This window comes from Lagopus leucura, unplaced genomic scaffold, assembly GCF_019238085.1.
Source record: "Lagopus leucura isolate 7727_CA_CO unplaced genomic scaffold, USGS_WTPT01 Super-Scaffold_100004, whole genome shotgun sequence".
NCBI lineage: Eukaryota > Metazoa > Chordata > Aves > Galliformes > Phasianidae > Lagopus > Lagopus leucura.
The window spans coordinates 63,144,248-63,214,395 of NW_024962264.1; the positions used below are offsets into that span (position 1 = coordinate 63,144,248).

Below are 70,148 nucleotides of genomic sequence, written 5' to 3' on the forward strand. Positions count from 1 at the left end.
ACACATTCAAACAGTTGGCTCAGCAAGGTCAGTTTCTCAGCTCCATTGATTTCTGTGTGAGATGCTGGCTCTTCACTGTTTTTGTCAGGATGGATGTGTATTGGAATAAGATGGAGAGAAGGAATCTGGAATTTGCCCTGAAGAGGTCATAGAATCATAGAATCATTGGAGTTGGAAGGGACCCTTACATGTCACCTAGTCCAACTCCACTGCAATGAACAGGGACACCTACAGCTTGACCGTGTTGCTCAGAGCCCTATCCATTTCCCAGTGTGCCAGAACGAGCATTTTGAGCAAAAAGTCCTGCATTCTGCAGCCCTTCAACACAACCCCTGCCCATCAGTCTCTGGGAGTCTCAGTCTTTGAAACCTATTGATTCCTCTCTGCAATTCACTCCCTGCTCCTGCTGCAATTGATCCACTTCTCTAATCCAAGAGGATTTCTTGTGCTGCTTCCCTGGTTCTCTTTGTGATGGAGTGATCAGCTCTAATAAGAAAGCTGAAAGTGGCCTATTGATCCCTGTGCAGAGCTGTGAAGATGGAGGTGTAAATGGAAGGCAGTGGAGTGACACCCATTTGTTTCAGATGAATATTCATTTATGGGGTCTTTGTGAAGCTACCTCTGGAATGGCAACTTCTATTTGCAATGTACTGCAGCAGTAAGCAGTGGCAGCAAAATACAGCTTAGAGGCATATGTTAATCACATGCCATCTCATGTGCAGAGCACAGTGTAGAGAGGAGGAATGGCACTCAGGTCTTCCTCATGGCCACGTGCCTCATTCCCACTGCAATCCACAAGAATGACACAACCATCCCCTATGAGAAACATGGCCTTATTACTTTCCATGTACGACAGCCATGATGACACATATCTTGGGTCTATTTATCACTATTATCCAGATGATGGTTGCTTTTCTTGGTGCTGACCCTGTCCTATGGCTCTCACAGTGGGAATGAATCAAACTGAGAGCATGTAGTTCTACAGCCAACATGGAAACCTAACTCTGCCACTTGCTGCAGATGGTATGGATATGTAATCTTGTAACTTGCTTTGAGCGTCCCAAGGGAAGAGAGGAAGAAGTAATCATTTTGACTTTTTTTTTCTTTTAATTGCAAGAATTCCAAATGTAATCCCTTTTAGCCTTTTCATTAACATTCTCTGGATTCCACAGCTATAAAACACAGTAAAAAGTAACTGCAAGACGCAGTCTGAATTAATTGCTTTGTTGGTTGCCAGGAGTATAAAAGCTCCCATAAATTATATTCCTTACAAAGCTGGGAAACCAAATATTACTGTGAGCAAAGCAAGTAATTAACTGCACAAGTTTCATACCTGGACAGGCGTGAAGCTGCTTTTCTCCCTGCCATCCACACAATTCAGCTGAAAATCACATGGCAGCTGTGCAAAGCACTTTTCAGCTGGTGAGAGCTCTTGTTTAGGCATGGCAAGACTTCTCCAAGCTGGTAAGATCCTGAACCACATCTTAATATAGAAGGGACACGAGACCCTCACCTACAGGTTTTCTGGCATGGAGACAAGCTCCTTCTTAGTTCAGTCACACAACAGTCAAGGAGCAATTACTTACAGAAAAAAAAAATCCCTTTTCAAAGGTGTATCTTAGGCAGAGGTATCTGATTGTGGTGCAGAGCTGGTCAAGAACCACAACTGCACTTCTGCTCTGTGTTGTGGGGCTGCACAACAAAAAAGGGGGCAAAAAGCTTGGCTCCCTGTATAAACCCAGATACTTGGCTGTCCAAACTTTTGGCTTGTCTGGGTCACACGGGCTGCGTACAGAACATGTAATATTGTGAATGTATAGAAGTAACAGAACTCCTTTTTTTTTGTTGTTTTGTTTTATTAAAACATAAAGAAAAGGCAAAAAAAAAAAAAAAGAAAACAACTAAAAAACTACTAGCAGGTTGGATGCATGGCTCAGAAGGTGGTTGGGCTGATTCTAATTGCAAAGCAATTGAAATTTTGTGCCTACTTCTCACATATGGATCTGTCTTTCGAGTGAGTCAAGCATCTTGTACAATAAAGAATAGACAGTTCTCTGCAGCTGGCCTTGTCCTCATAGATCTCTAGCAAGGACACCAGGGACATTTAGCTCCACATAACACCACAGCATTTCAGCAAGTGGATTGAAAATGAGTAGACGAAGATTAAAACAGCCTTTAGCTGTATATCTCCTAGCAGGCATATACACACATCATGATTTCTAACTGAAAGATGGGAGGTTAAGTCTGGACATAAGGAAAAAATATATATATGTCAAGGGTAGTGAAGCACTGGTGCAGGCTGCCCAGAGAGGTGGTGGATACCCCACCATCCCCATAAACATTCGAGGTCAGGCTGGATGGAGCATTAAGCACCTGATCGAGCTGTAGGTGTCCCTGTTCATTGCAGAGGAGCCGGATTGGATGACCTCTAAATGTCTCCTTCCAATGTAAATAACTCCATGATGCTATGATCATCAGTCCTGCTGCTGCTATTTCAGGAAGCTTTGATCAGACAGCAAGGAACGACACTCACAGAGATGAACATACACGTACACACCCATGTACCTGCATATATATATATATATATCTGTAAATAGAAGATGAATATGCCAACATTCCCAATTGCAGTATTTACTTTCACATACATGCTGGTATTTTCTAACTCTTTTCCCTGCAGTCTTGATGTTAACATTCTCAGTCTGTATAGAAACAACAAGGTGTCCCCACCAGCATCCTCCTTTGGTCTCTAATATCTGTCAGTACCTAACGCCAAAAGCACAGTTCTTTCCCAGAGTGTCTCAGATAGGATTTATGGTAGAAGATGAGAGCAGTGCTCAGAGGAATGAGTTACAGATCCCAAGCAGACAAAGCGACTCCAGACTCCGCCTTGCATAATTGTCACTCGGAGGACCTTGGGCACCAGAACGAGGTTAATAACACTTCGTACTTATGTTGAGCCACTCCAAGCATTGAAATGTCAGGGCTTTGAGCAATGGCTTTGTCAGTGCCAGCTAAATAAACAGCATGTGATAAAGCACCAGCTGCTGCAGGCTTTGCTGTTGCCCAGCCTCCAGAATGCTCACGAGGCACCTCTGCCTTGTTCTAGTAGTGGCCCTCACTGATAAACTCTTTAAAAGCCTTAATTTTAAAGAAAATATGGGACTAATTGCATTTTCATTCAGAAGTAGTACATTTTTCTCATTCAAAGTTTCTCACGCATCACTTCACTAATGCTACTAAGCACAGCCTGTGAGCTGTGCCAGGCTGTCAGGTAGAGTACCACTAATGTGCAATCAGATGGCTCCTACTGCTCCACAAACAACAGCCACAGATAACACAAACAGCACAATGAGATCTAACATCTTTTTTGTTTTATTCTTTTGAACAGATGTCACCTCTGTTAAATTGTTAAATCCACAGCTAGCCCTGCTGTCCTGGATTCCAAGCAGACAAGATCTCAGCTGGAGACCTCAGATTGGAGACCCAGATATAAGTTCCATTGTTTGGGAAAAAACTGCTGATCAAAACAATGTTTTGGAAAGGAGCTTATTTGTTTACAAAAATCTCCATAGAAACTACAGCAGAGATTTTTCTACCAGATGTGATGCTTCATTGTTAATTAGTTCATTCATTTGAACAACAGCTTTGCTATCACAAGATCTGGGCAGCTGAATTTGAAGTACTAGCTCCAGGCTGCCCAACACGCTCAGTGTTTGGAACAGAAAATCTCCAAGAGCATTGTGTAAAAGCAGCAGATGTTAATCTCCGTCTACCACTTTAGAAACAGAGGCATAGAGACCAAAGTGGTCTCTCCAAAAGCATGCTACTACGCAGCACTGAGATCCCAGCACTCACATTCAGGTCCTTGCTGATTATACCAGTATGGAATGATAGAACAGCTGAGGTTGGAGGGGGCCTTACAGATCACTGAGCTCCAATCCCCTGCTGTAGGCTGGTTGCCATCCACCAAATCAGGCTGCCCAGGGCCCCATCTAACCTGGCCTCGAGCATCTCCAGGGATGGATTATAGCCCGCAACAAACTAAATCCCTTCTTTACTGCAAGACTCAATAAAGAATATAATTGATTCATGTTATGAATTATATTCAATGATATGTTGCCTCGAGGCTCTGGGGCCATGCAATAAGCAGCAATAAGTATACGAGCAGCAGATGATGCTGTGATCGGGAAAACAGAGAACAGACCTCGCACCTCTATCTCCTTAAATTTGCTCAAAGCACTTAGAAGCCAGGCTGAGCATCTATTTTTAGACCAACATCTATCTCTTCCAACCCAAACATAATTCTCTCTTATAATACTGATGATGCTTTCAAAGGGAATGACAGATCACGGCACAGTAATTGTAAAAGAAACGATCAGCTGTTGGGCACCAGCTCCTCAGTGCAAGCCAGGGCAACACTTATCACTCGCTTCCCAAATATAGCCTTGCTGGATGTGCTAATGAAAAAAAAAGAAAAAAAGCAGTCATTTGTTGGCTTAGATGTCAAGGAAAGACAAGTGGTGGAACTTTCCACGTGATGGAACTTGCATAACTAAATTCCCCAGTAACATCTTCTCTTTCCTAGGTCTACCCATCTATGCTATTTTTCTCTTAATGGCATCTGTTCATTTAAACTGGGGACAAAGCCCTGACCAGAAATTCATGATAAACATTTGGATTCCCTCACTGCTTTTGTCCAGCTGACATCCTCCCACACCCCAGGATGCACAGCCCAGTCACAATTTAATATAAATGGTTTAGTTCCTGAAGACACGGTAGTTTTCTGGTAGTTTTGTTTGCTTCTAGCTATATGTGGTAGGATAACAGGGGAGCAGCTTGGATAACACCTATAAAAGGAAGGGAGTTGATTGACTTTGAAAAGCATAACATTTTCTTGAGTTGGGAGAAAGGAATGTAGGCTCTTGATTTTGGAAAAACAAAAACGTACAGCAACTCAGAAAAACTGTTTCTTTGGGGAACAAGTTAAATGGAAAATAAAATTGCTTTCTGTTGTCTAAGACAGCAAAACAAAGGAATAAGAAAAAAGCAAAGCTGGCTTAAGGATGCAATACTGCTCAGCAAGCTTAACACATAGATTGAAGTAAAACTTAAGAATCATAGAATGTCCTGAATTGTAAGGTAGCCATAAGGATAGAGTCCAGTTGCTAACCTCAAATTGTCGTTAAGTAGCTCCACTCCATCCTACCAGATTTCCTCTGCAAGTAGCTGTAGCCTACCCTGACTTTGTGTAGGAGCACTAGTTGGGACACATTTGGGACTAAGGCAATACAGGAGCAGTAGAAGAGTCTGAAGATCTTTCTCCCTGTTAAACTGTCACAGCTGCTTCTAGGACTCAGAGACCTGACCTCCAGCTCCAGCAGTGCTCTGCAGGTAGCACCAGCACCAGGTACTCAGCCTTGCTCTCCTCTCTTGCACACGAAGAGCCAGGAGGGGCTCCATGGAGATTGATAAAATTACACAGCCCTAGCAGGATTTCTCCATTGTGAAACTCTCCCAGCAGACAGAAAAACTGGGGTCATACAGAACGATATTCCAAGCCCACAAATGGCTAGAGAGGAATTCTATGAGCAAGACATCACCAGCAAAACCTGTCAGTCAGCACTGGAGAATAAATAACTGATGTAAGTGGCAGTACATTTTGCTGGAATTTGCATAACCAGAAGTAGGATGAAATTTGCAAGGAACTTCCTTCCCCTTCACTCCTGTGCAGTATTTCATTTGTCTGCACTAGGCACACTGGAAAAGAAAATAGATGCTGTGACTGAGCCATTTGTCAAGTCCAAATCACACAGATCACTTGAAAGCATGTTAAGATCACTTGTGTGTCATGATCTAGCAACTTCGGACAAGGCTAAGAGTCTAAGAGAGCATGCTGAAGCTAACTGCTTTGTACATCTGATTTCTAATGGAAAAAAGAACAGAATTCATTTTCTTTTTCTGCTTTTATACTTTTACTGGTTCAGGTAATAAATCCTTCATCCAGTCTAAGGAAAAATAGACGTTTCATTCCTTGCTTAGTTTTCTTCTGTGCCATTTAAGGTTGTTTGTTAGTTACTTTGGCAATGGTGGTTTATGTTTGTTTGTTCACAATGGGAAGCAAAAAAATGAGTTACCTCTGCTTTGGAGGTAAGAAATGAAGCGTCAGAAACAAAGTTGATCAGTACATTTGATTCAACCCTAATCAGCTCTAAAATAAAATACCTACCTCATCATGGATATTGTGTCAGAAAGAGGCTGTCTGGAACAAGAACGGTCACCCTCTGTTCCTATAGTACCTTGCAATTGTTAGTATAAGGAAAAACAAGTGAGCACAGGGGCACCAGGCAGTATCCTATTTCCCTATTATCTGCTTGCAGAGAGAGGCTAATTCACATCAGGTGGAATAAGTAATAAACCAGAAAGCTCGATGCATATCTCAGAATAAGCCTATGCTGACCTTATCCCACTAAAACACGTGTACATTACATACAGCAGCTTGCATCTCTGTACTGTACATTGACTTTTTATGAGGACCGTTCAATATTAGAGGAATGACTTAAAAAGAAGGATGCTTTGAAATAGGGAAGATGACATTTAAGCAGCACTCTTCAACTAGGAATTATAAAATAGATTAAAAAAATAATTGTGTGAATGTTAAGTTGGAGGTATATGTTTCATCCACAGAGAACATTAAGCCAACCCCTCCAACCTGTTTAAAATGCTGAGGTCAAAGGAGCAAAGTGTCAGCCACAGCTTTTGACAAACAATATCTTCCAGCCTGGAGAACAATAAAGTATTACCTTGATACTGAGCTTTGGTAATTCATTCAAAAACTGCACACTCATCCTCTTCAGTGTGCTGGTGTTTATAGCCATCTCCATTCAAGTGGTGGTTGTCACAAACAGCCATCTTCTACATATCAACAACCAGTAAATGGAAGAGCTGGGCAGATTTCACAACAGTGGTCATAAATTACAGTAGAAGCATATGGTGTGCTATCATTCAACATCTAATTGAAGTGCAGTTTCCACTACTTAATATCAATATACAACCAACCACACAGGGTATGATTCTTGATAACATCATAACAGATCAAATGAAAACCGTATCTGGTATGCTGGCTGAGGAACTAGTATGCATCCACCTCAATCAGACAAGGGAATGTGGAATATGCAACACCACTATATTCAAGTAACAGTTGAAACAAGTTGAAAGGCTCTCCTCCCTTTTCTTAAGGAAATACTGGATCAGAGACATTCTGTATATGCAGTTGGAATAAAGCCAGAGGGAGACTCTGGATTGTTTTACGCTGAAGAAATAAAGGAAGGTAAGGAAGATTCCAGTACTCTCTTCAGTAACACCATCCATAGAGCACGAGAGCTGAACTTATAACATCAACTCCATCTTCCAATCCTCTCTAAAGAACTCAATTATGTTAATCAGTGGTACCATACTACTTTTGATAGCTGTTGCACTCAAGCTCCAGACAGCACTGTCACTACTTATACAGTCTGTTGGCATGTATCACTTTGCTGCTCTTCATCCTGCCCAATGGGAATCTACCAGAACAGTCACATTAACCACTAGAGATGGACATTTCCATCTTTGCAGTGTGCTGATGCACAACCCTGTCAATTACAGCCAGTATTTCAAAGAACAGCAGCTACATCTTGTGGAAAGATTTAACACTGCAGGTTTATTCCTACATGAAGTTAACAAAGCAAACTCAGCTTTGCATTCATCCAGCCAGGGATTCTACTGAAGCGAGCTAGTTAACCTGTACAGCACAATAACCACCTGCAAAACAGTTTCTTCTAACACCCTTTCCCCTAAACCAAATCTGCCTGGGTCACTTGACCACAGTGATGATCCAACACCAGAAAGGAAAGAGCAGACCTACTCTTGGTGGCTGCATGCTTTATCTTATTTAACTGCAGATGAACATCAACAAACAGCCTCAATATTCAGTAAGAACATCAACAGAAATTTGCTTCCATTATTAAAAACGTTAGCAAGACAGTTCATAAATTCAACCAAGCATCAATTCTCGGTTCTGTTTAAGTCTATTGCAAAGGAATAACACAAAACACAGCCTGGAGTTATCCCTGTTATCTGGCTGAAGCTTTGTTTTCATGGTCAGAGACTTATTTCTTCTCCACTTCTATCTAACACTTCCTAAGTAATATGAAAAGAAGATATAGCAAGGCAGTTTCTGCAGTGGATCAGTATTCAATATTGCTGCTATTGATTTCACACTGACATTCCCAGATTAACATGGAAACCACAGAGAAAACATACTATGAACTTGAAGTGTGTTAATTAACTATAGGCCTGCTCCATTCTATGGGGTACTCCAGCCATAGTGCTTCCAGGACACATACTGATATACTCATCAGTAGGTACCTGGCTGAAGAGTAGATCCCAGATCTCTTTAGTACTGCTGTTCAGTTCTTCCTCCTACCTTGGCAGAGTATCCTTAACATATAATGAAAGGGCTCCAAGTGTATTTAAGAACACACCCAGCAGCAACAACCCTTCTGAGAGAAAAGTGTGCAACCCCTAGTTAAGCAAGTAAGAGAATGACTTCTCAGTAATACTACAACAAAGCTGTAGCCTGTGGTCTGTTAGGTAATAACAGCTTATCTGAAGCGTCTGCTAATGTCCTAATTAAAGCTGACTTCATCATGACCTGTAACCTGCAGCCTACTGCAATTCTACAAGCTGTTCCACGAGGCAAGTATGAGCTCTGGATGGGTGATTAGCAAGTCAATAGCATCAGACTGATGACTTGCCATGATATTTTCCAATAGAGTAGAAAGCAACTCTGTACTGTTATCCAGTTCCTTGGCTGCTTAGCTTTTCTGAAAACAAGCTCACTTCAGCTCACTTATAGGTACAAGTATGTACAAACAGACAAATATAAAACAAAAAAAAAAAAGCAGAAGGTTTAAGTTTTCACAGCACTGAATGAATCATCCCATCCCAAAGTTCAGGTTGTGAGTGCACAAAGTACAAAACAGTTCTATACATTCTGCTCATTATTCACTATCAAGATTAGCCTGGTTTCCTGCAAACATTGAAAAAGTCTGGTGAAGCTTCTCACCAAAAAGCAACGTCTGTTAGAATGAGGGAATTTAAGTCACAACTGACAGAACAGAATTCCTGCATAAACTTTCAGTTCTTTGTAGCATCATGTAGGAAGTCTTAAGGGCGCAGGAGCAGGCAGTCCCCCTGAGCTGCAAAATGAGCCGGCGGGGAAGAAGACCGGCGTGGATGAATAGGGAGCTATTCCTGAGGCTCCGGGAGAAAAAGAGAATCTACCGCCTGTGGAAAGAGGGACAGGCCACTCAAAATGAATACAGGGAAGTTGTTAGGATGTGTAGAGGCGAAATCAGAAAGGCAAAAGCCCAGCTTGAATTTAACCTAGCCGCTGGTGTGAAAAGGAATAAGAAACTCTTTTATAAATACATTAACAGTAAGAGGAGGACAAAGGAGAATATCCACTCTTTGCTGGATGAGGCTGGGAATGTGACCACTGAGGATAAGGAAAAGGCGGAGGTTCTGAATGCCTTCTTTACGTCTGTCTTTAAAAGTCAGACCAGTTATCCTCAGGATACCCCTCTCTCTGACCTGGTAATCTCAGCTGGGGAGCACACTAACCCCCCTGTGATTCTGAAAGAAACAGTCAGAGACCTACTGCTCCAGCTGGACTGTCACAAGTCGATGGGGCCAGATGAGATCCACCCGAGAGTGCTGAGGGAACTGGCGGAGGTGATAGCCGAGCAGCTTTCCATCATCTGTCAGCGCTCCTTGTTGACTGGTGAGGTCCCAGAAGACTGGAGGCTTGCCAACGTGACTCCCATTTATAAGAAAGGTCGCAAGGAGGATCCGGGGAACTACAGGCCTGTCAGCCTGACCTCGGTGCCAGGGAAGGTTATGGAGCAGATCGTCTTGAGGGAGATCATGCGGCATGTGCAGGGTGACCGGGGGATCAGGCCTAGCCAGCATGGGTTCATGAAGGGCAGGTCCTGTTTGACCAACCTGATCTCCTTCTATGATCTAGTGACCCATCTGGTGGATGAAGGAAAGGCTGTTGATGTGGCCTACCTAGACTTCAGCAAAGCCTTTGACACTGTCTCCCACAGCATTCTCCTGCAGAAGCTGGCAGCCAGAGGCTTGGATGGGTACACTCTTGGCTGGGTAAGGAGCTGGCTGGAGGGCCGGGCACAGAGAGTGGTGGTGAATGGAGTCAAATCCAGCTGGCGACCGGTCGTGAGTGGTGTTCCCCAGGGGTCGGTGCTGGGGCCTGTCCTCTTCAATATCTTTATTGATGACCTGGATGAGGGCATCGAGTGCACCCTCAGTAAATTCGCAGATGACACCAAATTAACTGGAAGTGTGGATCTGCCTGGGGGTAGCGAGGCCCTACAGAGGGATCTGGACAGGCTAGAGAGCTGGGCTGGAGCCAATGGGATGAGTTTCAACAATGTCAAATGCCGGGTCCTGCACTTCGGCCACAACAACCCCAGGCAACGCTACAGGCTTGGGGTGGTGTGGCTGGAGGACTGCGTAGAGGAAATGGACCTGGGGGTATTGATTGATGCTCGGCTGAACATGAGCCGACAGTGTGCCCAGGTGGCCAAGAAGGCCAATGGCATCCTGGCTTGCATCAGAAACAGTGTTGCAAGCAGGAGCAGAGAGGTGATTGTTCCCCTATATTCAGCACTAGTGAGGCCGCACCTCGAGTGCTGTGTCCAGTTTTGGGCCCCTCACTGCAAGAAAGATATTGAGGCCCTGGAACGTGTTCAAAGGAGGGCAACAAAGCTGGTGAGGGGTCTGGAACACAGGCCATATGAGGAGAGGCTGAAGGAGCTGGGAATGTTCAGCCTGGAGAAGAGGAGGCTCAGGGGAGACCTTATTGCTCTCTATAACTTCCTGAAGGGAGGTTGTAGTGAGTTGGGGGTCAGCCTCTTCTCTCGTGTCATTAGTGATAGGACCAGGGGGAACGGTTTCAAGCTACGGCAGAGGAGATTCAGGCTGGACATGAGGAAGTATTACTTTTCAGAAAGGGTGGTCAGGCACTGGAATGGACTGCCCAGGGAGGTGGTGGAATCACTGACCCTGGGGGTGTTCAAGGAAAGACTGGATGTTGTGTTGAGGGACATGGTTCAGTAGGAGCTTGGGAATAGGTGAACGGTTGGACTGGGTGATCTTTTAGGTCTTTTCCAAGCTTAGTGATTCTATGATTCTATGATTCTATGATTCTATGATCTGCTAACAGGTCAAGTTCTGTTACAGTCCTGTATCTTTGGGATGTTTTGACTGAAATTAGAACAAAGTGCAAGATACAGACACAGCCTTTGCTGACCTTTATCAGCAGAGCCTGGTCATAATACAGAAATGGTGTGCTCTAACTCAGAGAAGAGACAGGATATGATTAAAAGTTTTTCTTTTGAGTGACAATGTCAAAATGCTACACAAGATATTGATACTGCTACACAAGATATTGATACCAAAAGCAGCAAGTGAACTTGTCAGTAAGTTGACATTTCCTGCAAGAGATAGACAAGAGGAGTGTAAATCAAGCATTTTATTTTTTTCTCCACATTATTAAAATCATGAGTGAACACAGGACAGGAAATCACAGAAACTAGACATATTTACAGAGATAACTGAGCTATCCATTTTTTCCCATCTTCAAAATCAAGTCATCACAGATCTTCGTTAGTTCATCATTTTCTTTTGTCTGTTAAAGACAGAAAAAGAAGAGTTGCAGGTACATGTAAGCTATTTTACAGGCAAGCAGTGATCTTTCCCAACAGAAAGTTCACTTACATGCTAGCAATCAATACAGGCTTAACCTAAAGGAGAGTCTACTTTGTAAAAATTCTCAAGAAGTGAGCTAAATTCCTGTACTGTCTCTGCTTCTAGATTTCCTTAGAATAAGTTGTCTATAAAGATTATAGGTACATGAGATTTTTCAGACATTCCTTTTGTTAGGTATACTGATATTTGAGATGACAGCAACAATTTAGATTTCAATCCTCACAACAAAGACATCTCTGTAGAATGTTCCCATTTATTTATTCCAGCAAATGAAAGCAAAATGCCTTTACAAAGCATTTTAAGACTTCATCTATGCTGTATGAAGACTGCAATCCAATACAAGGATTTAGGGCCAAACAATATTGAAAAGTCCAGACAATACAATATGAGAGAGTTTGTACTAGTACTAATGGCTTATAAATTAAATGCTTACAGATGTGCTAATTAGACAGTTACTCAAGATCATTCACAGCTTCTGCTCTTGGAGACGTCTAAGTTTTAGAACACCATCTCCATCAGTAGTTCAGATAACCTCCTGATGCAGCGACCTAGACTAATCAATTCAGTGACTCATCTACAGGAATAAAAAAAGATCTACAGTTCCAAAAAAAGATCTGTATATATAAGGAGAGTCTTGACATAATTGATTTCTGCCTTAAGCTTCAATGCTTATTTCCCAAAGCCTACCTAGAGAGCAGTCACCAAAACCAGCACACTTAGTGGGACTACTTCTAGTACTGGTACAAGATCTCCTGAGGTAGTCCAAGGCAATAGACTAAAGAGACTCACAGCACTTTGACAAACCTTTTGTTCAAGGCTCCTCTCTAGAGACTGGATTCTCATTTGTTCTTTGCGGAGACTGGCTTGTAGGGCTGCAATTTCTGATTTAGCTTTGTTTCGTACCTGGGCGATTTCCTCATTTGCTCTAGAATTAAAGAAATACAGGTGTTTACATTCCTTTCAGACAGCACAGCAGAACTGTTCATAGAATCTCACTAGTTTATTGTGCTTGAACATTAATAAAAAAATATTTTAAGCCATGATTTGGCATTAATGAGCCACACTTTGCAGCAATTAGCTTTTTGACATAGTACTTACTGATGCAGCTTTTCTTCAGCATGTGCCTTTAGTGCCTGGTATCTCTGCTCCTCTTTCTTAATTCTAGCCAGATACTCTTCAGCACATTTTTTCAAAGCCTCTTCATTCTGACCCAGAAACAAGTTTAGTTAGCTTTTATGTACTAGTAGGTGGAAAAGTCTGCCTCCATTTCACAAATCAGCTATTTAACTATACCAAAATAACAGCATTTGCTCAAAGTACAATTATCAAGTTCCATAAAAGCACAGAAACAAGTGCAAGTCTCCCTACTAATTCCAGCTCTTGAACTTAGCAATTCACCGTCTCCAAGAGATGCTTTAGTTCTGTGATAAGGAAGTGGCTTCCGAATTCCAAATATAGCAATAGAAGGGATGCAAGATAAAGGAAGTGATGCATAGTTTTATGTTGAATAAGCTTATGCATTTCATACAAGGAACCATAGCTTGTGATCCTTGTTGCTCCATTATTCCAGTCCATGGATATGTCTACTAGTTCAGGCTAAACAATCCAGTAAAGTGTATGAGTTTGACTTATAGAAAGCCTTCTGCAGCATCTATTCAATGCTATCGATGGGAAAACAAGCTGCCATTATGCAACAAGTAGTTACACTGGATTTATTCTCCACGATTAACAGAAAAATGATATGCATACAAAAAGAAAAGGCTCATCTTGTTTGAAGAAATTTTGGCATCTAACAGAACGATCATCATCATACTTTAAGCCAGCCACTAAATATAACAGATCATTTTTTAATCTTTAAAGCAGACAACTTGTTTTACTGGTAGCGCCACAGCTATTTAATTAGTGGCTGCAGTAGAAATTAGTAATTTTATTTCCACTTGCAGAAGATCATAAGGCTTATTTATCTTAAAAGAATATCATTTGCTCTACAGCATCTTACTTTGCGATAACCCTCCAGCACTTCTTTCTGTTTTTCAAAACGCTTGAAGAGTTCAGAGAAAGATGTCTCCATAGAGTTCAGATCTGAAATAACTTGCTGCTTTTCTTCTACCATCCTCTGTATTTCTTTCTTCGAAAGCTCCTTCTGTTTCTGAGAATCCTCTAAAGAAAGCAGAGGTAACAGGTTTAAAACAGTTACTAAATTAGTATAAAGCTAGTAGTACGGACATGACCCTCACACCTTCAACTTGTCCTTTTAGGCAAAGAGTTTCATAATGTAACCCCTCAAAAAAAAAAAAAAAAAAAAAAAAAAGTTGTATCCTTGCTTTTAAGAAAGTGATAATACTCTCTTAATTTGCAACTTTACAACACTGAAAGTTGTGATCATAAATTGCTTAACCAAATGGGGATTTTCCTCCAGCACAGTCCAAACCCTGTACATGAGCCCATCATAACAGGAGCCTCAAACCTCATGGTAGCAAAAAATCTAAAAGCATTTGTTTTCATTAAATATGCACAATAGCTGCAAGACCTGGAAAAGACTGAGATAACAAGCCTACTTGATATGGCAAACCCTTCTAAAACATGCTTTTGCTAGCACACCCAAACCATGTATTCTATAGGCTAATATAACCTAATATGCTAGTCACCTCATTAAAAAAAATTATGGACCAGATTTGGATAATTCAGCTTCCAGATAGAACAACGTACCTATACATGTTCCATTTAATATCTTTTTAAACTTTGAAACCACAAACTTGACTGAAGCGAAGGCCAGATCTGTCCAGCAAGAACTCCCACTGACAACCCATCACGTATTTAAGGTCAGATAACGAACCACCAACCAAGCTAAAGACAACTGGATCAGCCAGTTTTAATAAACTAGTAGTTCACAGTTCACTGGAGAGGCAGAAAAGGTCAGATATGCTCATGCCTGACTTGACAACATCAGCATTAGCTACCAAATAATATCAGTATATAGCAATGCCTGGATGATTACAGTTTTATGCATATAAGTACCTTGTTTGAAGCCTTACACTCACCCTGAAAGCACTTGAAAAGTTAATTACATCAGAAGTGAAAGAGCACTAACTTCAGGCTAAGCACAGGCCCCAAAAGGTTTTAAAGTGTAGATATTGAACTTACCCATCATTTGGGTTATTGTACCTTCAAACTCTGCAACTACTTTTCTAAAAAAGAAAGAAAAAGAAAACAGTTAGACCATAAGGTAGAAAAAGCAGCTGGAATGAATAAGCAGGCCAAGTCAAATGCTCACCCCATTTCCTTGTATTCCACATGGAGCTTGTTGTACTTCTTTTTCCATTCAAGAGTCTCCAATTCTTTCTCTTGAACCTTTAAAGTGAAAAGTAATAAACATTTATTTCTTGAACAAGAAGTGATACAAGGGTTGTTACTCAGTAGAGCCTAAAGTATAGCCTAGTTATACCTTTTTCTTTTTGCCTGAAGAAGGCTGCGGGGTGACCTCACTGCAGCCTTTCGATACCTAAAGGGAGCCTACAAACAGGAGGGGTAAAGGGTAGATAACTGCAGGACAAGGGGAAATGGTTTGAAGTTGAGGGAGGGAAGATTTAGGTTGGATGTCGTGGGAAGTTCTTTACAGAGAGTGTGGTGAGGTGCTGGAACAGCTGCCTAGAGAGGCTGTGGATGCCCCGTCCCTGGAGGTTTTCCAGGCCAGATTGGATGGGGCCCTGGGCAGCCTGGTCCAGCATTAAATGGGGAGGTTGGTGGCCCTGCCTGTGGCAAGGGGTTGGAGATTTATCATCCTTGAGGTCCCTTCCAACCCTGGCCATTCTGTGATACCTAAACTTCCCATGTCAAATTCCAAGTTCCAACTAACAGATTCAAAATGAAATGTCTTATTACAAATGTGTCAAATACAGTGATGAAGTACTCAAAAGTAGATATCAAAATTCTTGTTTGCCACTCATTGTTATCAATCTCACAAAAGTCAAGATGAGAGTCAGCTCAGTTTATTTTACTTGGCTACTCTTACTCATGCTACATGAAGGTCACTGTTCCCTGGCAAGTAAGTAATAGCCTGCCTAGTAATATCTTCTCAAGTAACAAATATTCCCTTTTATCTACAAGGCAGATAGAATAAATCACAAACACAGGAAAAAAGCAAATACTGAAATGCAGCGTTGGTCAAAATCAACTTGATGTTTGGAATATATTCAATCCTCCCCTTAACACGTTCTCAAATTTAAGATAATTCAGTTAATCTTAAAAATAACCACACTTATTTCACATCAGATTGAATTAAAGCAGAGCTCACAATTTTGCGCAAACTCCAGCTTTTTATTAATAACTGTGTTGATAGTGTGACATCACTCTTTCAGAAAAGCAGCATTTCCTAAAGTTCAGCCTGAAACTCCCTGGTACACTTTGAGGCCATTCCCTCTGGTACTGTCACCAGCTACATGAGAGAAGAGGTTGATCCCCACCTCACTACAACCTCCCTTCATATAGTTACAGAGAGCAATAAGGTCTCTCCTGAGCCTCCTCTTCTCCACACTAAACAATCCCAGCTCCCTCAGCTGCTCTTTTGTGCTCCAGACCCCTCACAGTTTCATTGCCCATCTCCAGACATGCTCCAGGGCCTCAATGTCTTCCTAGTACTGAGGGTCCCAAAACTGAACACATTACTCAAGGTGTGGCCTCATCAGTGCCAGATAATTCTATCCATTCTGAAGTGCCACAACAGTTGGATTAACAGTCACACCTCTCTTGCTGCAACTAAGTTTACATGCTTAGAATAGTTTTGTGAAGTGAGAGATGAAACTACCAAGTTTAAAATACTACAAGCTTTACTCTCCGTTCTTATCTAAACTCTGTTTTAGATCTGATCCTTATCAGAGCCAGAAATTTACCATTTCATGTACTGGACAACATGCTGGTTAAAGCATCCTCTTAAGTAAGAAACAGAAAGCAATTTAAAGTTACCCACAGAGAAGTTAGGTTTTTGTTAATTTATTTTGCTTTGTTTACTCTAAAGGTAAAATGAAAACTGTAAAGCAGCAAAGGGCCACAGGTCATCATCATTACCATCATTAAGGGTATTTCGTGTTCTTAGTATGACTAGCTGCCACACTAAGTTGGCCAGGAATTCAGAACGCTGTTTTCCTAAGGTAATTTTGAAGTGATAACTAGCTTTAATGAAATTTATGCTTAAGTATTGGTCTTACATTATTCAGCAATTTAAGAGCAGGCTTGGGGGCATCTCACCAATATCCATAAATACGTGAAGGGAGGGCTCAAACAAGACAGAGGCAGGCTCTGGTCAGTGGTGCCCAGTGCCAAGACCAGGGACACTGGACGCAAACCGGAGCACAGGAAGCACCTCCACACATCAGTGAGGAGTTCTGTACCAGGTAAATGGCTGGGCAACCCACTCCAGTGCTGTGAAAAGCTGTGAAGCGTCTCTTTGGAAACCTTCATAAGCCATCTGAATATATTCAAAGGCAACCTGCTCTATATGAGATTCTATTTCAGTAACGAAGTTGGACAACATGGCTTTCAGAGATCCTTGCCAACCCCAGCTATTCTGTGACTTTAAGTTAAAAATCCCACCTATTCCTCCCCTTCACCTTCTACTAATAACAGTGTAGAGTAAGTTAGATGTTTTCACTTATTAGCTGCACATATTGACATGCTTCCCCATTACACAGACAAAACCAACCAATCACCACAACTGAATTACTATTAAAGATTTTTCTTGTTTTACAGAAATAATGGTAAGAAAATAAGCCCCTCCTTCCCACTGGCAAGAATAGATTTCTCCTAGGTAATGTAATAAAAAGTGTTTTGATAACAGAATGATTTGGGACTTAATATCAATTTGATAACGGGTGCTTTTTAATACTGACGAGCCCTAAAGCAGAACAGCATGGAAAATTAAATCTGCCACGTGTCCTTAGATGCTGGCTCTGAGGAGTTCTATACCTATTGCTAAGCATTAGCAAGCTTTTTTGGATGAGATGTTGATGTCAAGTATGATGGATAGAATTGCCAAGTGTAGAAATCTACAAAAGGTAATCTAAACTTTTGTAAACTTTTGGGATTTTTCAGGGCAACACAGGGTCAGGGGTCAGCTTACCTCTTTTTTAACTAGTTCAACCGCTGCATCCATATCTTTTTGGCTGTATTTCAGCACATCTATAATAGCATCCACTGCAGCGTTTGTGGAAGCAGTAAAAGGGAGTGGAGAAACATCACGTGCCAGGGAGTCTGGAATTATGAGACCAGCGTCCTGTAAGGTGACAAAAATTGAGTTCAGTGATTCTAATTTTCATGCAGTCATTAGCTGCTTGTAGATTACTCAATACTAAATCCATACATTTTTATTAAGAATCCTTGTCCCAAAATACTTCTATAAACTTAGTTACCATAGCTTTCCTACCTTGCTGGTATTTTGTAGAACTACATAATAAAGGTGTAATTAAGTGCTATCCACCAGTTCTAACAACCAGAAACAGGACAGACAGCATGCTATTCCCCACCAGTAAACAGCCTTTCAGGATTAGAAACTGCACAGATCACTTCATATAAAGGGGTTTCATTGCTGTAACTTTTACACTGTATGGCATCAAATTTAATCAAAGAAGTGCTTTTCATCTCAGCAGTGCTATTAAAACAGAAGCTTGTCTTATTTTTGTGGCTTCAGCTACATACAAAGGTTTGCTTGATTAAAGCATTCTTAAGAACAGCTCAAATTCTCCTAGACCATGTGCAATACCACCAGCTTCAAACAAACAAACAAAAAATTATACAAGAATATTAAGTACATCAAAAGTTCAACCTTATATAGTGGGTATCCAACCTTTTTTAAGATGACAGTTTAAATAAGCATTAAGTACTCTGCAATCCTTAGAAGTTTTGCATAAGTCTTAACTCCATATTCTGGCTGATCCCTGCCCCAAATTATCAATGTGAAACTTCACATCAACTGCAGACATCCTTACAGAAGTTGTAAATGTTCCTAGAAGATCTAGTCCTTTCGGTTTTTCCTCATTTTGAAGACTTGATGCAGGATTCTCAGTTTCTTCAAGCAGTTTGTTTAAATCAGAAGCAGGGCTAAAAATGAACAAACATACACAACTATATTCAAGCGCTGCCTTTCCTTGCAAAGCGATGCACTACAGGCTAGATTAAATCAATACCTACCCACACTGAAGTGGAGCAGTCATGATATTCGTGTTTGCTTCAGTAGCACCAAAAATTGGTTGCTTTCTGGGACTGTCTCTCAACAGAGGATCAAACTTCAAATACAGTGATTGCTTCCTCAAAGCAGACTCTTTGAACTGAGAAGAAAAGGCATAAAGTGGCAGATTTGCTGCTTTGTAGATAAGCCCCCCGTCCCACCCCCGTCCCACCCTGTCCCACCCTCCCCACACATAAATAGCCCTCCAGAGGGAGGGTGAGTCTATTCCTGTGTGGCCAGAGCATTGTTTGCTGGAGAAAAATACTTAAGCTTGTGGGCACTGAGTTCTTAAGACCTTACATAACATCAAGTGACCTCAGTCCTCTGTTCATAGATAAAACCAAAAGGACAAGCTTATATTAACTATTCAAAATTAACAGAAGATGCGAAAGATAAAGGTGGCACTGTAAGCTGAACAAGCAGTCTCAGGACAAACACAGAAGTAAAAAACACTTTCAGCTCAGTGTATTCAATCTATACTCAAAGCCACACCTACTCTGGCTCAAAGCAGGGGAAAAACCACAGAGCTGAACTGATGGAAATATGACATGCCCAATTTAGAGACAGACTTCTTGAAAATGCCCATAAAACAGAGGAGCTTAAAACTTTTCAAAACAATGCTCTTTCATTCTCTTCTTGTTTTAGCAACCAGCAATGGGAATACCATCCATTTGACCTTCACCACTGTAAGAAAAAAAAAAAAAAAAAGCACCTCTGCAAATAGGAAACACAGCACCTCCCATCCTTAGGCAAAATTACTTATAACCACATTTCCTCACCACCACTCCATGCCTTATAGACACATTCCTGTGAAATAGAACCTGTATTTCTGTGAACAAGTTCAAAGTCAAGCTACTTCATGAGAACATTTAAGGCCTGACAATTTCCTTCTTCCTCAGACAGGGAGGTAAACAAAGCATTTCAATACCATACTTACAGATGAAGTTCCAAATTGCTCCAGATAGTCTATGCCCATCCCGAGAACTGGAAAATAAATTACATGACTGCATCTTCACTGTATTTCACAGAAACATCCACAGACTGAAGCAGATATCTTATGCATACAGTAAATACAACTCCAGACTCACGAGGTGTTTTTATTTTAACAGATGGAAAACTAACTCAAGCTGGAAAATAAAATATTTGACAGTTTTCTAAACTAAATTTATAGCCACTATTAGTCCCCAGATACCTGCAAGGACTTTTGCTGTTCCACAGTTGAAGCCTCGAGCATACGCAGACATTTTACTCTTTTATACAACGCCCCATAAAACAGTAAGACTCTTAATCACATCATTAAAATTAGTAAAAAGGTTAAGCTGGACAATGAAGCTATTTCTCAATGTACTAATCTCACTGAAGTATTAATATAAGTGCCAGACTGTACTTCAGTCATTTGCTCATCCTTCCACACAAAAGTCCTACAAGGAATACTATTTCCAGGTGTTTAACAGCTATATGGTAACCATTCAAGACACACATGTAAATTCAGGAAGACCATTCACATTGCAATGATTAATCAGTACTGCGAGCCCTTTGAATAACCTACACAACTCAGTGACAGGTTGCATAGCTCTAGTGCTCTCAATCTGAAAAGCCCTTAATACCAGAAATACCACAATGTATTTTTAAGGACAGACAGTTGGTTTTTTGTTGTTTTGTTTTTAAGAAAGAAGGCTTTGTCCTTAAAAACAGAGAACTGCCACTGAAGCTCCAGAAGGTCGTTTCGATACCAGACAAAAACTCATTTTTGCTGACAGCTGACCACTACTAGCCATCTGAATTTAGCTTAATCCAGAGAAATTTATGAGTATACTTCAGTTTCCTATCCTGATAGTTGCTGCATTTACTCCTTCCGAAAGAGTAAAATGGAATACAATAAAAGCTAGAATCAATGTCAAAACCAAAAAGAAATACATACACAGAAGTTATCGTGACAATGGCCACTCAGAGCATAGTGATACACTGTAACACATTGCCCAGAAAGGTTTTGGATGCCCCATCCCTGGAGGCATTCGAGGCCAGGCTGGATGTGGCTCTGGGCAGCCTGGTCTGGTGGCTGGGGACCCTGCACATCGCAGGGGGGTTGAAACTGTATGGTCATTATGGTTCGTTTCAACCCAGGCCATTTTATGATTCTACAAATGTTTTCCCAGTTTACACTGGAGGACTGCCCTTACCTTCTGATGATGGTCTGAAGAGCTCTTCAGGTTCAGCGCCAGCTGTCTGCTGGTCTGCTGTTACTTCATTTCTGTGAGAAGTAGGTTTAATTTCTTCTGCAGACATTGACTTTTTTCCAGTGTCAGCAGAAACTAAATTATCTTTAGAGGGGACAATTGTTGGAGACACTTTAGATGGGCTTATTTGTTTCTCCTGGAGAGAAAAGAACAATCCTCTTTACTGTTAAAATAATAATTTAAATGATTTAAATGCAACATGGAAATCACAATAATGATCAGATTGGTTTACCACAAATTATCTCAGCAGCCAGCATAATAAGCCTCAGTAATTCACAGACAGAAAATAAACAGTACCAACACTAAACTACAGGAATCACATTCTAAGAATCCACACCCTTGCATTTGTCCTTGTATGCAACTACTGATGAAAAAAGATACCACATACCAAGGTACCAATTGTCTGTCTTCTGATGTTACCTTCAAAAGAGAAGCCTGCACAGTTTACACTCACTCAAGAACTGCGCAAAACTCATGGAAAAAAAATTGAATAAAACACCAAATATGGGTTTGACAAGGTTAAGTGGCAAAGAACTTTGTTTCACGGACAGCTTGGAGAGAATCTTTTCTATGCCTTACCATGGATAGCTCTTTTGGAAGATCAGCCTGTCCTTGAACTTCTGGCTTGTCTTCTTGCTTTCGTGGCTCATCTTCTACCACATTTTGTTTGTGGATTTCTCTTGAAAGGTGAAGAGAAAAAAAAATTAAAAAATAAAAATCAAAGTCCCAGTCACAGATTGGTTTGAATTTTTACTTATTTTTAAATCAGATGTTGAACAAAATAAGCTTATTTGAGAGTTTCTATTGCCAGGTACAGGAAGCATCCAGAAAGGTAAAGATGAAGTTCTGTCTTGCCTCATGACAACTCAAATGACAGGAAGCTCTCCTTCCATAAGTAGCAGCCTTACATGGGAAGCAGGAAAATCACAGCAGTATCACTTCTTCCTACTCACTTAACATTCTTCTCATTTCCATTTGAGAAGCCTGAAATTTGCTGTTGTTTTTTGTTGTCTTTTTTTTTTTTTTTTGAAGTTAAGCTTTTGTTTAATTAAGAATAGAACTGCAAGCATCCCGCTACTCTTCCCACTAAAATAATGCTATGATTACTGACTTAAGCCACCTAACTTCACTAGAGAGGTCCAATACTTCAGTTACTGATAATAGCATAACCATAACTTTTCACTTGGCAAACAGTAGCTGATCATGGTACACTGGAAGCAAAATGGCTGGAGTGGATGATCTTTTAGGTCTTTTCCAACCTCGGTGATTCTATGATTCTATGACAAGAGCAAACACTTCTGTCAAGTTAGCATCTCTTGTCAGTCCACTTCAGGTAAGCAACTGGTTTATGTAATGCTGCCATTTTAGTAGTTAAGCTTCCTAGGAAAGGCAGTACAACATCTCCCATTCTCAAGTATAAAAACTTGTTTCATCTGCTGCCAAAGTGTAACTTTTGTGACAAGCACTTTTTTGCAAATAGAATTCTGCTGCAAAGAAACAGCATCTCAGAGCTCAGCCAGGACACAAAGCACAGAACAAAACTGCCCGCTTCCTTCACAAGCTGCATGATATGCAATACTGCCTACTGAGTTTTTTGAGGTAACAGTAGTTAACCAACACTACTGTCAGTAGTTAACCACTACTACTTTCATTTTACTCCAGTCCTGGATTATGGATAGAGCCACTTACGGAGAGACCAAGTTGTTTAGTCTTCCCATGTAAGCTTGACTCCCTCACCCCTCCAGATTAAGAATACATTTTGCCGACAGCTAGCCACCTAGAGATGGTTTCTCCAGTAAGGCCTTCCGCTGCAACACACCGTATTAAAGATTACAGTGTGCAATACAAGCCAGCCATCCTTCGAGGGAGGAAGTCAAGCCCAATTGTTGTAAGACAGATACAGTCTATCTTCCTTTGCACAAGGTACCTTTACATTTGGTTACACAGAATTACTTACGAACTTCTTGGTTCTTTTTTCTCAAGACTTTCACAGCTAGTTGGTCTGTTATCCTGCTCCACTGGAAGATGCTCCCTTGTTGGTGATGCACTATCCTGCTCTTCTTGCTGGGGAACTTTCTGAGAGGTGAGCTCAGAACACTTGGGTGAGGTGGAAACTTTAGAACCTCCTCCAAAAGGATTAAAGTTCGGATCATCAAGTTTGTCCCAGTCAAACTTATAGGATGCCCTGGGAACAGGAGCTTCGTCTTCCACATTACTTTTATTTTCCACTTCAGTATTCTCTGTTTTCAGTTTGGTACTAAAAGTTTTTTTGGAAGGTGGTTTAATTCCAAGTCTTTTACCTAGTTTCTTAGGAGGTGGTTTTTTAACACTGGTGTTATCAAAGTCAAATTCCAGTTTTACTGGTCCAGCCTTGGTGACACCAGGCTTTTCTGCAGGTTCCCCTTTGGAAACGGTAGGCTCTTCTAAAGGCTTCAACTCTTCTGTTGAAGCTTTTTCTGGTACTGGAACAGTTTGGGGTTTCGGTTCCCCAGTTTTGGAGGAACAGGTCACATCAGAATTAATCAGATCCAAATTGCCAGACTTACTGATTTGGCTTACTTCTGTGGAAGGGGAATCCTGCAGAGAGCCACTGATAGCATGCTTTGGGAACAGATCAGGTTTATTGGACTTTAACTGAACAGATTTTTTTCCAAAGGAAGTAGTATTATCCTGTTTACTGGGATACTCCGTACTTGTAGTTGTTGAAGGAGAAGCTGTATGATCCAGTGGAAGAGAATTGCTACTTTTCTCAGAAGTTTTCTCAGGGCTGCTAGATACCCTTACAGGAGACTTTTGCAGGTTTCCAGGAGAGTTCTGCAGCTGCACTGAACTCTGAAAGGGATTGATGTCATCTAAGTTATCAAAATCAAGACTGTAGGAACCTCGGCTCTTCACTGGCATCTCATCGTCTGGGTAAGGAGCAGCACTGACTTTCTCTGGCATTTGTTTATTTATCTCCGTATCACTTGCTTCAGCTTCAGCCTTCTGTTGACTTACGCTGCTTTAAAAAAAAAAAAAGTCAAATCACATTATATCATTTTTGTTTTTTGTTTTTTAAGATAGCATTCATATCATATTCAAGCAGCTTTTTTAAGATTTTCTTTTTTAATATAATAAGAGAGCTGACAACAAAAGAATATCCTAACAACAAAAAAATCAGTTATTACATAATAGTCTGAAATCATGAACCAGCACAGACTGAACTACAGGAAGATCAATCCTTGAAGGCATTCAATATTCTTAAGCTATCATTTCTGAACACAGCTATGTTACCTTGTGCCAGTCCTCACAACAACATACAGATATTTCCATTTCACTAAGCAGTGTGAAATATACACTGCTTATGAGTTATTAGCAACAAACAGTTTAAATACCAGCACAACAAGTAGTACATTTTTCAGTAAATTCATCCATGAGTCATGACAGACTCACAAGACTAGGACCAGAATCATGACTCAAATTCTCCCATTCTAGTCATTATTTTGTTTGGTCATTCTAGAAGATGTTTTTCCCCACTTAAAGCATACACCATCATATCAGCCATGTATACACCCAAACAGATTCCAGACTTCAGAACTCTAAACTGCATGCAACAGCAAAAGCTGAAGAGACACATACAAGAGATCACTACAGTAAGGAGAAGAAAAAAGGAAGTGTAAGATTCACCGGCAGATTCAACAGGTTAAAGAACAAGTTTGAGTATTCACTACCACCGGGTATTTTACAAGTTATTGCTGCCCGTGTTATTTCCCCAAACTCAACTTCTGAGGCTATGCCTCAGACCACAGAGAGTTAAGCCATTACTTCCTGAAACAGGATTTCCTCCCATTGTTTTGTCCCTGGACAAAATAGATATTTCTATGTGCCATTCATATATCCTGTAGAGCAAAACATGATTAAGAGCCACTCAGTAAAAACAGTACTTCAATAAACCCGAAAGCAAAAGCAGGAGATAGAATTCACAAACCTCTTCTCACCCGGTTTGAGAGCCTCTTCCCTGCAATAGCTCAGCCCCAGACTTGTTCAACTACTAAAGGCCCCTCCCATTCTCCCTCAGTGCTTAACCTAATAAATGCCAGTCAAGAGCGAGACATCAGCTAAAAGCTTTAATTACTTGGTTAGTTAGAAGTGCCATCCTTCAGCAATGCTAAGTCCTTCAGTTTACTTGTTACAAGCAAATCCATATAGTTTACAAGTAGAAACGATATGCAGTAAATGCAATATCTTGACACACATTTATGCACCTAAAGCCAATTAGATGCCTTTTTAACATGCTTGAGCCATGTGTACTTGATTTTCATTAATTCATTTAAATACTATGTCTGAAACAAACACAATATTACTTAAAAATTATGGTGGCTGGCTTAGAGATACTTTTCTGAACTAGAGTATACACACAAATTAATAGCTGAAGCAAATGTAAACATTTAAGGCACACGTAAGTGCTCCAATATTTTTCTCTTCTTCCTGCCCCAAATGCAAGACACTGGGAAAGAGTACAGGGTAGTTGAAAGAACCGGATATACTTCCTTGGAGACAACAAAACTAAGGTCAAAGCCTTCTTGCCACTGGGCACTACAGATGCCAGATGTTTGCATAAGTTTAAGGAAGGGTGGGGAAAAAAAAAAATCATAAGTAAAACATTCATTGAGGCCCACCTATTTAAACAGCAATCATACTACAGGATCGTTATGCCATTACAGCAATATTTTTGTAACGGAGTAATACTGCAGAACTCGTGCTCTTCTCCAGACAGATTCCAGGAGCTTCCCTGAGATCCAGGCTAATAGATTATCCTTGGGATTGATGTTATATTCACTGTAATATCACATCAATTTTAGCACTTACTGACTCAAGGTGTCAATTCCAGCAAACCATTCAAATGACACTTCTGAGAAGAAAGTCTGAAGAGATAAAATAGTACTTCACATACAAGCCTCAACATCTCATCTCTTGTTTGATTAACTCTAGATTCTGTTAATCCATGAAAACCTCACTGAATGAAGCAGTTCTGTATTCCATGCCTAGCATGGCTCTTTTCTACAAAATTATTTACCCATAACTTAACACACTTCCAGGAAATCAGTTAATAAATCACTTAGAAACACAGTTCAGTATTCAATATCACAACCAAGACAATGCTTTCTTAAAAGTAATTAATTAGCTGTGAAAGAAATTTGCTTATCAAAGTCAGCACTGACTTAGGTTCCTTCATGCAGCTTTCATCTTGTTATACAACCTTAGAATGTAAATACACACGTTTATAATGTGGGAAAATTAACTTGATTATGTCCCACATTGCTAATGCTACAAGCAGTGAATACATTACTTACACAGCGCTGATGGGCACAGAGAGATCATCCTGCAAGGCTTCACTGCAATCATCAAGCGTGAAAGTAGACTCAAGTTTGTCTGTCATAGTGGGACTTAATATTTTTCGAGACTGAGGATCTCTTAGAGGAGTTTGAAAGGTTACCTTTAAGAAAGGGACAAGAGGGCAAGGGAAGGAAAAAGGAAGGACATGAATACCAGAATATTGTCAAGCTCCAAATACCAGTACTGTATATACTGAGTACTGCAGATCATAGAATAATATACTTAAATATAAAAGCAGAATTTTACCTTCATAGCTCTTGCCACACTTTTTGGTGGCAAGTTTTCTTTCTGGGACAGGCGCAGAATAGAAGGTCTCCCTGTAGGTTCCGGTAGTGCAAAGTAAAAGCCACAGTCTTCCGCTGTTAGATCATCACTGACGTTTTCTCCATTTTCTGCATTTAAGATCTGCAGACTCATTCTACAGTATCAGCACACAACATCAGGGCAAGAATGAGAGGGTGTGGTCAGCCAGATGTACTTTCAGATAGCTTTAGTCGGAAGCCTGGCACTGGATGGCAAAAAACAAAAACAAAAAAAAAAAAAAACCCACCACCCACCAAACACAAACAACACCACTTCAAAGCAATCTTAAAAGTATTCAAGATCCTCCCATGAAAAGGTGTATCTCAAGACTCTTCAAGCTCCCAAACACAGCACCTGACCGGCCCCTCCACTTTTGCTAGAGGTCTAGCAAGTTAATTGCTGATATTATGCTCTCTACTTAACATACAACCCTACTAATTAAGTCCATCCTTTAAAGGGAGCTCTATTATTTGCTCATTTCTTCATTCCAAACCCCTTAAAATCAGTAGAGGCAGTCACATCTCATGTAATAGGATGAGATCACATGAATCAGAGAAATGACTGTCATTTCTGCATTGTTGATCAACGAAAAGCAAAACAAATGTGTTTAGTTAGGATGTGTTTAGGATCAGGGTTCCAAATTAAGATTAATTCAGCTTTTTCTTGCACTGTCTGAACATATGCTGCTTTTTTGAAGCACTTGGCACTTAAGAATCCTTTGTTGTACACACATTACTAGTATGCAAACCTGGTGGGGAAAAAATAATAATATAAGTAGGTAATTCTTAAATTCTGCTCTTACATTAGACATGCACAGAAGCTTTACTAGACTGCAAAGTACTATAAAATTAGATAAGTCTAAACACGAAGGACTTGAAATTAAAGCTTACAAAATAAGTTAGAAATAGACAAGTGGCCCAGGCAAGCTAATAAATTTTACATACATGAACTCTGTCTACTTTTTATTCCCATCAGGATCACATTTCTTTTAAAGCATCAAAGAAGCAATAGTCCATGATGCTACTGCTATAAACAAACTAAAAGCAAAAAAGGACCAGAACGTAGAAGGCATCTTAAACAAGATCTGGGCATAACCAATGCCCACCATGGTCAACTCCTGAGAAGCACTTATCTGACAAGCCACCAGCAAATCAATTTCTTTCAGGAGAATGGAGGTGTTAAATGATACATACAGGACCTAGGCAAGGGAAGCAGGATCCTCAGATAAGAAAGTTGGCTTTCTGCAATGGGAACAACCATTCCAAATGATCTCAAATGGTTGATGTGAACAAGCAACTGATTATTAGCTGTCATGTAGTCAATAAAATTAGACTCTGAATGATTGTTTTCATTATCATAAAGAGTTAAGAAGCATCTCCCACTTAAAAACTTGTCATGTTTTCAATCTCAGTGTCCTCGTTTATTCAAATTTCAAAGTCTCTGCATTCTTTCCTACTCTTACGTTAATCCTTATGAGAAAGTCTGCTTCCTACTTTCCACTGAACTCTACTGCTTTGACTGCAACACTGACAATTTTAATCAGCAATTGAATGCAAACAATACAGTAGCAATGGCAAGCAAAGTACACCTCCATTTGTTGTCTCTTCGTTTCTTTAGCTTTCACCACAAATGATTTTACAAGTAATTTTACAAAAATAAATGTACATTAAATCATAGAACTCAATGTAAAGAACTTCCTTGCATCCCTTCATTAGGAATGATAATTAAGATAACAGATCAACTGAATTGTTGAAGATTGTAATTGTTCAGTTTAAACGATTTGTTTAAAAATAAAGCCATCATCTAAGACAAGCTTTATAAGCAGGGAACATTCATTTAGAGACAGCAGTTTTGTCAATGCACTCAAGCCAACACATGCAAGTTTTAGTTTTGTTTTTAAAAGGCACTGAGTTCCCCCTCAGCCACTCAAAGATCGTAGAATCATAGAACTGTTTGAGTTGAAAGGGACCCTTAGAGGCCATCTAGCCCAACTCCCCTGCAATGACCAGAGACATATACAACACAATCAGGCGCTCAGAGTCCCATCCAGCCTGACCTTGAATGTCTCCAGAGATGAGGATTCCACCACTTCTCTGAGCAATCTGTTCCAGTGCTTCACTACCCTTATCATAAAAAATAATAAATTCTTGCATGCAATCTAAACCTCCCCTCTTTCAGTTTGAAACCATTTCCCCTCATCCTATCACAGCAGATCCTACTACACAGTCTGTCCCCTTCTTTTTTATAAGCCCCCTTCAGATACTGAAAGGTGACCATCAGGTCTCCCCAGAACCCAGCTCTCCCAGGGAAACTGTACCATCCCTTGCATTATTTTTGTGGTCCTCTTCCAACAGGTCTCTGTCTCTCCTGCACTGAGGAAAACTGGACACAATACTCCAGGTGAGATCTCACCAGCACAGAGTAGAGGAGCAGGATCACCTCCCTCACCCTGCTCACCATGCTTCTTTTGTTGTAGTCCAGATACAGTTGACTTTCTGGGATGCAAGAGAACATTGCTGTCTCATGTCCAGCTTGCCATCCACAGAATGAAACTGCTTAATGTCTCTGAAGACTATTTAAATAGGTACAAGTGGCAGTCTTCTGTTCTGGACTTGTGAATGAACGTTAGCTCAGAGACATCAAGTAAACCACAGGTAACCTTCACTGACAAATTGAGGACTTCCTGGCAGCTACTGTTGTCTATTGGTCAGGGGAGCACAACAGCCAAAACACCAATATGATCTCAGACACTTAAGAAAGCCACCAAATTCGTAGGACAAAAACAGACATTCCTCTCTATTGAATTGCCCTTTTTAAGTTCTCCAGCATCTGAGACAGAGCACCAGTTCCACACAGAGCAACTTAGTATGAACAAAAGCATGCTCTGTGCGTCAAGCTAGATACCATGTGTTAATTGCAACTTGGAAGTCAGTAACTCTAGAAAACAACTTGCTTTCAAATCATTTCAGGAAGGAAAAGTTGCAGCACCTGTAGCCAAAAACAGGCCAGGGTGGAAGCAGAAACAGAGCTGCAGCCCTGGGGGCTCTGCTGTCCCCGGTCTGCAGTTTGGGGTAGGGAACAAAAGATGGCTTTGAACTGGAGGCAGCAGTCCTTGAGAAGGCTTTAAGGAGGGAGGATAGGCAAAAAGGGACTCCTCTATCCCCACAGTTCTCCAAGGTGCCCCACAATGCTCTTGATCCATCCTAGACCATGAGGAACCCTTCAACCTGACATCACCCACCATGAAACTCACTGGGGTTTCCTCTGCTGCCCCTCATCATCTCAAATAATGGAGATGCCCACCAGGCCCTGTCCCTGGAGGTGTACAAGGCCGGGTTGGACGGGGCCCTGAGCAGCCCAGTGGTGGGAGGGGGGGTGTTGGAGATTAACGATCCTTGAAGTTCCTTTCAACCTGAGTCATTCCAATTCTGTGACCCTACATGGACGCAGTGCCACATCTCCTGCACCCCGTTCTTACCCCGGTTCAGCCCCACAAAACCCTCATACTGAGGCAACCCTCCCGAGCCCGACACTGCCCTCAAAACACGGAGACGTCCCTAGGGCTCTCCTGAGCCCCACATCACCCCTCCAGCTTTGTCCTGTAGCCCGAAGCCCCAAGCAGGCTCACAATGCCCTTCAGCATGAACACCCCCCAGCTCCAAGCCCACAGCGCTCCCCGAGCACCCACCTCAACCTACCCTTCTCCCAGACCACGAAACCCCTCCCCAACAACTCTCCGTACACCCAAATCAAGCAGGATGATCACTAGAGCGGCTCCCTTCCTACCTGCCGGCAAGCAGCAAGCCCGCAGAGCAACGCTCTCCGCGACAACCGCCTCAGGATTTCAAACTTCAACGGCACCTTCAGCCGACCAATGAGAAAGCGGCATTCGGAAGGCGGTCTCCAATCCGGAAAGCGTCCTGCGGAAGGGCGGGGATTTTCGAGGCCTTCCGCCAATAGGATCTCACGGAGTGGAGCTGCCTCGGGGGAGGCGCGCTGGGAAGCGCTGGCTGCGGAGCTGTGCAGTGGCGGCGGGCTGAGGGGGAGGGGGGGAGCGGGTTGGCGGCCAAGTGGTTGCGTCTTTAGACCCACCCTAGGGGAAGCACCGAATGGTTCTGAGGAAAAAAGAAAAAGAAAAGAAAAAAAAAAAAAAAAAACCAGCAACAAAGGCTCCATGTTGGATGTTTTTTAGAAGTGCTACGCCGCTTTCCACGCAGAGCAGAACTGAGTGAGAAAGTGAGGCACAGCCCAGCGTTCTCCTTGTGGGTGCCTGCAGTGGGGCTGGCTTTGTGAGATGTCGCTGTCAGTGAACACAGTGTCCCTTCAGCCTCATTCCCATGATGTGTTTGAATCAAAGAAATCAAGTGTAGAAATTTCACAGCAAAGCGTTGTTACTGTTAAGGTGGGTATTCCTTATTAGCAGCTCTGGGAAGCAGGGGGGATGTTTCCCCCATAAGTGCTTCAGAGATGACACAATTCAGGGTCTGTTTTATTTCCACAGATAATCCATACTCATCAATCACCTGTGAGATAATTTATTAACATATACATGCCTATGTCAGGTAGCGATTCATGAGATTTACAGTCTGCTGTTCCATGGTCTCTTCTACTGTCAGGATCCTTCTAGCATCATGACAGTGACAGTCCAGTTAACAGCCTTTTACTTTGTCCAGTGGTCCTTCCTCTGTCACCCTTCTGTGTAAATTTTATTCACTGATACATGCTCAGCAGGAGAATGCCTATTATAAGTAATTTATAGGTACCAAAATCAAAACATTTGCTCTCTCAGCACTTGGCCGTTATTTCTGGACATCTGCTCATCCTTGGATAGAGATAAGTTTGGGAACATGTCTTTTAATGATAATATACTGGGTCGCTGGAAGATAGGAGGATAGAGGGGAGTGTCTTGACATCTGCCTATTGCATCCCAGCCTACTCCCAGAGTGAGACAATTCAGCTTTGTGCGGAGGCCCTGGCTTCTTTTGATGTTTGATAAGCCTACCCATATTGTTTCATTATTGTATTTCTTTTGCTGAAAGTCTTTTGTTAAAACAGAACAAACTTATCACATGCTTTCTAGGCTATAACCCATAACTATTTGCAACATCTAAAAGCCATTGCAGTTTTGCAGGCAAGAACTAATCACGTAATGCAACAATTCAACAACTGTATTTCTAAAAATATGCTACTAAAATATATGGTGTATCTACTTTTTGAAATCAGCTATTTCTAAAAACACATTATAGAATATATTGTGGCCTACCTCTTCAAATCAAGGTCATGAAATACCATTAGGTATTTCATTAGGCTTTTATCATCAGGGCCCTTTGAAAAAAATGAAACTTGGCAATATAAAAGTTAATACAGGATCAGCTCCGAAGTTGGAAAACCTTTAGATCCACTTTTAAGCTTGGGATCTGTTCAGTGATCTATGCTGGTTAAGAAATCCTTGTGATTGTGATCCATCATCTTCAGGCCCTTTGCACAGCTGTTTCACATGACAGCATTTTGCCTCTTTCCCTCCTGCAACACAAAACCTTTAGTCCCCTCTACCCCAAGTATCTTTACAGATCTCTGCTATTCTGCTTAGAATAAAACAGAATGAAAGCTTGCTGCTTCACAACCTGATTTTTTTTATTAATCTTCATTCTACCAACTACAACAGTTCTTGAAGTTCTTAGCAATAACAACATGACTGATAAAACAATAAACTTGGTAACAATAGCATCCTTGAGAATGAAACAAGATGCCTGCAACCCAAATGTAATTTTATTGATATAACACTCTTAACTCAAAAATCACCAGATAACTGAATTCCTGACCTCTGTTCATCTCAGTAACACTGCAACCTGCCAGCATAAGACTTCATACTGTGGAGACTGCATTTCCTTTTTAGTTCCCTCTCAGTTGCACCAGTCCTTCTTTGCTGTGCTTCTCCTGTTATGCAATTTTCCTTTTCTTTATAAGACAAATTAGTGGTTGGTGACCCTGCCCATGGCAGGGATTTGAAACTAGATGATCTTTGAGATGCCTTTCCAGCCCAAGCCATTCTATGATATGATTCTATGATGACAATTCTGATATTTCTATGTCAGTAGGAACCAGAGATCCTTTGTTTTGGATATGCTCAGCCCCCTCTAGCCTCATGTACGTCCACGGCATTTCAGCTATTCTGATTCAATCATCTTCTGAATAAATAATAGTAACAATAAAAAACAAAACAAAAAGAAGGCTTGCAGCCTCATAACCTGATTTTTATTATTGATCTTCATTCCACAAATTAAAATAGGTCAAATATCCCTCAGGCCACAAAAAGAGGGGAGATTTTGACTAGATATAAGGAAGAAGTTCTTTACAGTAAGAGCGATGAGGTTCTGGCACAGGTTGCCCAGAGAGGTGGTGGATGCCCCATCCCTGCAGACACTCAAGGTCAGGCTGGAAGGGCTCTGAGCGCCTGATGGAGCTGCAGGTGTCCCTGTTCACTGCAGGGGAGTTGGACTAGGTGGCCTTTATGGGTCCCTTCCAACTCAAATGATTTTGTGAAACATACCTTAAAATTTCTCTCCCTTTAAGGACTCAAGTCTCTGATCATTCTCTAAAGAAAGTATTACATAATAAAATACACCAAGAAACCGAAGGAAAAGTGTTGTTTTTACTTTAGAGCCTCAAGCAAAACCCTACTGACCTACTTCAGAAGGATGTTACTTTCACACAGAACTCTTCGAAGCTCAGAACTCCAATTAATTTCATTCACCAAAGCCGTTAAGCACGAAGTTACGCGTTTCTGACGCACCAGGAGGCAGAGAACGGCTCAACCCTGTGGAAGGCGGCAGAAGCGGAAGCGCCCATTCCCATTTAATGTACACCCGGCGCAGGGGCGGAGTGAACTACCGCTCCCAGGGAGCCGCGCGGCGTCGCGCCGGGCCGTGCCCCCGTGGGCGGGTGGCTGGGCGGCGGGAGCGGGGTCCGCGGCGCAGGATGGAGAGCCCGGCGGTGACCTTCACCTTGGCTTACCTGGTGTTCGCCGTCTGCTTCGTCTTCCCGCCCGACGAGGTGCGCTCGGCCGGCCTGACGGTGCAGAGCCTGCTGGCCGCCTGGCTGGGCAGCGAGGACGCGGCCTTCGTGCAGTACCACCTGCGGCGCAGCACCGGCACGTTGCTGGCGCACTCCCTGCTGCCCCTCGGTGAGCGGCGGGCCGGGGGGTGGGCTGCCTTCCTGCCTCGGTGCGGGCAGCGGGCACGGTGTGCTGCTGTGCCCTATCTGCCAGGGTTCTTGGTGGTATACATGCTTATCTTGTCGCCAGCACGTGGAGTTGCAAAGGAATAATGTTTTCTTTAATTTGGAAGTTCAAATCGGCTTCCTTTGGCAATGTATTTCAAGTAGAAATCAGTGATGGGTATGGATATGAAGTACCGAATGTATTCTTGTCCTGGCTAATTATTCAGGTGCACATCAGTGAGCGCAGTGGATAGGTTAGGAGTCTGCGTTGATTGATGTACTTAAAATTAGAGAATCATAGAAGATTGCAATTTGGACTCAGATTTGTATCACACTCGTGGCTCCATGTGAAACCACTCCAAAATCATAGGATTATTTAGATTGGAAAGGCCACGAAGACCATCCAGTCCCACCATCCACCCAAATCAGAACATATGGCTGAGAGCAGTGTCCAAACACTCCTGGAACTCCAGCAGCTCAGGGCTGTGCTCATTGCCCTGAGCAGCCTGTTCCATGCCCACCATCCTCTGGGTGCAGACCCTTTCCCTAACCCCCAGCTGCCCCTCCCCTGACACAGATCCATGCCATTCCCTCGGGCCCTGTCACTGTCACAGAGGGCAGAGCTCAGTTCTGCCGCTCCACTCCCTGTGAGGAGCTGCATCTGCCATGAGGCCTTCCCTCAGCTCCTCTGCACCGGGCTGAACAAGCTGAGGGACCTTGGCTGCTCCTCACACTTCTTATCCTCTAATGGTTAAAGCCATTACACTTAATTGCTTCCTTTTCCCTGCAGGTTATTACCTTGGTATGTGCTTCGCTGCACCTGAGAAACACCTTTGCTTCTTCTACCTGGCCTCAAAAGAATGGAAAATTTTCTTCTTCTTTGCTGTTCTCCTTCCAGCAGTCAGCAGCACCCTGGCGTATTACTGGTCACGGAAAGGTTGGAATAACCACCCATTGGCCCGGACACTCGCTGTTTATGCTCTGCCACAGTCAGGTTGGAGGGCAGTGGCTTCTTCCATCAATACAGAATTTAGGAGAATTGACAAATTTGCCACCGGAGCCCCAGGAGCGAGGGTGATTGTTACAGACACATGGGTGATCAAGGTAACCACCTACTGCCTACATGTCGCCCAGCAGCAGGACATTCATTTGACTGTGACAGACTCCAGACAGCACGAACTCACACCGGACTCAAACATGCCCGTGCAGTTCCTCACCATCCGTGTTGCCAGTGTTAATCCCTATGTGAAGGCATTTGATATCCGGTAAAACAAAATAACACTTTACAATTGTGACATATATGATATACGATGGCGTTCGTGAAGTGTTCTTGGAGCAAATCTGAAAGCTCAATGACTCTTGCTTCTCTCTCCCTGCCCGGTGCTCAGAGATGCTGTATGCACAGTTCTACCATGCAGTGCAGTGAAAAAAAGTTTAAAAAGATTCATGTGCCCACAATAATAAATGCACAGTGGTTAAACAGAAACAGAGGGACTGCCCTATTTGGTCCTCTCTTAGGAAAAGGGTTGTGCTGGATGCAGAAAGAAGTAGCTGGAAAAACTTCAGTGAGAGGTACTGGAAGAGAGCAATAAGAAGCAATGGAGAATAAGAAAGATAATCTTCAAGTCTTTGGTCTTACAAATTTGGTGGTGAAGAAATAGTGATATTTCTAAACTTGGCTGTTGTTCACTCATATTTTTACCCCTTCCTCTGCACAAGCCTCCTGATTTTGTCATTGCTCAAAACAATTCTCACTGCTCTACTGCAAGCCAGCTGCCCTTAAAGCTAGGAAGTAATTCCAACCCATTTCTGATTGATGAATTGTAATAGCAGTAAATGATAGTAAATGTGCTGTGAACAATTAGGCCTTGTTTTCCAAGGGCTTCAGCTGTTTTTTAGCAGTCTTCCTATGTAGCTGAGCAAAAGTACAAGTTCTGCAGAAACCCTCAACGCTGATCAGAATGATACTAAAATCTGCCTTGTTCTTGTGTCATGAAAGGGAATTTGTGCTCCTGCAGTTATATATTTGAAAAGGTATTTGAGTGTCTGTTGTTGTAAATGTCAGCAGCTTTTATTTACCAGATAATGAAAAGCAGGCAGGCTTGTAGGTGGGGTTCCAGAGGGCCAGAGGGCTCCTGGCAGGCATGAGGAAGACATAGAGATGAGGTGTCAGAAATTGGGTGATATGCTCAGACTGAGGGGTTAAGGTAAGCATTATAGGATCCTAAGTAGAGACTTCTATAGACCTGTGAGAGTAGTGATCAAATAAATATTAAACAACTAATTATCTTCTTCTCTAAGTGATAAAATTGCATCCCATCATACTGGGAAAAGCATGAGATCCTTGACAGTTTCTTTTAGGGAAAAGAAATCCAAATCCCAAAATTTTATGGTTAACCAAAACAGCATCAAGAACAGTTTTTAGAAGTTCTTGTAAGATGCATCAAAAGTAGCAAGTATTCTGGAATGCAGTACTGGAATATACTGGAATGCAGTAGGACCACTGTGTATTTCCAGAATCAGAAGTAGGGATGTTTCTGAAAGAAAAGTGCTTCTGTGTAGGCAGGCCACGTTTCCCCATGTGCTCAGTGAGAGTTCTTTATCTGGGTATAAAGGTCTGTGTTATTTTCACAGTCAGCAAACTCTATTATCCTTCAGCACTTAAAACAATGGAGACCACCAGGAATTAAAGATGAACATTGCGTTGTGCTGTGCTGCAGGAACCTCAGCTGGGGCAGAAAGACTGAGGTATTTCAGGGCGATGTTCCCAGGGCTCCTCCATAAAAGCTGCTTAATGAGGGAAACACAAAGTTGGGGAGTTCAGAGTGTTGTGTTTTGAAGGCTAACAACAGTAGTGTGTCACTGCAGGATCTGTACAAGGTCTTATGTGCCACGTGAGGTCTGTTGGACTCAGGGAGACTTCTTTTACTAGAAGCAAGCTAGTGTGAAGCATGACCTGTTGCTACCTGAAATGAGAGCATGTCACATTTAGCAGCCATTTGCAGCCTTTTGAAATTTCAGTTTTAATCTATAAGCATATGAGACAACCAGAAATTAATACTGACTTTCTTCTGATTCTTACATGTATCAGAATACATATCAGAATACATGATGCGTGCCTCACTGTGTAATACAGTCATACAATAATTTCTGTCCTCTGGGGTTAATGTACTATGGTTAACTATATATATTACTATAATTAACTTACGGTATAAGGAAACAGGCATTGAAAAGGTAGACAGAAACTGTGCATGCAGTATTTTATAGATAATTCATGATATTTTATGTATTTTTACTCATGCTGTTGAATTGACTGTCTGGACATGAAGCCTGAACTTGCTTATATGTGCAGGCTGGGATCCAGGCAGGAGGACTGCATGTTCCAAGAGATATCAGGGAAAAAATACAAACAAAAAAGAAACCAGACAAAACAAGCCCAGCAGAACAGTTGGTTCTTCTGTGTACTCACTTTTCTGTGTTTAACCTCTGTGAGGTACTATCGAGGTATTTGAATGGATAACTGAGGTAACATTTTATTCCATCTTTTTCAAGGCTGAACTCCACAGAGTATGGGGAGCTCCGAGAGAAGCTACGTGCTCCCATCAGCAATGCAGCTAATGTTGTGATCCACCAAAGCCTTAGTGATTTATTTCTAGAAACTTTTACATCTCTGGTGGAAATGAACCAGACGTATTCTGTTCCAAGCACTCAGGTGAGACTTTCTATCCATGTGAAACTGTAATCATTTATTTTACAATATAGCTGAGCCCGCAATTAATGTAACTGGTAATTTTGTTTACTTTGAGTTCACCTCCCATTTCAGTAAACGTGTAATAACGTAGATCGAGCTGCTGCTTCTGTTTCCTCTAGAAAATGAACTGTATTGTGAACGCCATATTTTTGAGACATGAGAAATAGCAGAGCAGAAGTTGTTTCTTTAAAACTTTAAAACATTTGGACACGGTGATGTTGCATTTCCAGAGAGTTTATGGAGTAACAGCTGCTGTTCCTGTGCTTTAAACAGCTTGTTTTTCTAGACAGCCCAGTTTTGCTGGATCTTCTCCTGTAATAAATTAATAATTCTTAACTGGGACTTGCTTTAAGTGTAGTCAGTAGTCAGGTGCTGCAACAGACTGCCAGGGAGGTGGTGGAGTCACCATCCCTGGAGATGTTTAAGAAGAATTTGTATGTGGCACTGAGGACACGATTAGGGGGCATGTGGGGATGGACTGATAGTTGTACTAGAAGATCTTAGAGGACTTTTCCAATCTTCATGGTTCTGTGATTCTAAGCTTTTGTCTTTGGTGAACCTGACTGGAGGAAATGAGGCAGTTCTGCCTTGAGGTTCTGTCCAACTCAGCTTCCTGTTATGCTTCTGTGCAGACTGTTTTCCAAAAGCCTTTTAGAGAGCAATAACAGAAGACATTCTCTGCAGTTCATAGTCGTGGCATTTTTCTCTTTTAGGAGCTGGAGCCATGCATAGGATGCATGCAGACTATTGCAAACATCAAGCTCATCAAGAACTGCCAAGAGCCAAATGAAGGGGAATGTCAGCAATGCTACTGTCGTCCAATGTGGTGCCTCACCTGCATGGGCAAATGGTTTGCCAGCCGACAGGACCAGCAGCACCCAGAGACATGGCTGTCAAGCCACGTGCCTTGTCCAACTTGCAGAGCCAAATTTTGCATTTTAGATGTTTGCATAATACGATGAATAACATTTGGGTATGTTCTAACTTTTTAAATTTGTATTTCATCGTGGTTTTGGTCAAAAGGCCCATTAGCATTGTTTCTTAGACTTTGCATTACACAGGAGTGCAAGCTCCAGAGCTCTGTTTTACAGCATTGAAAATGGATGTACATTTGCTCAGTTCTTCTCAATTTTTACCTTTTGTCTTTGGTTTTTACACATCAGATGTCAGTTTCTGAAAGATGTTGCTTGAAACGTTTAGTAAAATTTTGCTTTCTATGTCTTGGATGGTATAAAATCATCCTATCCATGTTTGCAATACTGTTCTCTTTTTAACCTAGGTATTTCTGACTCTTTCATAAAGGGCTGAGAAAATTACTTTGGTTATACTTCACTGATACTTTTGTTTATTCTTTAATTCATCTGCAAAGTTCTTATTCATCTTTGCAAGTGTACACCAAACAAGAATACCAGTTGTTCTCCTTCTGCTGGTCCCCTCCATTTATAAAGGAGATTGGTTTCTGTAGACAAAGGAATTGAATTCCTGGAGTTACATAATTTCCACAGTGACCTTTTATTCCATTAATCTGCCTTCAGTTTATTTTTTGATGGACTTTTTTATTTCGAACAGAAGGATTTAGAACTATATCCTGCTTACTTGCACTGCTATTGCTGTGCAGTATTAAATCTATAGAGCTGCATTGCTTAAGGTTTTAGAGTTTTCTAGGTGATGGCTTTTTTCCTATATTTCAAATATCCGAATTATCTGAATTACCTGAAAGAATGCTCGACTACTTCAAAGACTTCACTTTTTGTTGTTGTTGTTAATTTTTTTCTCCTGAAGGACTGCCTTTTCTCTGAAATAGATGTCAGGATCACAGAGATTGAAGTTGCTGTGCTAGGCACCCGAGAATCGCCAGTCATCATTTCCCTAATGAAAATTTTTCAGGCTTGCACTTCAAAGCCTGATCATAAGGAACAGACATTGTTTTAGCATTTGTAGGGTACCAGTGCATACTTCCAGATGCAGTGTGCATCCAAATAATTTGTAAATTCAAAGCATTTTCTATAAGGAGCCATTCTCCTGGACCCAAATGCAGTGCTTACCATTTCATCTGTCCATCAGACACTTCAATAAATAGTTACTTGGCACGCTGCTTGGTGAAAAGCTTCAAGCTGTTGGAGAATGTGTGGGTTCTTGCATTGCTTTATGCACTGCAGTGGCTGAGAAGCAAATGTTTGCTTACCCAGGTGGTTTTCCTTACGGTGCAGTAACTTCCAGAAACAAGTGGGCCAGATGATGAAAAAGGTGTATTTTAATGCTTTGGTCCAGGAGAATGAAAGCCCTGATACTTCCCATAATCAGAAGGATCTTAATTGTAAATCAAAAGCACAAGTGACATGGCAGTGCTTAACTGGCACCTCTAGACTGCCTTGAGAAGAAAGACTGCTTTGAGCAGAAATTGCTGGCAACATTTTTTAACCTTTAGAAGAATCCTGCAGGGCCAGGTGGGGTTGTCTGCTATGCACCTTCTCACTATACACCAGACTTTACAAAAAATGTTTACTTATGGTAAGTTTGCATAATATGGCACAGATATAAAGGATGTGGTAATTCAAATAGTTGTAGAAGGGAATGCATAATTTTGGACTTTGTCACTGACAGTCCTTCAACTTGTACATCTCTTTTTCAGTTGGGAATAAAAATATTTTAAAGATCTATGAAGATCATAAAAACCTTGAGACTTTTGGATTACAGCACATGTAATTGCAAATATTCTTATTAAAAAAAAAAAAAAAGAGTCGATTGCCCATAATATTGCATGGAGTAAAAGCTTTAGATTCCCAATTGCTTGTGCAGTACAGTTTTTCTTTAGGGAAATCTATCATCTTTGAATTGAAGTTTCTATTTCAGTGGAACTTTGCTTTTACCCATCTTATTTCTTTTGCCAACATGACAGTAGAACAAGGTAATAGTCATAAATGTATAGTACTCTTGAATCTTTTGATGGTTGTGCTCTTTCCACAGAAGTGCCTCAACTTTAGTAATAATTACCAAAATAAAATGATGAATTATGTTAATAATAGTGCCTGGCTTATATTCCTTAAAATAAGCATTTTTTCTAAGTTTAAATTCTCATAGTAGTCTGGCATGCCTATGAAGTTTTTAAGCTTTTAAAAGGCAATGTTACAGAACGAACTTGTTAAAAATCTCCATGATGCTCTCCTCATAGGGACAGAAGAAGGCAAAACCATGACACATTTCTGAGCACAGGTCATCTGTTATCTTATAATTCACCAAACGTGAATTTATTCCTTCTGTAAATTTTCCTACTATAAGCTGAATGTAGAGGGCTACATAAAAGAAGACATGAAAACAATTAGTGTATTTGTCTCAGAGGAAAACAAAAGAAAAGAGAGTAGCACAGGATATCATGAAATCAGAGAGGGAGATTTTTAGAAAGGCAATAAAAGAACAATGTGTTCAATTAATGGTATGAATTTGGGGATGTTTCTCTAGCACATGGGCTTCCAATCGCTTTGGCTCGCTCAGGCCACATTGAATGAACAGAAATTGTCTTGTGTTCTATATAAAGTATATAGTCAAGGAATATAAATGACAAGAATTTTTATACATTTTTTATTAAAACACAATTTTAAAAGGGTAACAAAAACAAAGAACTGGTGGAACATTTGACCTTGCTTTTGTGTAACACATCTACGTCTGGTTCAATGGAAGCAGTTGCAATTCTTAGTTCTCAAGACACATTTCAGAGATTTCTGAACTACTTTTACTCTTCCTGTATTACAACAACGTAATGAGCAAAAAAAGGCATTTCATACAGTTTTGTACTTCCTATAGTACAGCTGTTAACACCTGTTTTAAAATACTGACTGCAGACACTGCAGGTGATGTGGGTCATTTTTACCCTTCCCAAAATTACACAAAAAAAATCCCATATTACACACCCACATTTCATTGGTTATTAGTAGATGATACTCCACTAGTCTGCATTCAGAAGGCCTATTGATCTGTCATTTTTTACCAATTTAAATATAAATAAAAAAATATATATAAAATATAAATATAAGTAAATATAAAATTTACTACCCCTTCTGAAGCTGTAAAGCCTGGCTTGTATGAGAATATTTTACAATTATTTCTAGTTGTGAAATATATACTATTCCTGATTTTATTAATTTTGTTAAATATACACTAGCTCAATGATTTTGAAGTACATATCGTCTTATTCTTGTACTTTGTTTTAGATTTTATCATCATTTAACTTCTTTTCACACGCAAAAAAGCAGCCACTAAATGCAAATTGACAAATCAACAAATTCTGTGAAAAAGCGTATGAATGTAGGTGTAATGCACATCCTCTGTAAATCCAGCTTTAGCGTGCTTGGATTATGAAATGTAAGCGATTATTACTTGTATATTCCCCCCTCGTGATCAGAACAGTGGTGAAGTGCTGGCACAGGCTGTAGGTGCTGTGTCCATGGAGGCGTTCAAGGCCAGGTTGGATGGAGCCCTGGGCAGCCTGGTCTGGTGCCACATCTGGAGGTTGGTGGCCCTGCCAAAGGCGGGGGGTTGGAACTTGATGTCCTTGGGGTCCCTTCCAACCCAAGCCATTCTATGATTCTATGAAATGGATAAAACCATGATGGTGCTCTGAAAGTAATGCCTCCTGTTTCATGATGTTGGCACACATCCCCAGAGATAGATGATGGTGGCATGGCAGGAGAGGTCAAACCTTTCCCACGATGTTCCTTACACCATACTGCTGTGTGCCAGACAGCACAGGGGCACTCTAAGAAAACAGCTTTTGAAGCAAAGGTGTCGAACAGAGCTGCTCATCGCTAATGGAAGCGCCTTGCTAACGGTGGTGACTGTTGAAAGACAGCGTTTTGTAACTCAGAAACGGGTTACCAACCGGCGTTCCAACCTCACCCCTTGCTCAATAACAACCCCGTGCCCCCACAGGCACCCACGCCCTTCCCAGTCTGAAGGAAACACCGCCCTGTAGCGCGCTGTTCGCGCTGCTTCGGAGGGTGGAGCCGCGCTTGCGCACCGCGCCGAGCCTGCAGCCATGTTCCGCGGCGGCGGTGGGGGCGCTCGGCTCAGCCATGTTCGGCGCGCAGCAGGGCCGTTCCGCCGGCGGCGAGCTGGGAGGGCCGCGCAGGTGAGCGCTGCCGCGGAGGGCCGGGTGTGCTGAGGTGCGGGCTTCGCTCCCTCAGGGCGCCTGGGTCCTGCGTCAGGTCCGTAGGGCTTCGCCCGCTCCGGGCCGGGGATGTGTGGGGAAATGGGCGCGTGGGCTGAGGGGAGCAGCGCGGCTGGGAGATCGAGTGGTTGACTGTTGTGGGTGAGCGGGGAAGGGCTTTGTCCTTTAATTGCCTTCACAAAATGTGAGCGTTTCGGAAAATGTCCTTTTGCCTGGATTATGAGTAAATTGCGTGGTGTAGGCAGAGCAGCAATCTGCCGGAGTGAGCCAGGAGAGAAAACAAACCCAGAGCGCTGATCCAGGGTTAAGGAGACAAAATCCTTTCCTCCTCCCGCTCCTTGGCTCCAGGAAGCGCAGAGACCCGGCAGGGATGGCGTGCACAGAGCAGCGTGGAAATGGCTGCGTTTTCTGATTTGGAAGGCTCCACATCACCACACCAAAATCCTAACTCCATGTCTTGAGTGTCCAAATGCTCCTTGATCTCTTGTCAGCTTGGGGCTGTGCCCACTGCCCTGGGGAGCTGGTTACACGTCCCCTGATATCCAACCCAACCCTCTCCTGAACTGACAGCACAGACTCCCCTCTCAGGCTCACTCACCATTGCAGTTCTTCCCATGAGATGGGTCTGGTGTCAGTAGGTGCTGCAGAGCTACTGTATGTAGTCAGTAATCTTTTAAGACAACAGAACTGCCTGAATTGAGTAGGAAGGCAAGGAGAACACAGCAAACTTAATCCTTAAGCAATCCTTGGCTGTCCTTTCAGTGTATTTCAAGCACTCCATACTAGCTCTAGTGCTTACTTGTGAGGGCTCCGTGTAGTGTCTGATGAAGAATTTCCAATATCAGCATGTTTTTCTGTAGCTGTTTGATCTATTTCTCCTTAATCACACCATTTCCCGTGTCAAAACTGACAATTCTTTAAGTTTGCCTCTTCAAGACTTTAGTGATGTATGCAATATTGCGTAAATGAAGCTAATATAGTGGTGACATAGGCCTGTCTGAATATTGGCGTCAGCAGTTCCATAAATACTGCTGACCCTTATTACAAACAGAAAAGGTAGTTCTGCTTTTCCAGAAATTAAGTTTATTTTAGAATTTGGGTGTCTTAACTGCAGCAGTGTGAAAGACACTTTTGCAGTAACTAACTAACACTAGTCTAACACATTTTCTAAGTTCCTGTTACCTGAATGAGTAGCTTGGCACAAAGTCACATATTTCTATACCAAAATTAATCAGTATTTTGTAACTGTGAATGATGATACTTATATGTAGTTTTCAAAGACAGTATTGCATGACTCCTTATGACTTGATTCCTGATGAAAATGGTTATTTTCCAGTTCTGCGCAGCATCCACAGTGTTGGCATCAAGAGCAGAAATGTAGAAGTTGGAATGATTCAGGTTCTTTGACATTTGACAAATATCAATATGGCCATTTAGACCACTGGCTGGAGAGGTAAGGAATACATGGGAGGTTTGTTTAAATTGTTTATTTCCCTTTACTGTTGTCTTTGATGGAGTTGCAATACAAGGAAGCACTTGCAGTGGCTAAGCTGTTATATGTAAGAGGTTGTCAGGTCTGTGTTCTGATGTAAAGTTCTCCTTGTGACTGCTTCCTTATTCCACAAAATGAAGTGAGTTATCACTGCAGAAGGTAACTTAAGCTGAAATGATTTGCTTGAATTTTTGCTTGAATTTGAACTGAAATGAGATGGAAGTACACTCAGGGCATTACACTTGTGGTGGAAACTGTTTGTACTCTGCTGAAGTTCATGTTATGAGCAACAGAAGCTCATACAAGTTTCTTATTTTCCAGCTCTATAACACCAGGAGATTCTAGGCCTCTTTCTAGTTGCCCCAACTGGGAAGGTGAAATTAGAGAAGGGAAAGCAATGAGGACATCTACTAAAAAAATGGCAAAGTAGGTATTGAATAATTAAGTCACTGTTTTGTGATCTTCAGCTACTTCACATACATTAATGACAATTTGAAATGCAACCAGGTTGTCTCAAATCAAGCCTGAGGAAACCTAAAGGAGAGAATAGCAATGAGAAGTTTCATCTACAAAGCTGTTCATGTGATGATTTCAGACTCTTTCTTTTTGGTTTTAAATTGCACGTTCATTACAGCTTTCCATAACAGAAAACAGTGAAAGGAAAAACAAAAAGCAACCTTCTAGGCTTAGAAAGAGAAACAGCCATGTAATCATTCAAGCCTTTACATTATCCATTTTTGTGGAGTTGAAATTTTTTAAAAATATATAATAGTTTCCTACAGATGTGTGCCAATGATCATGCACTGCTTTATTTCCCTATTGTGGCACTATCTGTAAGCTCCTTGTAAGGCAGCACAAACATATGTTTACTTATTACGGGTGTGAACAATTGCATAAACTTAGAAACCTCATTGGTTTTAATGGTTGGTTTGGTTAGCACAATTTTCAGCTCTGTAAACTACTGAAGTAAACATTGCTTTTCTGTCAGAGTACCTGCAGTTGTGTTTTTATGTGACTTGTACAGCTATTAAAAGGCGCGTCTCAACTTCATTCTAACTTTTGTTTTTAAGTTGCGTTTCAAATGAATCTGCTACCCCATCTGAAAGAGAAACAGATGAAGTGGTTCTGAGGAGAAGACAGAAACAGATAAATTTTGGAAAGAACACACTTGCTTATGACAGATATATCAAAGAAGTTCCAAAGTGAGTTGCACGTTTCCAGATGAACTTCCTTTTTCCTTTCCTTGATGTATCTGCAGGCCAACACGCAGCTGTAGTTTGTTTTCCTCAAAAAAAGGCTGGGCTTTTTTGCATAGAAGTTATTTACTTAAGGAAGTTTCACAGCTAAATGCTGCACTTGTGTATTGCTGTTCCTATAATAGCAAACATTCTTTAAATTTGGTATTCATCTGCTCCCTTTAACCTTTCTGGTGCCTGCTGCTAGGCCAATACAAAGTTAATGGATTATAAGAAAAGACACTTCAGTAAGGAATTAATTAAGCCTCGCATTTAAATGGTAACCAATTAGTGGTTAGTCAGTAACTAATTGAAATCAGAATTTGGATTTTATGCTTTCAGTCATTCTTGCTCAGGAGTTAACATTGTGAATTCTGGAACTTAAAATGAAGACTTTGCAGTCAGCCCCCTCTTCTTACTGCAAACCTACTAGAATTCAGAAGCTACTCAGCAGTAACATGTGAACATGCTTCTGTGTTTGTTGTTTGTTTTGGGGATTGTTTTATAGAGGTGTTGTTTTTACTTTTTGTAACGACTTGCTACTTAGAGCTGCCCAACTTTCTCTGGGTTCAGCCTCTAAGAGTCTATCATGAATATTGCCAAGCAATGCTGGGAGCTCTGTAAGCTTCCTGTTGATCAAAAGTTGAAAGATGAAACTAGATGACTGTAACGCTATAACAGATGGAAAGTACCATAGTAATAGTGGGATGGCAAAGTCTTTGGCTACAACAAATAAGGATATGCCCAAATGCAGCAGCTGCAGACACAAAAACGAAGAAAAAGAGCTACTTACTTCTAGAGAGCTCTTGTAAATGGGGATCTCCAGCAAGAGATGCCCTCATCTCCACTGCCACCCCTTAAATGAGGTCTGGGAAGGGATGGATCCTGGCTCTGTCCCTTCTGGTCACTCAGATACGTTGCATGCACCTGAGTTCCCCTGGGTTGGCCTGGCCTTCCCACCAGGTGCTCAGTCATTGATTCAAGCTGTGACTTAGCATTTCCACTACAGTGAGTAAAAATCAACAACAGGTATTGTAAATTATCACAGATATTTCACAATACCACGATTGTATCTTCCATTAAGTTAAATTACAGGTGAAGAATAGAAAAGGTGAGACAGTGTTCAGGAAAATAAACACGGATACACTGTTTAAAAGCAGTAAATCTGGATAGCATTTAAAAGAGTAGTTAATAAGACTATTTCTTAGCAGGGACCTGTTTCTCTTACAGAATGATAGCAAAACTAATATGGCTAAGTGTATCAGTCTGTGAAGCTATTATGAAAATCCATTTTATAGTGCTTTGTTTGATTTAAAGCGTGATTGTAATATGTTCTCTCCCCCCTCCCCCCCTAAATCATAAAGTCAACTCCAGTATGGTGGGACTAGAAACGGTATTATTTTGTGCTGGAGGTACTTGGAGGTTGACCCCTGCCAGCAGCCAGGTACCCACACAACTTCTGCACTTCTTTTCCAGTGGGATGGAGAGTGGATTGAGAAGAGTGAAAATTAACAGGTGAAGGGAACAGGGGAGATGGTGGATACAAAGGCAGTCATTTTCTGCCTCTCACAAATAGGCTGATGCCTTGCCATGCTCTGAACAGTGCTTACTTTGTAAGATGCCTCCCCTTCTTAAACTGTCACTTTTTAATAGCCAAGCATCATGTTATGTAATATGGAATACTGCTTTTGTCACAACTATTTTTTCATCCCAGCTTCTTGCCTGCCTTCACATTAATGGCTGCAGGAGGGAGCTCAGCAAAGTGAGGTTAGATCAGAAAGTCTTGAAGCAACCTTCAACAGTAGTCAAAATATTAGTGTTTTACCAACACTGTTTAAACATACATCTGAAACACAATGCTTTGACATCTTGCTAGACTGGATGACCATCTAGTCTGTATCATATCTTTTGTCTGTTGTAAACAATGTTCTAGAGTGTGCCTATTTCAGTTTAGGTGTTAAAAAAGAGGAGAGCTCTTTATTAAATTACTGAGGCTTGCTTTATCTGACAAACAGGATTTTTTTGAAGGACAGAAGTTGTGTCTTGAAATATAAATGTTACTGTGTATTTACAGGAATCAGAGAATACCAGGAGTTCATCCTAGAACACCAAACAAATTTAAGAAATACAGCCGTAGATCCTGGGACCAGCAAATCAGGCTGTGGAAGATAGCACTGCATGCATGGGATCCTCCTACTGAGGAAAACTGGGATCTGCAGCCGGTGTATGTTCTGGTGAATCAGTCAGCACACCTCTTATGGCACAGAACTGTTAGAGCAATACTAACTGGGAGCAAGGAGGGCAGGGAAAAAAAAATGTCAGGCTCAGAAATGGGAAGAATCACTTGAAAATCTTCTTCCCTGGTTGAATTCTATTAATCTCTAAGGTGGTATTTTATTTAGTCTAAATTTATTTCCAGTAAGACACTTTGAAGTTCAATCTGTGTGCAGTAATACATTGTCTTCACCACGTGTTTACACTGGTTAGTGCAATGAAAAATCATTTCTCAAGAAGGGGAGAGACTTAGGCAGAAATCTGGTCACTAATTTCCTTGACTTTGATAACCTTTCCATCTTTGCTTTTTCTGTTGTCACTAAAGCCATTCTGCTGTAGTAGTGGTAAATAAAAGAATTCAAGAATTCTAAGATAAAAGATATTTCTGTGCTCTCTGCCTGAGTGGCAACTGTATTCAGAATCACAGAATGGCCAGGGTTGGAAGGGACCTCAAGGATCATGAATCTCCAACCCCTTGCCACAGGCAGGGCCACCAACCTCCCCATTTAATGCTAGACCAGGCTGCCCAGGGCCCCATCCAATCTGGCCTGGAAAACCTCCAGGGACGGGGCATCCACAGCCTCTCTGGGCAGCTGTTCCAGCACCTCATCGCTCTCTCTATGAAGAACTTCCCATGACATCCAACCTAAATCTTCCCTCCCTCAACTTCAAACCATGTCCCCTTGTCCTGCTATTCTTCTTAAGCTTCTCATACTTCTGAATTTGTGTAACAAGGCTGGCTTCACTCCCACCACCTGAAAGTTTTGGACTAGTAAATAAGGAAGAGATAAGTGAATATACTTTTATTAGCACTGCTAATAACTGCAGTGTAGTTTTTAGCTATGCTGTGATTGAACTGCAATGAAAGTTGCAGGTGTTTGCACCTTTTGGATGTTATTTGAGATTAACTGTTAACCAGCGCAGCTTAACTGTTTTCTTTTTAGAGCTGTAAGCTAGTTAAGTAATATTTTTAAATCCAGGTTTTTTTCCTGTATCTAGGAGTACAGAACCCTCAGGCAGTTCCCAAGAATGGTTCTACAAAGATCATGATGATTCTGGCTCCACTATATTTGATGAAAAGCAGTATAGAATTAAATGTGAAGATCAATGCAGCCAGACAGACTATACATCAGAGAGGTATGAGACACAAACTCTGTCATTAACTTACTGCAATGATTAAATACACGCTGCTGCTGTCAGGTTGTATTTCTTTCTTTTTTTCTTTTGTAGGAGAAGTCTGATGAGGGGAACAGTTAATGCTGAGTCTGTTTGGTGTTTACATTGTAGAATGTAGTCCATCTCTATTGCAGACAATGGAATGCAGGAAAAACTAGCACTGTTACAGAACTTCATAGTTAATAGCTAAAGAAAGCAGTGTTCTTTCTGCTTCACTGTTTATTAGCAGTATTGTGTTTGTCTACACAAGAGCAGGGAGAGTAGAAGTAAAGCACTTTGTGCACTTGCCTACTGAGATACTTTATACGTATCTCAGTTATACGTGATGAAAATAGTTCTGCAGTTCCTTGCGTGATTGAGACTCGGTTCTGTTTTCAAAATACAGTGGAATGGTCACCAAATTTCAGCCTCTTTTTTTCAGTATTCTTCTATTATGACTGAAGAATCATACCCCAAAGAAACAAAATCTTCCCATATGCCATTAATTTACAAAACTCTGATAAGCATTTAAATGCAGATGAAAAACACTTTGTGTGTAAAATCCACATCTTATTTTTGTAGTCCCTGTTCTCCTGATTCTTCACCAGTATGGAAACGCAGAAAACGAAACAATTCTGACTCCTCTGTGGTTTCAAAGGGCAAAAACCATTATGTGCATATGTACCATGCACTGGAAAGGTATGAAGTGATTCTGCATGTGGTATAAAGTGATGCTGTAACTCATATTACAAACTGACTCTGGGAATATAACTGGAATTTCTCTCCACTTGCTAGTAGCTTTAATTTTCTTTAAAAATGTGTGTGATTTAATAAGGACAGGAAGTAATGCCAAAAGCAATAAGTTGTGTAGTTGCACATGTCACTGCAGAGCTGACGAAGCTTTGCTGTCAGAGGATACAACATTGGTTACTTGGGGGCAAATATTGTTGTAGAATAGCTTGGGTTGGAAGAGACCTGAAAGATCATCAAGTTGTAGTGCCTCTGCTGCAGGCAGGGCTGCTGGCCAATCAAGTACAGGATCAAAGCCCTATCCAACCTGGCCTTAAACAGCTCCAGGAATGGAGCATCCACAGCCTCTGCTTGTTCCAGCTCCTCATCACTTGCTCAGTAAAAAACTTCTCCCCGACGTCTAATAAATCTCTTTTATTTTAGTTTTAAAGCCATTCCTCCCTTGTCCTATCACTATCAACCTATGAAAACAGTCGCACCCCCTCCTGTGCATGTGCTCCCTTCAAGAACTGGAAGATCTCAGTGAGGTCTCTCCAGAGTTTTCTCTTCTTCAAGCTAAACAATCCCAGTTCCCTCAACTTTTCTTGATAGGAGAAGTGTTCCAGCCCTCTGAAACTAAAGGAGAGCTTTAGTGGCATAGCTCTAGACAAAGTTATGTCACAACCACAAGTAAAGTGAAATGATTTAACTTCTGGGGAGATTATAGATTCTTCTCTCTAGCCTCCGTAAGAATATGAATACAGGTGTTTTTTCTTTACTTAGCTCCCTTATCTTCTGAAGAATTAAGAGAAACTATTATGCAAAGCTCCATGGTTTCTAACCTTTTCATTTTTCTAGTCTTACGGAGTCAGGACATCAGCAGACTTTTACTGAGTGCTCAGATTGGGAAAAAATTGGTGAAAATGATGAAGTAATGACAGTACAGCACAACATAGAAATAAAAAGGTAAATACCATAGTGATGATCTTTGTTAGTTGCTTGCACAGTGTCCTTGTTGTTTTTTTTTTGTTTTTTTTTTTAATCTTGTTTTCCCTTCACAGTTTAATACTGTTTTGTTTGTGTTTCTCTTTTCTGCAGCATGTAGCATGGTTGGTTATTTTTCTTCTTAGAATTTAGCTGGCTTTTCCCAGTGTGATTCCCCATCTGCTGCTTCCACCATGAAGCTGCAAAATGCTCAGCCCCTTTCCCCTGCTGTCTTATGGAAAACAACGGCCCTTTGCAGCACCGGGCTGTGATTGTTACTTTCTTCTCACTTGCTGTGTCCAGGAACTGAAAACTCTCCCCTCAGAAGTGAAGCAGTTTTGCAGCTGACATTACAGTAACAGTTACTTCTTTTTATGTAGTGACCCCATTCCCACCAGTTGTTCTTCAGGATGGAACAATCAGAACAACACCAGCATCTTTCTGCCTGATAGCAAAACTTGCAGAGAGTCAGACTGCCAGCTGCAGAGGTATAAAACACAGCTGTCAATCAGGCTTTTTCATATATTAAGTTAGAAGCATGCTTGTGTTACTGCCATACTCCAAATCAAACTTCTATAGTAATGAATTTTTTATTGTTAGTTTTTGGGATGTCTTAGTCACTAATTTGTGTGGTGTATGGTAAAATTCTATCCTTAATGTTCTCTTGTTATAGATTATTGCAGTAAAACACATGTTGTATTTTATATTAAAGTATTATTGTAATTAAGCTACTTAGTTGTTTTGAACTGAAATAGAGATACAGAAGGAAAATGTGTGGATTTTTATTTGTAGGCTTAAACTTTGTAGCAGTTTATTCAAAGGACATCGGTCAGAGTATCCTGAAAGGGGATGGGGAAATACTGAAGACAGAATATTGAGGAAAAAAATTTAAATACCATGGTGAGTTGATGGTGATGACCTTTACCCATTCAGAACCCAATACTGTTAAACAGAATCCAGTGGTTCTGTTCAAGTAGATCAGTTTGTTTGTCTGTTGTGTTACTATGATTAGTGTTCCATCCCATCCTCTTATATTTATTTCAGTGCCTTAAAAGAGCTGATACATTGGGCTTGGTGGACTGAAATATTCATCTGTTCAACCAGAAAACATAATGCTTTTTTATCCTCCACCTGCCTCTTAATATTTTGTGATGCTGTCACAGCTGTGTTTGCAGCAACAGATTTCACTGAAAGTTTTCTTCTGAATTATAGATTTCTAATGCATTAATAGGGATGATTCTGTCTTGAGGTTTTTTATGAGCATTGCATTTGATGTAATTTGATTGTCCTTGATCTACATGACATATGGAATAGGATGTAAATGTCTTCAACAGTCATTGGCTGGAATATTCTCCATAATAAAATTACTAGGAATGTGGCACCCAACTGGTTGTACATGACTTAGATTTTGTATTCCTTTAATAGTGTGAGGAAAAGGCAGGTGGAGCTCTCACAGAAAGATGTCTCTAATAACATTTCTTCTATTGACTCAATTGATTTTAAGTTCTTTAGATATAATTAAATCTTAACATGTTATTTTTCTAAAGTGCTAATTTAATATTTGTAAATATTTAGTCTGTCTTTGTATATAGAAGCATCAAAGAAGGACTTTCTCCTGTGACAGAAAATTATTTGAAGATTAGGATATAGTCTGAAATCAGCAGATCAAACCTTGGACAACTGGTGCAGTTTCCTAAGTTCTGCACTGAAAGAAGAAGAGATTTACAGTCAGCATTTGTGCAGTCAACACAAGGTGAAACATGCAGGTGAAAAAAACAAAAACAAAGAAAAAGCATGCATCCATAATGGAAATTGAGAACCTTTCTGGTCTTCTGGGATAGTCAGTTGATACTTACCAGCTTTGCAGTTATGTGTGTATCCTGTTGAAAGTATGCTTGATTTTCAAAGGGAAAAAAAAAATACAATACATCAGGATTGTGCTAATTAGAATTAAAAGGAATGTATTTTGTGAATTAACAAGTGTTCAGGTGAAGATTGATATAAGGGGTTGGAAGAGAGGCTCAACTTCTTAATTTTGTCATTTGCAAATAATTTAGTTCAATGTGTTTTTACTCTGCTTTTACTGTAAGTTATATTTTCAAAGTATTAATGCTGTCTTTAACTCTTTCTTTGCTGTGGACATTATGACTTGATCTTTTACGCCAGGCTTTAAGTTCAGTGTGCAATACTCTTCTGTAACATCACAGCTTAAGAAAGTAAATATTTTGCCATTAATGACTAGATACATTACATTTATAAAATACTGTTGTTTGTCTCTTTGTTTAGGCTTCTCCAGATCTTTAAGGATAGACTGTCTTCTGCAAGCTCTGCCTCGAGTGTAAAACCTCTGATTTTATTCAGATTTTCCTAAGATGATGATGGATGTACCTTAAAGCTTTTGTGAGGACATTTCTACTTTACCTTTGTTGACAAATGACGTGCATCATGTTGTAAAGGCTACTTCCAGGGATGGGTATTGCTGTTGCCATTTGGAGATCATGCTGCTTAAAGTGAGCTAACATTTTGCTGGTGAATTGGTGCAATATTGAGTCAGAGTGAAGAATCCACCTGCTGAATCAAGGAGTTAAACCTCGTTTTCTCTACTGAACCAGAATTGTGTATCCAGCCTGGAGAACTGCTTCTAAACAATGTAGATAATTCCAGTTTGCTCTTCAGTTGCTAAAAGCAAATTGCTTTTAGCTTTTCGCGATCATCTTTTTGACTTATTTTCCATTCTCTGAGGTAATACATATTAAGCTAGCATCTGCCTAGTGTGAAGGGAGAAAGAGAGATTATCAGAATCAGCACCTTCTCTTTGAGGGGATGAGACTGTATAAGCAGCCATGTGGTCTGATTACCTGGATTTCACTTTTGATGTGTGTGACCTGAAGAGCCAATACTGCTGAAGGGATAAGATGATGAGGTCAGTGGCTACTCTTGTTACAGGAAATGAATGAGAAGCAGCAGTATTTGCAGGTTTGGAGCTGCTTGGGCATGGGGTGTCCTGGCTAAACTGTGATAATGTTGACTCTCCCTTATTTTACTTTTCTATGCTGTGCGCCAAGCATTAAAGTAAGGGCTGTGACTCCAATGGAGTTTAGATGAGAACTATGTGTCAGGTAAAATATATTTTCTTTACAGACTTTGTGACTTAAGTAGTGGGGTATGTACATTTGTTAGAGCTATTAGTTGTCTTTCTACAGTGGTTCAGCTCTGTCATTGTTAGTTGGCTCTTCATAATGCCACTGCAGGAACTGTGGCCTTGAGATAATGCACAGTGACCTTGTGGGACTGGCAGGGTACTCCCAGGGCCAGACATCCACTGTTCTGCTGAAGCAGCAAGCTGCTGCTTGGAAACTACTTCCAGTCCCTTCCAAAGCATTACTTCAAACTGTTGCTTAGATTTCTTTCAACTGAGTTTTGTAGAACTTCTGTGCTGGTTTGAAATTTTCAGATACACTTCTCATTTGTCCAGTGCATCAAGAAAACTTGAACTGTATACAGCATTACTGCAGTGAGCTGGAGCATTAGCTTGTCTTCACCAAAGCCTGTCAAGTGTATAGAAGTTGCTACAGTGGTTATGTTTAGCAAGTTTACTAGTTCCCAGTGAAGAAAAGGTTCAATATGTAGGGGAATGTGTGCTGCTGCTTTAACAGGAGTATATTAGATTGATGGCAGCTGCTGCTCAGTAGTAAGAATGTCCTTATGGTCTGTGTGCTTGCTCAGACATAAGAAGAAGGTGAGGCCTCTGGTACCTAGAAGTCAGATTAGTCAACTTCCCACCATTGGGGGGTGAAAGGAGGCTGCCTGCAGGTTGGTGAGGCTTGTCCCCTACATTTCCTACATCATCTGGGACTCATCCATCTATGCTTATGCTTAAGGGTCAGTGGAGTCCAAGTACGAGATAGCTCAGTCACATACTGCAGTATGGCATGTGCATACAGGGAACAAATCTGTACAGCATCTTCTGAAGTACTATTTAAGAGTGATGGTGTTCCAGCATGCATGCTTCCATGTGTTTTATGATGACTGTAAACGTGAGAGTGATTTTTGTTTCTGGCATATTGTCTTTATGCAGAGGAATTAAAGTCTTTAACCTTTAAAATGCCTCTTAGTCTGCTTTCAGTGTTGTCATTATTATAAAAGGAATATGTGGGTTCAGTTGTCTTTCTGTTTGCTTCAGGCTATGTTTTTGGGGAGTAGGAGTTAGCTCCTGCTGAAAGGGGTAGGAAATACTCTTCAGAAGGGGTTTACAGTACAATATAGGTTGTGTCCAACCCCTCAGTTCTGACATCTTGTCATGAGCTTGCATGTAGCCTAGTGGAAGGTGGGGAGCAGCTGGGGCCCCAGGACTCACTGCCATAAGAAAGGTGTGCTTGTGGAGTGGATGGAGCTGCCAGCTGGGAGCAATAGGCTATCATGAAATGCTTTAGCTCAGCCTTCAGAGCCCTTAAGCTTTTGTCTGGGATGGATGGCTTCTGCAGCAGATATACATATGCAAATCCATAGGATTTGTAATTTGTCAGCTCTTAAAAGATTCTTAGATTAGAATAACTAGTCTTCCTGTAGTGGTTATTTTGGGCAGAAGTATTCTCTAATCCAGGTTCCATACATCTGGACAAACTGTGCTAGCACGACAAGAGGAAGGATACTGAACAGGTAAGGTTTGAGGTCTACTGATGTCATCCCACGCAGTGCTGCTGTTGGATGTAGAGCCATTTTAATGCCTCTTAATAAATCTTATCCGTCTAAATAGACCAGTTAAATCTATCTGTTGTTTATCTACCCAGAGCTATCTGACTCAAGGATTAATAATTCAGGTAAGCAAAGCCTGAATCTAGCATTCCATCTCCAGTTTATTTGATAGCTTTTCATTAATGTTATCAGTTTTAATTAAATCCAGTTCGTATGCAAAAATAAGTTTCAAGCTTTACCACTTAAGATTTCTTCTGAGAAGTGACATGCATCTCCTACTGGTATGCATCCACTGGAAGGGTCAGTTCATAGATGTGTTATCTGTACTTGCAGAAGCAGTTCTTCAGTAGTGTTCTGAAATACCACAGGTTGTGTGCTTTGCTTCTGCTTTTTTATTCTTGAACTGTTGCTTTGAGGTCACACTGATGAGGATACCTCCTTCCCTTAAAGTTCCCACTGAGCTGAGAAAGTGTTTTTGTGACAGATTTTCTTTGCTGTCAAAGATACAAATGATGCAAGGCAGGTGTAATCCTAAAGCTGTGTTAAAGCAGATAGTTCTGCTTAGTAAGCTGAATTTAACGTGTCTGTAGTGCTATACTAGCTGCTGTAGGGCTTCCAGGCTTATAGCTGGGCAACTTGGATGAGGTACTTTACTTCAGGTAAATGTGCCATTAACTCAGAGCAAGGATGGGGAATATAGGTTTGATTTCTATGTTTTGAACATCTACTGAACTTTAAGCATGTCCTTCATCCAGTACAGTTGTTTTCTGTGGCAGTGTGTGGGAGAGTTGTAGCATAGCAGAAACATTCTTATGCAAGCACAGCTATTTCTTTTACAGATACTGCACAAGAGATACAGTAATGCTCAAGGTGAGGAAAGGGAAAGGAATTTCCAAGATAATTTCAGTTGCACTGCTTTCAAATCTTAGTGTTCTGCTGAGCACAAAGTCAGCCTGTTAGTGCACAGAGGGAGGCAGCCTGGAGACATTCTACAACAGAGATCTTGCAGAGAAGAAAGTGCAGGACCTGCGTACAAAATGTGAGGGAGAAAAAAGCAGGAGGTGAGGGAAAGAGAACTTGCTTCTCCTTCCCATGTTTCCTAAACATTACTGGTTTCAGTCAGGAGTGCTGGCTATGCTAATGCTCCACCTGACAGCATAATTAAACAGATAAAGACGCTTCTAAATACATTCTTACCAGGAGTCTTTGGGGTGTAAAAAAGCAAGCCAGCTCTCTGCTGAGATGTCAAACTGCTTAATCTTAATACTGCAGTTGGCTGAAGATGCATGGTCTGGCCTGGTGCGTCTCCCAAAAAGCAAGCTGGCAGTGAGCAGGCTGTCACTGCCAAAGTTCTGCTGGGATTTCATGCAGGTGTATGTGCCTATCAAAGCTGGCCCAGCTTTGCAAAAAATCCCAAACAAACGCAATTAAGAGTTTAAACAACATTTGCACCTTTCTGGGAAATAGTGTGAATTTCTCCTGCTGTAATTTGCAACCGGAGGCCTTGAACGGCTGAGCTGGGTTTTAGAACGGGATCATCTTTAAGGTCCCTTCCAACCCAAGGATTCTGCGATGACCTGAACTACCTGCCCGTCCCGTCCTCTTTAGCAGGCAGTTGAGTACCGTTGCCGTGCAGCTCAGATCCCCGCGCTGCTGCCATTGGTGGCCGCGAGCGCAGGGAGAGCGCGCCAAAACGGCGCTGAGCCGCGCTCCGATCTCCCGCCGCGGCCGGGCGGGGCCGGGCCGAACCATGGCGCTGGGTCGCGGGAGGAGGGAGGAGGAATTGCTGTCCTGGCGCCGCGCGTGTCTCGGTTCCGTGCACGTCCCGAGGCGGGTTGGCCGGCCGTTGTTCCACGCTCACGGAGTGGTTGGGGAGAAAAGACGCTTCAGCGGCCGCGCTCCGCTCCCCTGGATCTCCACCCCGTACCCGGCGCAGTGGACCGGCCGGCGGGGGGCGGGGCCGGGCGGGGTGGCGGGAGATGCGAAGAGCCAGGTGGTAAGGCGGCAGTTCCGCACGGTCTCCTGCGTGTGTGTGTCCGTCTGTCCTTCCATCCGTCTTTCCATCCTCAGGGCCCCGCGCTATGTCCTTCCGCCAGAGGAGCCCGCACGGCACGGCCAGGAGCAGGTAGGGCGAGCGAAGGGCTCGGGGCGCTGCCGTCGGTCCCGGCTGAGCCACGATCCCCTCAGCGAGGGGCCGCCATGTTGTGCCGCGGGGGCGGCGGGTCTCTGAGGGAGCGCGTCTCTGCCGGCAGCCCGCAGCCGCCCCCTCGCTGGTCCCAGGGAAGGAAGCGCGGCGCCGACGGGAAGCGGAGGATGCGGAGCGACGGCGAAGCGGCGATGTGCGGGGACGTGGAGCGCCGGGCCTCGGACGGCAGGGCCGACAGGTGAGAGCGTAGGGGTGAGACGGAACGGCCTCCGGTTGTGCCGGGGGAGGTTCGGGTTGGACATCGGCAGAAATTTCCTCTCGGGAAGAGCGGCGATGCGTTGTCCTGGCGCGTTCCTGGAGGTGTTAAAGAACGGTGGAGATGTGGCGCTGAGGGATGCGTCGGTGGGCCTGGAGGGCTGGTTGGACTGCAGGGCCTTCGGGAGGTTTTCCCGAGCCATCGGGTTGCTGGTGGTTCTCTTTCGTTGGGAGAACAGTAAGCAAACGTGACCTGAAAAACAGGAAACAATTTAAGTAACTTTCCAGAGGTCTTCCAGATCTAATGAAAAGTCTTTGGTCTGTAGGGCTCGGCTCTGAGCTCGTGGTTTAGGATGATTAACCAGCAGGACAGAAACTGCTCTGGAAAACTTGACTAACAGTCTGAATGTAGGCAGCAGCTGATGATTAGGAAGAGAGATAAGAATCATAGAATGGCCTGGGTTGGAAAGGACCACGTTGATCATCTAGTTTCAACCCCCTGCTATGTGCAGAGTTGCCAGTCACTAATACTAGGCTGCCCAGAGCCACATCCAGCCTCGCCTTTAATATCCCTTCCCAGTTTTGAATCTTCTCGTGATGTTAACAGGCTACAATGAAGTTATTACATCCCATTTGCAAATCTCAGTTAACCAACTGAAAATGAAGTGACTTTTTTTTAGATTAGGTGAGCAATACTGTTGTGTTCTATTTTTTTTCTTATACCTATTGAGTCTCTAAACAGGAAATAATAAATACTGTTTAAGTCCTTTAATGGAGAGAAATTATGTGAGTAAATGAATAAAGATGATCTTTCCCATGCTGTTCTCTGAAGGAAACCATCAAAATTCTTAAAGTGTAGTCTAGGTTACCTGCTGCAGTGATACGTTTCCACAGATATCTTCAACAACTTTTACTAAAACAACAAGAAGAACAAAAATACCAATAAATAAAATATCAGAGAATTGTAGGGGTGGGAAGGGACCTCTAGAGATGATCAACTCCAACCCCCAGATCAGTCAACTTCAAAGTGGAATCATCAATTGCTCAGTTTTACAATGCTGAAATTTCAATAGAATCATACAAGATCTTCACAACCATTGTGAGTGCTATACCTGACAACATCAAATAGCTACTAACTTGCAAACAGGGAAGATGGTGGGGAAGGGGTAAAATGCAGTAGAACAACTTTATTTTTTTTCCTTTCAGTTTTACAACACCAGAAGGCCCTGGCCCCATTTCCCGGTGTTTAGACTGGGCAACTGCAGTGGAAGAAGATGAAATGAGAACCAGCGTTAACAAAGAAATTGCAAGGTACTCATGGGTGTTTAAGATGAAGTGGGGAAAAGAGGGAAGTGGAAGTTTTCTTGTAGAATCTGTACTGACTCGTATTTTTAACTTCACTGTTCAGTCAGACTCAGACCGTGGTTCAGTCCTAGTCTACAAAGATTGGAGTTCAATCTTAGCCTCAGAGTCAGAGTTCTGCTTTTCAATCCAGCTTAACTCCATAGCACACTGAGGGAATGTATGTCTCTAAATCTCTCCCTTTTGGAAGAAATGTATCCACGTTCCTTTCAATGTCCCTTCTCATTGTTCACTGTTTCTGAATATCTTTTTCTGTTTAAAGATGTTTTATAGTGAACTTAGGATGAGTCCTTGGTTGTGTTGTGTTCTTTAGTTTTTGGGGGAAAACTGAATCATCTGCTAGTGGAAAGTATTTACAGTGTGTAGGTGGATTTCTTTAAGGCCTTGAGGTAAAACTGACTGAGCTGTCACAGTGCAGCCATGTATGTTCTCTGTGTATATGTTCTTAATATTGACTTGAACTCTTGCAGATACAGAAGAAAACTCCTGGTAAATGAGTTTTCAAGAGAAAGGAAGTCCTCTTCAGGAAGGTAGGTTTCTAGCTTAGCTGAAGAAAATCTTTGCAGTAGATTTGACTTTTCAAATGTAGTGTTGCTTTTGAAAACCCTCGAGTTGAAGTGGTACATCTTAGCTCTCTCCCAACATTTAAATTTATTCACATCTCAAGCATCCATTTGAAAGCACTTTACATGTTTCTTTTGAGTCTTCCATGTACCAGTTTTTTTTTTGAGTATCACTTGTTTTCTAGTGCTCCCAAGTTTATGACATTCTGTTCTTACAGTTCTGATTCAAAGGAGTCCACTGTAACAGTAGAACTGGAAACGGATGAGGTGGTTTTGATGAGAAGACAAAAACAGATAAACTATGGGAAAAACACAATTGCATATGACAGATACATTAAAGAAGTTCCTAGGTAAGGTGCTTTTGCTTCTGGAAAACTAAATGTTCGTATGAACTCCAGCTTGTTTTTTCTAAGCATGTGAACATACTAATGTTCTTTCTAAGCATGTGAACATACTAAACTTGGTATGTGAAGCACGTTGAAATAAAAAGGCATTTACAAATTTTTTTTTTTTAATCAGTTAAGTAAAACAAGCTATCAAGTGGGACTTGGATTTTTTTTTATTTATTTTACAACAACTGCACATGAGCAGTTCCCCTTCAAACTTTCTCCTGTTGCAGAAATGAAAGCGTAAGCTCTTTTGGTTGTGCTTGTCAGCTTGAAGAAATGAAACAGCTTTGTCAATGGTAAAATGAAAAGCAAAATGGACTCTGGTTGTTGTTATGTTTGGACTATGTTTTATGTGCAGAAACTGCATGATTAAGTTTTTAGATCTAAGATTGTCTTTTTTTCCCACTTGACCCAAAGACAGAAAAACTAAAATGTTCATATGTAGATGCCAGCCTTCCAGCAGAGTGCTGGGATTGGGCAGTAGTTCTTTTTGTGAAATAACTTTCCAGGCTAAAAGGTTGTAATGAGCCTGCTAGACAGCAGGCAGTCTGTCTTAACTTTCTCAGCCATATGATAAGTCTGTTTGGAAAGCATTAATTTTTTTTTTCATGTCTAATATCTGAACAGATGCCATCGTATACCAGGAGTTCATCCCAGAACTCCAAATAAATTTAAGAAGTATAGCCGTAGGTCATGGGACCAACAAATAAAGCTGTGGAAAGTTGCATTGCATTCCTGGGATCCACCGACTGAAGAAGGATGTGATCTGCAAGAAATGTGCGTATGGAATATTCCAGATAAAGAGATATTTTTTAAAGTTCTAAAAAATAAAGCAGTGTGGCCATTTGTGAGACAAGTCAGTGATGGCTGAATGTTTTCATTAGTTACTTGTCCATGGATGGTGCTCTTGAGAGCTACTCAGTTCCTTCTCAGTAATGTGTCACAGCTTTTAGGACATACTTGGTGGGAATGGACTTGTCCTTTGTCTTTGCAAGGGCGTGTAACCTTTGCTTCTGGAATGTATTTCCACGGGATGAAATCAGAGTCAGTACCACAGTGCTCCATAAAGGGAAAAATCACACCGGTAGGACAGGCTGGTTTTTGCAGAGCAATCTAGATTAATTACTCTGTGCTAGAAGCAGTACTGGCGAGCTCTGATTGACTGGCTGGTCTCATAAATATTGAGCTCAGACCAATACAGTGTGCCAGAACATGCCTTACAACCTCACTTGCTAGATCAAGAACAGTGGTACATCGAATCACAGAATCTTAGGAGTATGTAGGCAGTTAAATCTTGACAAATCAGTGGAGACAAATCAGTGGAGGGAAGAAATAACTTAGGAAAAGAGCAAAGAATTGTCTTCTGCATTGAGGCATTGCCTGAGTGTCAGTTGTCTTTAGTCATTCAATCTCAAGGCTTTTATTTATTCTTTGGCCATTTTGGCTGTATGAGTTAACCTGCAATTCTCTCCTGTCCCAGCAGTTTGCCCTGCTGTCCCTGTACCTTCTGTAGGTCTCTTGCTCTTATGGCATCACGTTCACAAGTGAACTCCTACTGAAAAATGCAATTTTCTCTAAGATGTTGCTTCTTAATTATTTCACAGTAGTCCTGTTGACCTCGGTGAGATGGAGACAGAATCCATAGGAAGCAATTCTACAGAATCTCAAACAAGCTGTCAAGATAATTACGTAAGAATACCTCTCATTTGCTTACATATTTATTAATAATCTGTCCAGTATTTAGAATTATAACCTGAATGGCCTGAACACATAAGAGATTCCATCATCTGCTATTTTTAGGGACTGAGCAGTTTCTAAATCCAAATGATTTCCCAGCTGTAACCAATCTGTGTCTATAGTCTGAGTCTAGAGTGACAGATTCTGCAGTTATGGAATGTTAGATATCTGTCAAAAGCATGTCACCTGTGAGTTATGATTTAGAGACTAATGTTACTATGTTAAAACAGAATGTAATTTGTATATTCTTGGCGCTGTTGGGCTTTCTGAAGGCTTTTTTTACACCCAGAAAGCACTTAGCTCAGCTGAGCAGATGCCTTTTCTAAAGATACACTAATCTTTTTTTTACTGTTTTGTTAAAGTTTCTCTCACACTGAATGTAAATCAGTATAATGCCTTGGTGTAGCATATGCTGATCCTTAAAACTACATTCCAGAAATTATAGAATGGGCGGAAATCTTCAATTTAAATCTTGTCAGTCTTAAGACTAGCCTTGGGTTTTAGTACAGTCTTTAAAAAAGTGTTTGTAAGCTTCTGTTATAGAGTGGCCTAAATGAACTGCAGAAGAAGTTATGTGAGTTACTGCGTCAATAAACCTGCACTTAACTGCTGTTTTTTAACTGACTTTGTATTCCAGGATACCTGTTCTGGCACTCCCACCAAAGTTCGACACATTGACTATCAAGCAGAAGGTGAATTTGACTTGGACGCATGTTTGAGTGAGCCTCTTAAAGATTTAAATACTGTGAGTTAAATAGTTTTGTGCAGATTGTTTTAGAAGAAGTTTGTTTTAAATTTGAGATGTTAGATTGATTCATCAGTTGAGTGTTTTCTACCTGTCAATAGTGAGAAGTCTTAAGCAAAGTTAAAAACAAATTTCTTTAAGCTGTGGTTGGTCTGCCTGTTGTCTAGACCAAACTGATGTTTAAATTCAACAGTGTGACTTCTTTCTAACTTTTAATTTATGTATATCAGATTTTTAAATTTTTTTTTATTATTGTTATTTTTTTTACAAAACTTTAAAATAATAGCTGGAGGCAATGCTGTCCTCAAGTAATTATAAACAGTCGGGCAAGATCTTGCTATTTTATTTTTCCCTGGTTATCCTGAATTCCAGTGTTTCACCTGCGGATCGAGAGCGGAGTACAGAAATATTTTCCATCTTATGTCATTTTGCTTTTCCTTCTGTCTCTACTGCCAAGATCTGCCTGGATGTAATGCAGATGTTAGCAGAAGCACACTGCTGATCAGTATAAGGACACTTGTCTGTTGCAGTTACTGCAGTTTTAGCTGCCTTAGATTTTAAAAGCAAAGAAACAAACAAAAAAAAGCCAACAAACCACAAATTCTTTTCATTTACAAAAACATTTTTGAAACATCTGGAAAGAAGGTACTTAATGTTGGATGTCAATATGGAAAAACATAGGTAGCAGTAATACTACTTTGAAAAACTATAACCTGAATTTGAAACTTGTAAATAGTAATGAGCTACTTGTTAATACCGACAAGAGCATAAGATGTCTAGGGAAAATAACAAATCCTTTTTAATTTGCTGTTTTTAAATGTAAAACTTGTAAATGGTAACACTGTACAGACTTTCTGCTGAATGCAGTTGATGTTTCTACTGCTTTTGTATGGGATTTGCTGGAAAATAAATTGATATACATTTATTTATGACTCCCAAGCTTCTTTTCCCACTACGGGTGTTCTGTGGATAACACAATGCAAATAGTGAAGATCGTATATCTGAGGCACAATAATAATAGGCTGTGATATTACAGGGGTTTTTTGCACCTTTTGACTTTGAGAGAGACTTAGGAGCTATCTGCATGCAGACTGCCATGGTTCGTTTGTACTGGATAAGGCTTTTGCAGTCTCTTTCAAATCACTTGGATTGATGGGTGTCCATTCAAACTGCCTGCCGAGGTCTGTTGTTTAGAACTTCTACTAGAATCACAGAATCACAAGGTTGGAAAGGACCTGCAAGATCATCTTGTCCAACTGCTCTACCATCACCACTGCTACCACAAGCACTGAGCCGTATCTCGCAGCTCCTCATCCAGGCGCCTCTTGAGCACTGCCAGGGACGGCGACTCCACCACCTCCCTGTGCAGCCATTCCAGTGCCTGACCACTCTCTGAGAGAAATAGTTCTTCCTTATGTCCAACCTAAACCTCCTCTGGTACAACTTTCGGCCATTTCTTCAGGTCCTGGTTGTTGCCTGGGAGAAGAGGTCAAACCCCTCCTCATCACAGCCTCCATTCAGGAAGTTGTACAGTGCAATGAGGTCTCCCCTGAGCCTCCTCCAGACTGAACAATCCCAGCTCCCTCAGCTGCTCCTCATAAGGTTTGTGCTCCAGACCCCTCACCAGTTTCGTTGCCCTTCTCTGGATACATTCCAGGGCCTCAATGTCTTTCTTGTAGTGAGGGGCCCAAAACTGAACACAATACGCGAGGTGGGGCCTCACCAGTGCTGAGTACAGGGGGATGATCACCTCCCTGCTCCTGCTGGCCACGCTATTTCTAATGCAGGCCAGGATGCCATTGGCCCTCTTGGTCACCTGTTGGCTCGTGTTCAGCTGAGCATCAACCAACACCAGGTCCCTTTCCTCTTAGTCATCCGACCACTCATCCCCAAGCCTGTAGTGCTGCATGGGGTTGTCATGGCCGAAGTGCAGGATCCAGCACGTGGCCTTGTTGAACCTCATCCCATTCACCTCAGCCCAGTGATCCAGCTTGTCTAGATCTTTCTGAAGGGCCTCCCTTTCTCAGGCAGATCGACACCACCTCCCAACTTGGTGTCATCTGCAAACTTACTGAGGGTACACTCAATCCCTTCATTTAGGTCATCAATAAAGATATTAAACAGGATGGGCCTCAGTACCAAGCCCTGGGGGACACCGCTGGTAACAAGTTGACAGCTAGAAACGCGAGATGAGCACTTCCAGCTCCATTACACAGGGCTTTGCCTGATCTGATCTCTAGACTGGGATTTCTGGTTGTTGGTGTTACTTAAGCACTGTCAGGCTTAATGGAGACAAATGTCTTAGCTCTCAGGTGAGTATCCCAGCTGTAAGGAGTACTACTAGCTATCTTAATTTTTCAGGCACACTTAAAGTAAACGTAGCTTTTGTCTTTTTCTGATAGGGAAATGTGGGGATAAGGTGGTCCATGTCTATCTGGAATCATTCAGTGCTGTTCCTTAAGGATTCTTTGTGCTAACTGAAAGGCAAAGGCCTCTCAACTGGACTATCTGGGTATCTCAGTAACTGTTCTGTGTGTCCAATTTTTTAACTTGTGTGGTAGGTCTGAAAATTGCATGTGAAGCTGCATGGGAGCAGCTTCCATGTGTGGGGAACCAGGATGAAACAGTATTGGAGTCAAGAGAAGCCAGTAGACTTCTTAAGGACTACTCACTCCCCACAGTGGGATGGAGGAGACAATCAGAAAGGTGAAAGAAGGAAAATGTGTGGGCTGAGATAAACTTTACCAAGTAACACAAAAGGTGTGTGCTAAAAGATACAGGCGTGGGGGAATGTGGACAAAACATCAGGAAGAACTGAGGTACCTATTCAGAGTAGGGAGTTATTAGGCAAACACCTGAGACAACGGATCTTCCCTGAGAATCTTCTGTGAGAAATGCCTAACAAATACTTGTCCTTTAGCAAACATCTTGGGACAGTGAAGTATCTGCAAAATAACTTCTCAGTGGTTTGTCCAGAAGCTTGGATGGTTTATTTCTCCTGACTTCCTTAAAAGCCAGCCTTAGGTTCAGGTATGTGCTGCTCAGCAGGCACCCTCACCCAGGCCAGGCATTTCTTGGTTCAGCCTGGCAGGTTCATTTAGCAGGGCTGTGTTCTGCAGCTGGTGGTGAAACAGGCACTGATTTTGAGTATGTTGTGAAACAGCTGGGTATCCGTAGTGGTGTCTTGAACCCTACGAACTGCTTTGTTTCAAGCACTTAGATGGGATCCATAAATACTGCATCCTCTAGGGTGGTGTTGAGCTCCCGTGTTTTCTGATTTAGGACGTTATTTCAGAAGTGCTGATCGGGAAAATTTTTTGCAGTGGAATGAGGCCCTCTGGTGGTTAAACGTAGGAAATGCAATTTGCTCGCATTAATGTCTACTTGATAGGATAACGTTAGAGAAAAATAACATCCATATGTTTAATTGTGCATATTGCATGCAGTGGAGTCTGCTTCAGATGGAGAATGCTGTTGTGCCAAACACCAGACTTAATAGGTCAAATTCCTTTAAGAATAAAAATGAGCAGGTTGTTGGGAGGGCAGCAAAACCTGTCAGCCCTGCTTTTTATAGATCTGTGCCTTCTGCTTTATATTCCTCTTGCTCCCTGGCCAGTAAGAGTCTTGTGTCCTCTTTCAGCATCCTTCATACCATGCCTGGCTAACTGACAGTAGACTTAGCTCTGGCAAATGGAGAGGTCCATCTGTTTAAGACTGGGTAGTTGGTAATGAGTGCTGATCAGGCAGCAAGCAGAACACATAAGAGCTAAGCTGTCCAGCTCTTCCTTCATTTGCACGTTAATGAGGCCTTCCTTCATTATTTTGCTATTGTCATATAAAGCTTAAAGGAAAGCGTGTACCCTTTTGTTAAGTACAGATGGAAATGGAAAGCTAGTCCAAAAATTAGAGATGTTGGGACAGATGTTCTGAAAACAACTTCACAATGCAGCGATTTAAGCCTCTTTAAGGAAGCCAAGCTAAAACCAGCTTTGTTCCATGAATCAATTTTTGAGTCAAAATACTCTTTCAAGTAACATTTTGTTCACATGTATATTTACTGAAGTTATTTTCAGGATTATCTGCTCTGTTGTGTTGCTAAGACACAGAATGGCCAGGGTTGGAAGGGACCTCAGGGACCATGAATCCAACCCCCCTGCCACATGCAGGGCCACCAACCTCCACATTCAATACTAGACCAGGAAAAAAGGAAATACTAGGACCAGGAAAATCTGCAGCATCCAGGCAGCATCACAATAGAAAACACGCAAGGGATCGAGATCCAGCATCTGTCACTTCTGCCCCCCACTGTACATTTGGACTACCAACGCTGGTTTCAATTTGAGCTTGCCACTTGCCTCCTTTGGATTGTCTTTAAATGATAGGAGAATTTCTCCAAAAAGGGCTGATTTGTACTCGTACTGGAAAAATGACTTGAAGTGGAATGTTAGAACTTCCTTCATGGGTTAAAGTGGTGTTCAGCTGTCTGCGCTGGGAGCTTTCTGTCTATTCAAGTTTCTTTTGAGAAAGTTCCTGGGAGGTACTGAAAAGGCTGTAATTATTAGTAAAAACAACGTTCCCTTTTGTGTTCCATGAGAAAGGGGCTGCTCCATTTCTTCTGAAAAATGCTTTGTTTTCAGAAATATGAGTGCAATATAGAGATGAAGATTTGTGTCTGCTCTTTCAAACAGCTTTCATGCGCTAGAATCAAAGTAACTTTGCGGTACTGCAGAGGGCAGTAAAAGTGCATGTTTAATTACATGCATACAAAAGAAATCTCAGAGTTACTTTACATTTGTTGTAAATGCCAGGAATCTAATTATACTTACTGATTCTGACCTTAGGAGCAACCCATAGTTCCAATAAAATCCCTTCAAGTCTGTCATCTTTCACTGTTCTTTCCATTTCCAGTTTCACTTGATCTTAAGCCCATTATTAGAGGGAATGGAGGATAATGGTAACTTAACAGCAGCCAGAGGGAAAATGGACTGGGGGGAGTCCACCTGACAGATAGTACTGGCCTGCTTTATTTAAAATCCCTAGTGCTACACAGTGGAGAGGTATCTGAAAACGCTTATTTAAATTGCTTTATAAAGATCTTTTTTTTTTCTTATGCAAAGAATGAAGGAGTTATTTCTTTTTTTTATTTCCAAACGGTCTGAGATTTCTGAAGGAAAACTCACTTAGGGATTTTGTCCACAGTTAATTGTTTCTGGGATCTTTCTAAGCATTTAATCTATTTTCTTCAACACATTTGTTCAGAGCATGTTTATCTTACACTGACCAAATTGTTGGTGCTCTAAAAGCACTGCCGTATGAATTAAAAATGATCCCCTGTAGTAGGAGAGCTGGATGTAAAATCAAAGTAAGGAATTAGCAGCAACTGAAAAGAATGTTTCTAGGGCTATCACATACAGTGCAGAGAGGAAAAAACACTGGAAAACAGTCCAGAAGCGTCAGTCTAATCTAGAGGCTGCTCATAGCCTGAGTAGTTGAACATTTTATACAAGGACATGGCAGATCTAAAATTAATTAATGCACAAGGAATAAAATGATGTTCTGGTAGTCACCTGTCCCTTATCTGGAAAGAAAAAGGAGGAATTTTAGCAAGCCAGACTTCTGTGGAAGCAGGTTGAATCCTCAGGATGCAACCAGAATTTCTGGAACTTGAAAAAAAAGGTAAGAAAATATACACTACTGACTGATAAGCAGTGGCCTGGTGATGGTTTGGTAGACTTGGTACCAACTTACCAGATTAACTAACAATTCTTCTCTGACATCTGACTGTAAAATTCCTTCCCTTCATCTTCTCTTTTTAGAGAGCACCATTCAAGCAAGCCAAACTAGCAGTAACAAGCTTTGTGCAAGACCCATATGGCATGAAGTGCACAGTGTGGTGGTAAGGCTTTACATGACTTGTAGTCTATTTTTGTGACATTCTGGCCATTCTTCAGAATAAATCTGAAGAAGCATTCTAACTTCTTCAGATTTTCATCCCAATAATAAACTTATATTTCATATATATATATCGTTTGGGGATGAATATATATAAATGAGCATATAAAAATGTGAATATATGCACATACGTAAACTGAAATATTAATATAGTGCTCTCAGTATTAGTGAATTATGTTCTTCTGACTAATAATCATATGTATACTAAGCAAGGCCTCATGAGGAGAAGGCAGCTACAGCAAGGACCGTCACATCCATGCACATTCTGAAGTATTCTTCAATTAGGGACCAGGCCCTCCTCATGATGAGAAAATACACCCAAAAAAACTTCCTGTGAGAAGTTTCCTGTTGGCAAAGTCCATGTTTTTATCTCATTTAATGAATTAACTTGGGATAATGCCAAGATATTCCCTCCAAAAACTCCCAGACGAATCCTAGTTGGACTTTCTCTCTGTAGCTCTTAGAGGTGAAATGGATTTGAGCAGCGTGGAGTGAGGTACACTATGTCTCCTCCCAGCACCAATCTGTTTCACTAGAACCATAAGTGTAATTTGGGTTCTTAGCTGGAATTAAGCACAAAGATTTTTTTTTTCACAATAGTGCAGTATTTAAAAATTTGTTTATAAAAAGTTACTAAAACTCGTTCCCAAGATCACAGAGACCTGAAAATGTGACAACTTTCATCAAAGAATGCAGTTCTCTTGCTTTTGTAGCCTCTCTCGGTTTGGTTGTGATGCATTCATAAGGAAAAACAAATGGATTTTGTAAAGATGCATTTTACAAAGTAAAGAGGGTATTGAAGGGGAAAAAACACATTCTTGCTGGTAGAGCATGTCTGGCTTAACAGCAAAATAGAGGCTCCACTTGACTGTTGTAAACCAACTAACATTGTATTAAAGCTGAGATTGGTGTTTCGCTTTCAGACTTTTTGCTGAGAGCTCTGCTTTTCACGAGGGTGAAGATGAAAAAGGGATGATCCCTTTAAGAGCCTGATAGGTTCAGTCAGGAAATTCATATCTCACACACCAGGCAAAAATATGCTAGCAACTGCTGGGAAAATGACAACTGCAGTGTCTGATCGCTTGTCAAATCAATGAGGCTTTTCTCTCCTTTTGGTGAGAATTTATTTGCAGGGGTTGGTGAGCTGAGAAAATAAGATTCCTGACCTAATGGTCACCCCCATTGGTATCTCATTGTGGAAAATACTCTCTGCTGCAGTCCATTCAAGTGATTGGCAATGACAGCTTGGATGGATATTGTCAGTTGACAGGGCTTTGCACTCTTTCTGTTTTAAAAATGATGCGAAAGATCCCTTCCCCAGTGTGCAGCACCACAAGTTGA

General features: G+C 41.4%; 4 protein-coding genes across 10 annotated transcripts; 3 read left to right on the plus strand and 1 right to left on the minus strand.

Moving 5' to 3' along the window:
• Nucleotides 1-11,575: 11,575 nt before the first annotated feature.
• On the minus strand, nt 11,576-33,668 carry TACC3 (transforming acidic coiled-coil containing protein 3). Of its 5 annotated transcripts, none has more exons than XM_042871186.1 (16): nt 33,647-33,668; nt 26,905-27,076; nt 26,616-26,758; nt 23,240-24,283; nt 21,862-21,961; nt 21,226-21,418; nt 19,983-20,029; nt 19,009-19,145; nt 18,807-18,918; nt 17,942-18,094; nt 15,101-15,177; nt 14,971-15,014; nt 13,826-13,986; nt 12,925-13,031; nt 12,631-12,751; nt 11,576-11,746 (listed from the first exon to the last, which is right to left on the minus strand). In XM_042871186.1, the coding sequence occupies exons 2-16, from the start codon at nt 27,073-27,075 to the stop codon at nt 11,678-11,680; spliced, it is 2,679 nt and encodes an 892-aa protein (XP_042727120.1). In that variant the 5' UTR covers nt 27,076; nt 33,647-33,668; the 3' UTR covers nt 11,576-11,677. The 5 variants fall into 5 exon arrangements, with proteins under 5 accessions (XP_042727120.1, XP_042727121.1, XP_042727119.1 ...); XM_042871187.1 differs by lacking the exon at nt 33,647-33,668 and adding an exon at nt 30,748-30,828 and having other exon boundaries at nt 23,240-24,280; XM_042871185.1 differs by lacking the exon at nt 33,647-33,668 and adding an exon at nt 30,748-30,828.
• A 231-nt stretch (nt 33,669-33,899) lies between these two features.
• TMEM129 (transmembrane protein 129, E3 ubiquitin ligase) lies at nt 33,900-39,246 on the plus strand. The gene is made up of 4 exons (XM_042872102.1): nt 33,900-34,144; nt 34,970-35,444; nt 37,732-37,891; nt 38,644-39,246. Exons 1-4 carry the CDS (start codon nt 33,940-33,942, stop codon nt 38,890-38,892), a joined length of 1,089 nt encoding a protein of 362 aa, XP_042728036.1. The 5' UTR covers nt 33,900-33,939; the 3' UTR covers nt 38,893-39,246.
• Nucleotides 39,247-42,979: 3,733 nt separating this feature from the next.
• LOC122180317 (histone RNA hairpin-binding protein-like) lies at nt 42,980-55,072 on the plus strand. 3 transcript variants are annotated; one of them, XM_042871883.1, is made up of 12 exons: nt 42,980-43,055; nt 44,431-44,547; nt 44,908-45,012; nt 45,657-45,788; nt 47,896-48,045; nt 49,095-49,232; nt 49,833-49,949; nt 50,838-50,945; nt 51,344-51,451; nt 51,756-51,863; nt 52,539-52,729; nt 53,250-55,072. In XM_042871883.1, the coding sequence occupies exons 1-10, from the start codon at nt 43,000-43,002 to the stop codon at nt 51,853-51,855; spliced, it is 1,131 nt and encodes a 376-aa protein (XP_042727817.1). In that variant the 5' UTR covers nt 42,980-42,999; the 3' UTR covers nt 51,856-51,863; nt 52,539-52,729; nt 53,250-55,072. The 3 variants fall into 3 exon arrangements, with proteins under 3 accessions (XP_042727817.1, XP_042727818.1, XP_042727819.1); XM_042871884.1 differs by having other exon boundaries at nt 52,539-52,716; XM_042871885.1 differs by having other exon boundaries at nt 52,556-52,729.
• A 2,593-nt stretch (nt 55,073-57,665) lies between these two features.
• LOC122180143 (histone RNA hairpin-binding protein-like) lies at nt 57,666-63,707 on the plus strand. Its single transcript, XM_042871618.1, has 8 exons — nt 57,666-57,783; nt 57,911-58,042; nt 59,266-59,370; nt 59,892-59,951; nt 60,203-60,334; nt 61,001-61,150; nt 61,978-62,062; nt 62,748-63,707. Exons 1-8 carry the CDS (start codon nt 57,740-57,742, stop codon nt 62,862-62,864), a joined length of 825 nt encoding a protein of 274 aa, XP_042727552.1. The 5' UTR covers nt 57,666-57,739; the 3' UTR covers nt 62,865-63,707.
• The last annotated feature ends 6,441 nt before the right edge of the window (nt 63,708-70,148 follow it).

Excerpts from the sequence above, each read along its gene's own strand:
- LOC122180143 (XM_042871618.1), top strand. The coding sequence starts at position 57,740 with ATGTCCTTCCGCCAGAGGAGCCCGCACGGCACGGCCAGGAGCAG. Across the intron at positions 57,784-57,910 it reads CACGGCACGGCCAGGAGCAG|CCCGCAGCCGCCCCCTCGCT; the intron begins GTAGGGCGAGCG and ends CTCTGCCGGCAG. Across the intron at positions 58,043-59,265 it reads TCGGACGGCAGGGCCGACAG|TTTTACAACACCAGAAGGCC; the intron begins GTGAGAGCGTAG and ends TTTTCCTTTCAG.
- TMEM129 (XM_042872102.1), top strand. The coding sequence starts at position 33,940 with ATGGAGAGCCCGGCGGTGACCTTCACCTTGGCTTACCTGGTGTTCGCC. Across the intron at positions 35,445-37,731 it reads GTGAAGGCATTTGATATCCG|GCTGAACTCCACAGAGTATG; the intron begins GTAAAACAAAAT and ends ATCTTTTTCAAG. Across the intron at positions 37,892-38,643 it reads ATTCTGTTCCAAGCACTCAG|GAGCTGGAGCCATGCATAGG; the intron begins GTGAGACTTTCT and ends TTTCTCTTTTAG.
- LOC122180317 (XM_042871883.1), top strand. The coding sequence starts at position 43,000 with ATGTTCGGCGCGCAGCAGGGCCGTTCCGCCGGCGGCGAGCTGGGAGGG. Across the intron at positions 44,548-44,907 it reads TTAGACCACTGGCTGGAGAG|CTCTATAACACCAGGAGATT; the intron begins GTAAGGAATACA and ends CTTATTTTCCAG. Across the intron at positions 51,452-51,755 it reads TCAGACTGCCAGCTGCAGAG|GCTTAAACTTTGTAGCAGTT; the intron begins GTATAAAACACA and ends TTTTATTTGTAG.
- TACC3 (XM_042871186.1), bottom strand. The coding sequence starts at position 27,075 with ATGAGTCTGCAGATCTTAAATGCAGAAAATGGAGAAAACGTCAGTGAT. Across the intron at positions 18,919-19,008 it reads ACTGCTCCACTTCAGTGTGG|CCCTGCTTCTGATTTAAACA; the intron begins GTAGGTATTGAT and ends GTTCATTTTTAG. Across the intron at positions 12,752-12,924 it reads GCTGAAGAAAAGCTGCATCA|AGCAAATGAGGAAATCGCCC; the intron begins GTAAGTACTATG and ends CTTTAATTCTAG.